Raw genomic sequence first — 56,000 nt, forward strand, 5'->3', positions numbered from 1 at the left:
TGAGTGGCCATCACAAAGCCCTGCACCTCAATCCTATAGAAAATGTTGTGGCGCAGAACTGAAAAAAGCGTGTGCGAGCAAGGAGGCCTACAAACCTGACTCAGATACCACCAGCTGGTGTCAGGAGCAAATGGGCCCAAAATTTCCCCAAAACTTATTGTGGGAAGCTTGGGCAAGCTTATCGCCAAAACATTGCACCCAAGTTAAACAATTTAAAGTGCAATGCTACCAAAATACTAATTGACAGTGTATGTAAACACTTCTGACCCACTGGAATGTTGATGAAAGAAATATAAAAGCTGCAAATAAACTAATTCTCGTCTACTGATTATTGCTGACACTTCACCATTCTTATAATAAAGTGGGATGCATCCTAACTGACCTAAACAGGGAAATTTTACTGGGATTTAATGTCAGGAATTGTGAAAAACTGAGTTTAAATGTAAATTTGGCTAAGTGTGTATGTAAACTTCGACTTCAACTCAGACGTTGATGACGGACGAGGGTGGTCTTCAGCGTCGTGGAGGTGACGTCTGAACCCCTGGTTGGCAGACCCCCAGATCCACAGGAACTGCAGAGAGGAGAGTGACTGGGAGTACAGCGCCATCACACAACACCACACACACCCACGGTGCGGACAGATCTGAGGCCTTTCAACCATGGCAAAAACTAGTTCTGCAATTACATTATGACTCTTACATGACGTCGCATGTCAGATGTATACTGTTGTTATAAACGTTTTGCTTAAGTCAAAAAATATGACTTGATCTGGTTGTGATTTTGGTCTCGTCTGAAAAGATGTCTTCACCAGGCTGGATTGAAAACGAATCTGGAACACATTCCCATGTTGTTTAGTCACACATTTGTGACAAGACACAAACACTAGGTATGATCCAAGGCTAGTTAGAAATACCCGGAGTGAATAAATATTAGCCTTAAAATGATAAACGGGAGTTGTGTGTTTACAAAATCTTTGACTCATCTTTGATCTCATCACCACTTTTATAATGTGAGATCTGAGGGTGTGTTCTCACCTGAAAGGCTGCAGTGACAAGCTTTATAATGTGAGATCTGAGGGTGTGTTCTCACCTGAAAGGCTGCAGTGCCAAGCTTTATAATGTGAGATCTGAGGGTGTGTTCTCACCTGAAAGGCTGCAGTGACAAGCTTTATAATGTGAGATCTGAGGCTGGTGTTCTCACCTGAAAGGCTGCAGTGACAAGCTTTATAATGTGAGATCTGAGGCTGTGTTCTCACCTGAAAGGCTGCAGTGCCAAGCTTTATAATGTGAGATCTGAGGCTGTGTTCTCACCTGAAAGGCTGCAGTGACAAGCTTTATAATGTGAGATCTGAGGCTGTGTTCTCACCTGAAAGGCTGCAGTGACAAGCTTTATAATGTGAGATCTGAGGGTGTGTTCTCACCTGAAAGGCTGCAGTGACAAGCTTTATAATGTGAGATCTGAGGCTGTGTTCTCACCTGAAAGGCTGCAGTGACAAACTTAAGCCTGGACACATAAGGGAGATGGGCAAAGGTTGAAAGCTATCACCAACCGCCATTCAAGATTCTAGATGACGTATTGGGATAGACCTCCGATCACAGCCGTGCCCAACAACAGTGCAGGACACATTGCTGGGACTCTGAGTGACAGTTGGTCACAGATTACTTTTGACCATCTCTCCTATGTGTTCATTAAATTCCAGAGACACAGAAACGACAGTCCCAACTCCGACACCTCTGAGTGTTTCCCCATATGGCCGACAGGATATTTATATCAATGTGATTGATGGTCAAACACGCCGCACGCAAATCTAAAAAGATAGCACGTCGGCGACAAGATTCTCCGCTCCAAACTCGACCTTCATGTTCCTTCAGGTGACCTACCTCACCCATGCATGCATGGAGCTCCAGCTAGGGGGGAAGAAGATGATATTCGACCCCTGGCTGACGGGTCCGGCCTTCGCCAGGGCTGGTGGTCTGCTCCACGAGCCCCCTGCTGACTCCATGGAGAGGCTGTGCATGGCCGACCTCATCTACATCAGCCACATGCACTCCGACCACCTCAGGTATGTAGAGATGTGCTGTATGGAGTATGTACCGGTATGTAGAGATGGTGCCTTTTTGAGTATGGTAGAGTATGTAGAGATGGTACCTGTACGTAGTATGGACAGGTATGTAGAGATGGTACCTGTATGGAGTATGGTACAGGTATGTAGAGATGGTGCCTGTATGGAGTATGGTACAGGTAAGTAGAGATGGTCCTGTATGGAGTATGGTACAGATATGTAGAGATGGTACCTGTACGGAGTATGGTACAGGTATGTAGAATGGTACCCGTATGGAGTATGGTATAGGTATGTAGAGATGGTGCCTGTATGGAGTATGTACAGGTATGTAGAGATGGTGCCTGTATGGAGTATGGTACAGGTATGTAGAGATGGTGCCTGTATGGAGTATGTACAGGTATGTAGAGATGGTACCGTATGGAGTATGGTATAGGTATGTAGAGATGGTGCCTGTATGGAGTATGGTACAGATATGTAGAGATGGTACCTGTACGGAGTATGGTACAGGTATGTAGAGATGGTACCTGTATGGAGTATGGTACAGGTATGTAGAGATGGTGCCTGTATGGAGTATGGTACAGGTATGTAGAGATGGTGCCTGTATGGAGTATGTACAGGTATGTAGAGATGGTACCTGTATGGAGTATGGTACAGGGTATGTAGAGATGGTACCTGTATGGAGTATGGTACAGGTATGTAGAGATGGTCCTGTATGGAGTATGGTACAGGTATGTAGAGATGGTGCCTGTACGGAGTATGGTACAGGTATGTAGAGATGGTACCTGTATGGAGTATGGTACAGGGATGTAGAGATGGTCCTGTATGGAGTATGGTACAGATATGTAGAGATGGTGCCTGTATGGAGTATGGTACAGGTATGTAGAGATGTACCTGTATGGAGTATGGTACAGGTATGTAGAGATGGTGCCTGTATGGAGTATTGTACAAGGTATGTAGAGATGGTGCCTGTATGGAGTATGGTACAGGTATGTAGAGATGGTACCTGTATGGAGTATGGTACAGGTATGTAGAGATGGTGCCTGTATGGAGTATGGTACAGGTATGTAGAGATGGTGCCTGTATGGAGTATGTAGAATGAAATGGATTGATATGGGAGGATGGGCTCAGTGAAACTGGAAGGGAATGGATTGATATGGGAGGATGGGCTCAGTGAAACTGGAAGGGAATGGATTGATATGGGAGGATGGGCTCAGTGAAACTGGAAAGGAATGGATTGATATGGGAGGATGGGCTCAGTGAAACTGGAAGGAATGGATTGAACGTATCAAACACATACTATTCCAACCATTACAATGAGCCCGTCCTCCGCAATCTCCACCCACCAGCCAGGACTGATTTCAATGTATTTATAATTTCGTTCCCACTTTAAACGAAGTGTAAAGGTGTTTTATAGCATGCATGAAGTTTCTGAAGCACTACACAAATGCTTCACAGATCATCTATAAGCGTGTGTCATATTCTATAAATGGTGTATAAAGGGTGGTGTATAAATGGTGTATAAACTATGTATGTTTATACACCATTTATAGAGTATGAGATAGGTTTATAGATGATATGTGAAGCATTTATCTAAGCTATATTGAGCCTTTATAAGTTGTACTTAGTTTAAATGGGACCCTAATTTCAATTATGGAAGTAAACATAAATGTTGATTCCAATTTTCCTTATGAGGATGAGCACACAGAAGGCAGGAAGTTTTTAGATAATTCCTGAAAAATGTATTTTCAGCTACCCAACCTTGAAATCCCTCTCTGCGACGAGACCCGATGTTCCTATTTATGTAGGCGACACATCAAGGCCAGTGTTCTGGTAAGGGTTCTCTACATACAGTTGAAGTCGGAAGTTTACATACACTTCGGGTGGAGTCATTAAAACTTGTTTTTCAACCACTCCACAAATATCTTGTTAACAAACTATAGTTTTTGCAAGTCGGTTAGGACATCTACTTTGTGCATGACACAAGTAATTTTTCCAACAATTGTTTACAACAGATTATTTCACTTTAAATCACTGTATCACAATTCCAGGGTCAGAAGTTTACATACACTAAGTGACTGTGCCTTTAAACAGCTTGGAAAATTCCAGAAAATGATGTCATGGCTTTAGAAGCTTCTGATAGGCTAATTGACATCATTTGAGTCAATTGGAGGTGTACCTGTGGATGTGTTTCAAGGCCTACCTTCAAACTCAGTGTATCTTTGCTTGACATCATGGGAAAATCTAAAGAAATCAGCCAAGACCTCAGAAAAATAATTGTAGATCTCAAGTCAGGTTCATCCTTGGGAGCAATTTCCAAACGCCTGAAGGTACCATGTTCATCTGTACAAACAATGGTACACAAGTATAAACACCATGGGACCACGCAGCCGTCATACCGCTCGGGAAGGAGAAGCGTTCTGTCTCAATCCCAGAACAACTTCAAAGGACCTTGTGAAGATGCTGGAGGAAACAGGTACAAAAGTATCTATATCCACAGTAAAACGAGTCCTATATCGACATAACCTGAAAGGCCGCTCAGCAAGGAAGAAGCCACTGCTCCAAAACCGCCATAAAAAAGCCAGACTACGGTTTCAACTGCGCATGGGACAAAGATCGTACTTTTTGTAGAAATGTCCTCTGATCTGATGGAACAAATATGAAACTGTTTGGCCATAATGACCATCGTTATTTTTGGAGGAAAAAGGGGGATGCTTGCAAGCCGAAGAACACCATCCCAACCGTGATGCATGGGGGTGGCAGCATCATGTTGTGGGGGGGTGGGGGTGCTCTGCTGCAGGAGGGACTGGTGCACTTTACAAAAATAGATGGCATCATGAGGAAGGGACATTATATTGAAGCAACATCTGAAGACATCAGTCAGGATGTTAAAGCTTGGTCGCAAATCGGTCTCCAAATGGACAATGACCCCAAGCATACTTCCAAAGTTGTGGCAAAATGGCTTAAGGACAACAAAGTCAAGTTATTGGAGTGGCCATCACAAAGCCCTAACCTCAATCCTATAGAAAATGTTGGGCAGAACTGAAAAAGTGTGTGCGAGCAAGGAGGCCTACAAACCTGACTCAGTTACACCAGCTGTGTCAGGAGAAATGGGCCAAAATTCACCCAACTTATTGTGGGAAGCTTGTGGAAGGCTACCCGAACTGTTTGACCCTGTCACACCCTGACCATAGAGAGCCTTCGGGGTTCTCTGTGGTGTAATAGGTCAGAGCGTGACTAGGTTTTTTTTCTAGTTATTATAGTTCTATGTTGGTGTGTGAGTATGGTTCCCAATTGGAGGCAGCTGAATATCGGTGCCTCTAATTGGGGATCATACTTAGTTTGTCCCTTTCCCACCTGCGTTGTGGATATTGTTTTGTTGTGTTTGAGTGCCATTGTGAGCTACACAATTCACATTCGTTATATCTTGTTGTTTTTTTTTGGAAGTTTCAACATTAAATCAAATGTGGAATTCTACTCACGCTGCGCCTTGGTCCACTTCTTTAGACAACGATCGTGACAGACCCAAGTTAAACAATTTGAAGGCAGTGCTACCAAATACTAATTGAGTGTATGTAAACATCTGACCCACTGGGAATGTGACGAAAGAAATAAAAGCTGAAATAAATCCTTCTCTCTACTATTATTCTGACATTTCACATTCTTAAAATAAAGTGGTGATCCTAACTGACCTAAGACAGGGAATTTTTACTGGCATTAAATGTCAGGAATTGTAAAAACTGAGTTTCAATGTATTTGGCTAAAGTGTATGTAAACTTCCGACTTCAACTGTATATGTCACACATTAACAAGGTTTTACAACCATAAAACAAATGAGGGTGTCACCTTAGTGGGTTTATGCTGTCCTCATTTGAATCATGTCACAGGATGCTGAGAAAAAGACAGGTGCCCTGACAAATATCAACGTAGTTCCCTTCGGCATTTGGCAAAACGTAAGCATTAACAGCTCACTTTGAATGAACAGTTTATACGATAAAGGAACCTCTGTCAAAAGGCTCTTCTTTAATGCCCTTCTCCTGTTTATCTCCGTCAGATTGATGAGCACCTCAGATTCATGATTCTGAAGGATGAAGTGCACCCCGAAATGGACACCTGTATCATTGTTGAATATAAAGGTAGTCATCATGTCCTTTGTAAGAGCACATGGTGCTAGCTTCACCAGAGTCCTGGGTTCAATTCCTGCAGTCACAGGAAGTCACTTTTCATAGAAGGTTTGCTAATGGTATATACACCGAGTGTACGAAACATTAGGAACACCTTGATAGTATTGAGTTGCACCCCCCTTTGCCATCAGAACAACCTCAATTGGACTCTATTGGCATGGACTCTACAAGGTATCGAAAGTGTTCCACAGGGATGCTGGCCCATGGTGACTCCAATGCTTCCCACAGTGTGTCAAGTTGGATGATATGGATTTCTTTTGGGTGAACCATTCTTGATACACACGGGAAACTGTTGAGCATGAAAAACTCAGCAGCGCTGCAGTTCATGACACACTCAAACCGGTGTGCCTGGTACCTACTACCATACCCCGTTCAAAGGCACTTAAATATTTTGTCTTGGCCATTCACCCTCTGAATGACACACATACACAATCCATGTCTCAAGGGTTAAAAATACTTCTTTAACCTGTCTCCTCCCCTTCATCTACACTGATTGGAGTGGATTTAACAAGTGACATCAATAAGTGATCATACCCTTCACCTGGATTCACCTGGTCAGTCTATTTCACGGAAAGAGCAMGTGTTCCTAATGTTTTGTACAGTCAGTGTACAAGCACAGGCAGGTCACACATTCTGACTTTCATCCCACTTTATCCACCTACAGATTATACATCCATATAAAGATGGGTTCCATCAGGATATTAAGCCTCATTATTTTATTGAACGTGCACATCCTGTCTGATTCAGGTCATTGTCAGTTCAGTATTAAAAGTATATGCCAGTGCCACCTGGTAGGCATACAATGCACCTCAAAGCCTTATCTCAACCTTATCTCATTTGACGGGTGCATCTGATCCTGGTTCTCCCACCCAGGTCATATGATCCTCAACACGGTGGACTGCACCAGGCCAAACTACGGCCGACTGCCCCACAATGTAGATCTGATGATGAGCGACTTTGCTGGGGGGGCGTCTGGCTTCCCCATGACCTTCAGTGGAGGAAAATACACAGGTGAGGTGGGCAGGTATACAGCGTCCAAGTGTACAGCCAGACAGCCACACAAATAACAGAGAAATGAATTGCTCCCTTGGGTTTTCCTTGCTARTGCCTGCACAWGGAGTGAATCTCAATTGTATTTCRMCTCTCCTTATCTCCTCCTCAAAGCACATGAGATTCAGTCATTGACTAGTGTCGGTTTCTCCCTGCAGAGAGCTGGAAAGCCYATTTCATCAAGAATGAAAGGAAGAAGCTCATGAACTACAAGGCCCAGCTGGTAAAGTCCTTGCAGCCRAAGATCTACTGCCCGTTTGCCGGTTACTTTGTGGAAGCACATCCCTCAGACAGGTATCACAAAACGTTTACTCTTTTGTGTACAAGTTCCGTTCTAGTTCAGGTTAGGTTTTGACTCCTCTTATTGCTTCAATTTCAGTCACTCAATATAAGTTGCATCCCAACTTGACATTGACAACTGACATAAGTTAACTGACAGGTACATTAAGGAAACTAACACGAAAAACAACGCGGATGAGCTCAATGCCCTGATCAAGAAGAGCGCTCCAGGCATAACAACATGGACACCAAAGCCAGGCGCTGTGCTCGATCTGGCCCTGGCTCTGATGAGCCCCAGCCGGTAGGATTGCTCATCAATCAGCAAATCGTGTGTGTGTCCATGTCTGTCATATCAGTCCATACTCCATAGAAATGCCAACAGTCATCAATAATCACAAATCACATTTTGGTGGTTGATGTTTCCCTCTGTTGTCAATACCATTATTACCTCACTTCCCTACATTGTTTACCATTATTACATCACTTCCCTACATTGTCTACCATTATTGCATCACTTCCTTACATTGTCTACCATTATTACCTCACTTCCCTACATTGTCTGCCATTATTACCTCACTTCCATACATTGTTTACCACTATTACATCACTTCCCTACATAGTCTGCCATTATTACCCCACTTCCCTACATTGTCTACCATTATGTTCTCTTTCTACATTCTGTTTTTTCCTACATTATTTCATTCATTTTTAATGTTGTAACCCAGGGAACATGCARTTTAAATCATGTATGACTTGACTATAACCACAGGAAAGCCATCACCGACCCTCCGTCCGGGACAAACATCTATAAGGACAGTTGGGACTTTGATTTGTACGTGGATGAACTGAACAGGGCCATCACCGCTGAGATATTTAAACATAAAAGCTGGATCCAATTTTATTACATCTGGGCAGGGTTTAAAAACTACAATCTAGTTGTCCGGGTAAATATTGTTGTCCATATAAAAGTCCTCACAGCTCTTAGTGCTCTACTGCACATCTACAAGCTGACTGCTGGGGTGGATTCATTAGTCGCTGACTGTTGCAAAACGTTTTTCAACAGAAATCGATTACCGTTTAGTCTTGGAACCAAACGGAAGCKTGAATTTGTCCAATAGAAACTTGTTTTCATTGCAAATTGTTTTCCGTTTGGACTAAACGGTTTAGACCAAACTTTTTGCAACAGTCTGCAATTTAGGAATACACTCCTGGCTACTCCTGACTCGCTTTCAGTAGGCAGTAAAACATACAAGGACATTTATAATTATTATTGGACAATCTATCAATCGACAATCTCCATTTTAAAACGTTTCTCGGTTTTGTACCGACTGAACGCGACCCCTTTCATTCACTTCCTCTCTCTTTGTAGATCTCTGGAATGTTTAAAACATGTACGGATGCTCTCACGGACACAGACTAAGCCTATTCCTGAATAAAAAATGGAGAATCTCTATCAAATTTTTTTGGGGGTCCAGGACTAGGCTTAATCTATGTCCAGGAAACTGCCCTTGGAGCAGCTGATTTTGGCTGCTTGGATTGCCAGATGGGAAGGGTTGACACTTTAGGGACTATGACCCTTGGTTCCATTGAGCCAGGCATGTTCAATCAATTTGAAAAATAAAAATACATTTTTAACCCAAATCTAGTGGGTTCGAGGGTTGAAATTAGAACAAATCTTTTCCAATTCTTCTCATTCTTATGCTACTTTCTTTTTAGATTCTGGTCATTCTTTAGATTCTGTTTATTGATTCTGGTTATTCTGGTTATTCATATTCTAGTTATATGGTATTTATCCTAACTGCAGGTTAAGTGAATAACACAAATTGTTTGAATTCCAACTAAACATAGCCTAACTGTTGTTTGTAATATGTATTTAAGGTCATTGAGACAGATGAGGACTTCATTCCGATAGACAATGGCTACAACTATCTGGTGGACTTCATGGATCTCTCCTTCCCTACTCAGAGGCCTTGCTAGAGAGCACCCTTATGAGGAGGTGAGCATGGCTACAACACCTGCTCACATGTATATTATTAAGTACACTGCACTCCACTTGAGAGGGATCAAAACAAACATTGTGGAGCAGGAACATAGCATGTTACAAATCTGTCATAAGGGTGGCAGGTAGCCTAACAGTTACGAGCACTGGGCCAGTTACCGACAGGTTGAGGTTGAATCCCTGAGCTTACTATGTGAAATCTTTTGATGTTTCTTGAGCAAGGCACTTACAGTGCATTCGGAAAGTATTCAGACCCCTGACTTTTTCCACATTTTGTTATGTTACAGCCTTATTCTAAAATGGATTAAATAAAATACATCCTCATCAGTCTACACAATACCCCATAATGACAAAGCGAAAATAGGTTTTTAGATTATTTTTGCAAATGTAAAGAAATGATAAAATACTTTTTTTACATAAGTATTCAGACCCTTTGCTATGAGACTCGAAATTGAGCTCAGGTGCATCCTGTTTCCATTGATCATCCTTGAGATGTTTCTACAACTTGACTGGAGTCCACCGGTTGTAAATTCAATTGATTGGACTGATTTGGAAAGGCACAGACCTGTCTATATAAGGGTCCACAGTTGACAGTGCATGTCAAACCAAAACCAAGCCATGAGGTCAAAGGAATTGTCCAAGAGCTCCGAGACAGGATTATGTTGAGGCACAGATCTGGAGAAGGGTACCAGAAATTATCTGCACCATTGTAGTCTTCCTAGAACACAGTGGCCTCCATCATTCTTAAATGGAAGACATTTGGAACCACCAAGACTCTTCCTAGAGCTGGCCGCCTGGCTAAACTGAGGATTCGGGGGAGAAGGGCCTTGGTCAGGGAGGTGACCAAGAACCCGAAAGTCACTCTGACAGAACTCCAGAGTTCCTCTGTGGAGATGGGAGAACCTTCCAGAAGGACAACGATCTCGGCAGCACTCCACCAATCAGGCCTTTATGGTAAGTGGCCAGACGGAAGCCACTCCTCAGTAAAACGCACATGTCAAAAGGCACCTAAAGGACTCTCAGACCATGACAAACAAGATTCTCCGGTCTGATGAAACCAACCAAGATTGAACTCTTCGGCCTGAATGCCAAGCGTCACGTCTGGAGGAAACCTGGCTTTGGGACAAGTCTCTGAATGTCCTTGAGAGGCCCAGCCAAAGCCCGGACTTGAACCCGATCGAACATCTCTGAAGAGACCTGAAAATAGCTGTGCAGCTACGATCCCCATCCAACCTGACAGAGCTTGAGAGGATCTGCAGAGAAGAATGGGAGAAACTCCCCAAATACAGGTGTGCCAAGCTTGTAGTATCATACCCAAGAAGACTCAGGGCTGTAATCGCTGCCAAAGGTGCTTCAATAAAGTAATGGGTCTGAATACTTATGTAAATGTGATATATATTTTTTAATGCAATACATTTACAAAAATTTCAAAAAGCTGTTTTTGCTTTGTCATTATGGGGTATTGTGTGTAGATGAGGTTTAAAAAAAAATCAATATTAGAATAAGGCTGTAACGTAACAAAATGTGGAAAAAGTCAAGCGGTCTGGATACTTTCCGAATGCACTGTAACCCTAATTGCTACTGTAAGTTGCTCTGGATAAGTGTCTGATGAGTGTCTGGTAAAATTGTAAATAAGAATAAACTTTTCCCTGGATTCATGTCATTCTCATGAGGTGAACGCTGTTCACAGACACAAAGATATGGCAATCTGCTATGCATGACTGTGTTGTTTTTGGCAGATTTCAGTTGAAGATAATTGTTGCTGGATTAGATGCAGTGCTTGATAAGTACAGTGCCTTCAGTATTGGTTTGGGGATGCTTTTCTGGCTCAGGACCTGGACGACTTGCCTTACAGAGCAGAATTCATGGTTCTTTCTATTATCAGAGAATTCTACAGTAGAATGTCAGTACATCCGCCGGTGAGCTGAAGCTGAAGCACAGCTCATGCAGCAAGACAATGATACAAAACACACAATCGAGTCTACATGAAAGTGGCTAAAAAGCAACACATTTGAAGTTTTTGAATGGCCTAGTCAAAGTCCAGACCTAATCCCAATTGAAATGTTGCGGCAGGACTTGAAACGAGCAGTTCATGCTTGAAAACCCATAAATGTTGCTGAGTTAAAGCAGTTCTGCATGCAAGAGTGGGCCAAAATTCCTCCACAGCAATGTGAGAGACTGATCAACAACTACAGGAAGCATTTGGTTGCGGTCATTGCAGCTAAAGGTGGCACAACCAGTTATTGAGTGTAAGGTACTTACTTTTTCACACAGGGGAATTAGGTGTTGAATAACTTTGTTATTTAAATAAATAAAATAAAAATATTTTTTTTGTTATTTCTAAACTTTAGGTTCCTTTTATCTAAAGTTTGGTTGAAGAACTGATAACATTCAGAATCAAAAATATGATCAGAATCAGAAAGGAGCAAATACTTCTTCACGGTACATGGGTACAGGCTGACTACACCGCTCGCGTCACGTGTGCGAGTGTTGCAAAATACATTTAGAAATCTATATTATTCAATTATTGCACCCACACTGCTCGCACGCGCCAACGAGCGTCTGCGTTGCCAAGGGCTAAAATAGAAGTCAGTTCTATTTCTGACGCAGATCGCGCTGCAAGTCCTGCCTCTCCCATCTCCTCATTGGTTTATAGAAGCAGGTACCCACGTGCCATCTCCTCATTGGTTATACCCACGTGGGTGACTGAAGACGAACGAGGTCAGTGGCGGTAATGCACCTAATTTATGAAAGTTGCCAATCGCAATATAAAGTCAAGAGGAGAAAAAGCCTGGAAGGATGAGAGATGACTAGAAACGATTCGGTTGACCGTTTATGTGTGGATTAATTGGTGGAGTAGAGGACCTTGAGCATTTCAGATAAAATAACATCTCAATGTTTATATCCCAGGACAAATTAGCTAGCAACAGCAAGCTAGCTAAATAGGACAAATTAGCTAGCAAGTGCAAGCTAGCTAAATTGCCATAAATGTTTAATGCTTTTTGACGTGTCCCCAAATTAATATAATTGGTTCAGAGTTTGTTTTGATATATTAACCTGCGTGTCGTGATCGCATTTGGTGTGGGGGGACAAAATACATGTATGCTCGATGGTGCACTTTGGCGCACGCGCGCAGCCGGTTTGGGTTTCGTGTTAGTCTCTGAGAGCTTTGCACAATATTTGCCCATTATTTTTTAATTCGTCAAGCTCTGTCAAATTGGWTGTTGATCATTGCTAGACAGCCATGCCATAGATTTTCAAGCTGATTTAAGTTTAAACTTTAACCAGGCCAATCAGGAACATTCAATGTCGTCTTGGTAAGCAACTCCAGTGTATATTTGGCATCTTGTTTTAGGTTGTCCTGCTGAAAGGAGAATTTGTCTCCCTGTGTCTGTTGGAAAGCAGACTGAACCAGGTTTTCTTCTAGGATTTAGCCAGTGCTTAGCTATATTCCATTTATTTTTATCCTCCCTAGTCCTTGACGAAGACAAGCATACCCATAACATGATGCAGCCACTACCATGCTTGAAAATATGAAGAGTGGTACTCAGTGATGTTGAGTTTTCTCCAAATATTACACTTTGCATTCAGGACAAAAAGTACATTTCTTTGACACATTTCTTGCAGTATTACTTTAGTACCTTGTTGAATTTTTTCTTCCTCTGTCATTTAATATGGAGTAACTACAATGTTGTTTATCCATCCTCAGTTTTCTCCCATAACAGTCATTCAACTTTTAAAATCACAATTAGCCTCATGGTGAAATCCCTGAGCGGTTTCCTTCCTCTCCAGCAACTGATTTAAGAAGGGCGCTTCTATCTTTGTAACGACTGTGTATTGATACAGCATCCAAAGTGTAATTAATAACTTCATTATGCTCAAAGAGATATTCAATGTCTACTTTTCCCCCCCATCTACCAATAGGTGCCAGTCCCCTGGTCTTTGTGGTTGACTGTGCTTGAAATTCACTGCTCGACTGAGGCAACTTACAGCTAATTATATGTGTGGGGTACAGAGACGGGGTCGTCATTTAAAATAATAATGTTAAATAATATTATTGCACACAGTGAGTCAATGCAACTTGTGACTTGTTAAGCACATTTTTACTCCTGAACTTATTTAGGCTTGCAATAACAAAGGGGTTGAATACGTATTGATTAATTATTTTTWATTAATTTGTAAACATTTCTAAAAACATAATTCCACTTTGACATTATGGGGTATTGTATGTAGATCAGTAACACAAAAACGAAATGTAATCAATTTGTAATTCAGGCTGTAACACAACAAAATGTGGAAAAAGTCAAGGGGTGTGAATACTTTCTGAAGGCACTGTACACTGCAATCCACTTATGAGAAGGATCAATACAAAATACAACTGTTTCTAGGGGTCAAACATTATGGGGCAGAAACATACCATGATCCAAATCTGCTATAAGAATAACATTTCCTGGACGCGTGTCATTCTCATAAGAGTGAACGCTGTCGAGGCACAGACACACCGAGATGGCAGGCTACTGCAGAACTTCAACACAATGTGTTGTGGTTGGCAGATGCAAATCTGATGCCAAGCTGTTTCAGTTGAAGATAATTGTTACTGGCTCAGCTCTCACTACGGCCTTAAGTGTAAGACCGGATTACTGAACGGGCACACAGGGCAAAAGTGTAGAATAGCATGAGATGAGCTATAAAACAGAAAATGTGTAGAATAGCAATAAATTCGATTTAACATGGCAAAATGTTCTGTCATATGTGAAAAATGTGTAGAATAGCATAAATTGAACTATAAAACAGCCCATTTTTCTCTCTGCCCCATGGCAAAATGTGTTAAATGCAAGAAGTTAGCTGTTTATCTGGTGGTAGGTGCCCCGGGCGGGCCCAAAATGCTGTAGTCCTGCCCTGCTTAAATGCCAACATGCTTTTATCTGCAAGTGGATCATTCGTTTGTTTTCCATTTCATGTAACTTGATTGGACTGAGAGATAGACGGTGTACTACTTTCTCTTCTGTAAAGATCAAGACCAGGATCGGAGTCATGAGGCACGTGGTGAAGAATGGCCTTCTTTGGGACGACCTGTATATCGGCTTCCAGAACCGTCTGAGCAGAGAGCCAGACGTCTACCACCACCGGTAAGTCCTCGTCTCCTCACCTTCCCTCCTTTGCTTCCTTCCTTCCTTATTAGACGTCTACCACCACCGGTAAGACCTCGTCTCCTCACCTTCCCTCCTTTCCTAACTTACCAGACCCAGGCGTCTACCACTACCAGTAAGCTCTCGTACCGTTATGAAGTCTATTGTATGCGTTGCTGTACATTAGAGCAACGATTCTCAACTGGTGGGTTGGGACCCTAAATATTTTACCTGTCTTGGTTATTTGTCCAGGTTCTGGAACCACTTCCAGACAGAGTTGCCAGTCGCTGGGCCAGACTGGGACTTGTTCCTGCAGCAGGTGTCATCATACCAGAGGTCTGCTGAACCCCAGGGAATCCAAACAGAAAGTGGCTCTGCTTCTACATTGTCTTAGAAAAAGCAGACTATACTGTCTCATGAGAACCAAGCTTTGTTCCTGTATATTAATGAATAGTAATGAATAAGAAGACCTGCTCTCCCTGTCACTGTAGGTACCACCAACCTCCCTGTGCTACTGAAACAGGGAAAAAGGGACATGGCTGACAATATTTAATTTCTGAATTGGTTTTTTTAAGGTTCATTTTCGAATTAGTTTTTTCATGTAATAGTGAAATCTATTAGCATAGCGTCTATTGTTGCTTGGCAGGTCTGTATGTTGGGGACAAGTACCAAAACGTAGGAAAATATATGCACTCACTACTATGCCGCTCTGGATAAGAGCGTCTGCTAAATGACTAACATGTAGAATATGAATAAACCTTGTATCATTGATTATCATGTGTATTATTGATTATATGATTTTGGACGTGTGCTGACAATGCATTTGCTATTTGTCCAACGCCTATTAATTGAACATAATTTAGTTTTTCTTTTTTCATAACAAAAATAAAAAGAGGTTTTGGTTAAGGGTGAAGTTAATGTTAGGGTTAGGTTAATGTTAGGGTTAAGGGTTTGGTTAACGTAAAGCCAGTTTTAGATTTTGGCTAGTAAGGCTGTGAATGGGATGCTGGTCAGAGAAGTCAGCTTAGTCATTTATGAATGTACTGTATTAAGCTGCTGTACACTGTGGCTCAACTAGAATTTGTCAACTTAAAATGTTATGAACTGTTGTGTGATTTCAATGTACCTGATGTTGTGTCTTTGGCATCATTAAAACTGAAGACTTATTTATCAAATAACTCTCTGTAATTATTATTACGCGAAATAAACTAATTAATCATGTAACTGTAATTAACTAGGAAGTCGGCGCACAAGGAAAATATTCAGATTAAAGTTATAATTTTCCTAATATAACTTTCAGATATTTAATATCTGTTCAATTAGTCTTCGAATTAATGAATTATTATTTACCTCACGTTAGTCTCATTCCAAATATCGTAAATTGTTGGTTATCTGCACGAACCAGTCTTCACTATGAGTCATCCATACATCAATTGTCTTAAAATCATTTATTTACTAACTAAGTAATTCACAGAAATGCATAACACAAACAAAATAGATATGTTTACAAAGAAATGATAGGGGGTTGTGCCCTAGTGGGCTAAACGTATGGCGGCTTGTTAGACAGAGTGGTAATTATAACAATTGAAATGCTAATCCTTTGCACATGAACGCCACTCATTCGGGAACAATTGCAATCAATATATATATTTACGCTCAGTGTGTCGTCGGGATCTCTGTTGAAAAGTTTGTTTCTGTTGGAGAGTCTGTCCGCCCTCTCTCTATCGTGGTTAGATGGATAGTTCAGAGTGACATTAATTCATGTCGTTATAGCATAGATGTTTCGGTGGTTGTCGTCTTCGCGTTCAATGATACCGAATTCCTAGCTGCAGACTAGTAATTAATATCAAAGATTTGTTCTTATTCAGTCGGTATCAATAGTCTAAGAGTTAACCACGTGGTATGGTTAAAAGATTCAGCCATCTACTCAAACCTTAGGTTTATGGTCTCTACTCAAACCTTGGCCCTCTCGTGGTAAGCTGGTCTGCAACCTTTAGCCATCTCGTAATTGAGTTAAGCTCGGTCTCCTCTTAAACCTTGCCCTCTCGTTATCGAGGTAAGCTGGTCTGGTGATAGAAACCCGGGTGGGGTTTTATTCGGAAGAGCAGAAAAGGGCCTGTCCCAGGACGCAAGACCATAACTGTGCTCATGGGCGGTCCTCTGTTTTGTTAAACTCCAAAGGGAGTTGGAGTTTCCTTCATTAAACAGTCCAAAATCACATTACACAATTTCACAAACAGTATCATCCTCACTCATTCATCTTATACAACAATTAGATGTAAGCCTCATATCTGAGGCTATTGTATAAACAGCTTATGGTAATGTGGCCGTATTGTCTCCCATGAGTTTCACAAAATTGTACCAAACGTACCAGTTCGTAGCTGGATTCTTCACCGATCTTTATACGTTCTCCAGAACATGAATTACTGTTCGGAACTCAAGTTCTGTGAGGTGGAAGAAATTCCTTTGTTCCTCTATGAAAACTCACTCTCTCTCTATACTGTGGCCATGAGGAGATCATCTCCTCCAGAATTTATGACCTGAGGTCGCAGCAGCCTGAGTGTAGGAGACAGAGAGGGGGGATGGTGCTCGCTGTACCCAAAGAGCGCAACGTCATGACACTGACAACCAATGAAGTTCCTCTGGGAGAAATCTAGTTATTCTAAGTTATGAGTAGAGGCCCGATACATGTAATATATAGCTTCTCAGAAGTAACTCAATCCTCCAGAAATTATTTAAAAAACAGAAATACTTTATCTGTTGCATTGATTGATAGACATGTAAGATACTGTGACAAAGCTACCCAGAGTTACTGTCTGCCTGAAGAGTGATGAGAAGTTAACAGAACTGACTCAATAGAAGTTCAGAAAACCACAGCCTTGCTGAAGTCACACACACATGTAACAGTTTAACTTTATGGCGTCCCCTCGCCCCGGGCGCGAACCAGGGACCCTCTGCACACATCAACAACTGACACCCACGAAGCATTGTTACCCATCGCTCCACAAAGGCCGCGGCCCTTGCAGAGCAAGGGGAACCACTACTTCAAGGTCTCAGAGCAAGTGACGTAACCGATTGAAAGGCTATTAGCGCGCACCACCGCTAACTAGCTAGCCATTTCACATCGGTTACATTCATCCCCCTTTCGACCTCCTCCTTTTCCACAGCAACCAGTGATCCGGGTCAACAGCATCAATGTAACAGTTTAACTTTACGTCCGCCCCTCGCCCCGCCCGGGCGCGAACCAGGGACCCTCTGCACACATCAACAACAGTCAACAACAACGAAGCATCGTTACCCATCGCTCCACAAAAGCCGCGGCCCTTGCAGAGCAAGGGGAACCACTACTTCAAGGTCTCAGAGCAAGTGACGTAACCGATTGAAAGGCTATTAGCGCGCACCACCGCACACTAGCTAGCCATTTCACATCCGTTACACACACACACACTCCAGTAGATTCAAACAGAACTGCTGAATTCTCTCGTTCTCACACATGAATAAAGGAAGTTAAGCTAAGCACAATACCACACTTTTCCCTAGCCTTACAGGATCCTAGAGAGACCGAAACGCTCTCTAGCTATCGCTCTAGATAAGTCTCTCCCTGTATCTTCCTCTCACTTTCAACAATGACATGAAATTACCCTAATCTCCTTTATGAGTTGGATGCCACCATCACCAAGGCTTTCACACTGGCCACAGACGTCAGTTCAACGTCTAGTTTTGATTTACATTTGTTTAAGTTGTCAACTGTCAATTCAACTCGAAATCAACAAATGTCACCATTCCAATGGATTTAGGTTCAAAGTTGGGTGAAAAAAAAGATGACGTGCGCTTATGTTGACTTTTTGCAAATCCTATCAGTTTTTCACGTTGATTCAACGACATCACATGGATTTTTTCCCCGGTTGAAATTGTTATGTTTGTTCCTTATATAATGACAAACCGGGGCATAGGTTTAACTACTTTTAATTAACATATACTTCAGCTAGAAAACTCCATGTTTAGCCATGCAAGGCATTCTTTAACCAGCTGCCTCCCGCATAGCCTGCTGGTTAACGTAGTCTAAATGTTATTAACACATAACAACACAGAAATGACGTGGAAACAACGTTTATTCAACTATTTTCTGCCCAGTAGTGTGGGGTTTTTATAAGGTTTTTTGACATGCTTAACTAACTATAAGCTAGTAGGGCTTCTTATGCATTAAAGTTTGAATTACTGACTCATGTGAACCTGCATTTTCCATTAGTCTCTACTCTTACCAGTGCTCTGTCTAACCATGAGGCCACAGCCTGAAATTGCAACAAATGTATCTGAGCATAAGATATGAACAAGCAGTGTGAAATGTGTGTGCGCTGTACTGCGTGACCGAGACTGTGCTAATCTTAGAGAGACACAGGAGGGGGGTGAATCAGGGGACTGCTGACTGTGGTGTACAATAGACATTAACAACAGATAAACTATACACACGAAGAACATCTGTGAGGTTCTGAGTTATGCACTATGAACCCAATACTGATAACAAAACGTAATTAGCAACTGTATTAAATGTGATTGGATATTGACAAACTGTTGGCCTGGGAGCCTGGGTGTCTGTGTGTGTGTGCTGGAAGTAACAGTTAGCCAGATAAGAGTGCTGGGAAGCTGTGGTTAGCCTTGAGCGAGAACAGTGGCCATTGTATACAGGTGCGAATAGCTCAGACAATATTACAGAGCTGTCTGACCTCAGTCTTTGGGTGAAGGAGCGTAATCTACACAGCAACAGCGTCGGGACATCACATGCGTTAAGGGCCAGGACTGGTTTAAGGCGCCAACATCAACGATAGGCTGGGTAAGTTAACCACGCCAGTCTCTACTCTGACAGGCGGCTCGGAAGTGGGAACTATCTCTGTCAATGAGTATTTATTATAATGTCTTTGTCAGTAACAAGTGTCTTCTCTGTTTTCATCCTGCGTGATGTACAGTGAACCCGTATATACGGAAGTTGCATTTCCCATTTATTACTTAGTTAATAAAAAGTACATAGCATACAATTAGTGACTCATTGTCATACTTGTCCTTATACCAGATTGAATTGACGCAACCCTAACAGTAGGTTACCCATCTTTTGCCAGTTTATTACACTACTAACGTTACATGGTACAGACTCACTAGTACACGCATTTCACACCGACTTCCTTCCTCCTCGCCATCCAGCAGTAAAATATGCAGACGTCTCAGTCCTGTGTGAAACAACCTGCTACTAAGAAAGGAGATGTGATGTGAGACGTTTGTGTCCTGGTTCAATCGTCTGTACCTGAAGCATGGGGCAGCTACTGCTGCAGGGATTGCAGTGGGTTGTGATTTTCCTGGGCTCATCTGTCCTAATATCGAGTCCTCAGAGTACAACCCATTTCCTGGCATCACGACAAGAAGTTCATCGACGACTGTGTGAGGATACACACGACAACCGATCCTCTGTGATCCACCAGCCAGAAATATGCTCTACAATGGTAAGCAGTGAGGCAATGAGAGCATGGATTCTCAAGTCAAAACTCAGAAATACCCATAATATAGCTAAACTGGTTCCATGAAATAATTCTGAATTTGATTGTTTTTGCAGTTGGAAAAGTGACAATTACGAATATTCAATACGTGAATAGTGCTTAACGCTTCCTAAAGCAACAACAATGCATATAAACATTGCCTTGTGAGTAGGCTATAGTTGAATAAGACAGGGCTCTACACTGTCCTTTTTTACAAGAACCACGTGTGCGCCTAAGTTGAAAAATGTAGGTGCACACAAAGAAATGTAGGTGCACAATGAAACATTTGAGGTAAGGTAATAAAGCTAGAATCCTACATTTTTCGAGGCTCACTGGTGCTCCTAAATAGAAATTCCAGGTCGCAGACAAAATATGTAGTCGCTTGCAAGTAAAATGGTCGCACTGTAGAGCCCTGTAAAACAATGTTAGAATGAAAGGAGGACAGGCCACTCAGATCCATAGAGGCGTGTAATCAGTTTCACATCACAGATACTGTCAATTTTTTAGACACCACTAATTTGGTTGTATTTTCTTTCTCGAGACGTGGGATGAGGGCTTGGCCATCACTGCAAGGGCCTGGGCAAGACACTGTGATTTCCAGCACAACATCTACCTGAAAGAGGTCAGACGGGTCCACCCTGTTTCTCCTCCGTGGGAGAGAACATCTGGGCAGGATACCCGCCCTCCACGTTCTCTGTCATGGGCGCCATGGATTTATGGGTCAAAGAAGTGAGCGATTACTCATACCAAAGCAATGCGTGTAGACCAGGAAAAATGTGTGGCCACTACACACAGGTACGTGTCCTCTACTGTATATTACAGCATCACTGCTAAAAACCATCACAAACGACACAATGCAGGTTTAGCGTTGGGCCAGTAACCAAAAGGTTGCTAGTTCAAATCCCAGAGCCAACTAGGTGAAAATCTATTGATCTGTCCTTGAGCACAGCACTTAACCCTAATTGCACCAGGGTGCCATCAATAGCTTAGTGGTTAGAGCGTTGGACTAGTAACCGAAAGGTTGCAAGATTGAATCCCGAGCTGACAAGGTAAAAATATGTTGTTCTGCCCTGAACAAGGCAGTTAACCCACTGTTCCTAGGCCGTCATTGAAAATAAGATTTTGTTCTTAACTGACTTGCCTAGTTAAATAAAGGTAAAATTTAAAAAAATAACAGCTGATCCCTGGCCTTGACCGCACTCTCTGAAGCTGTCTCAGGGACTGTGGGATATGCAAAAAGAACTTATTTCACTGCACACTTGTACATGTGTGAAACAGAACAAATATAAGCCCCACTATTGACCTATTATAAAAAACATTGGTATAAGGGAAACTCAATATTTCATCATCTTTGCCAACTGCATGCTTGCTTGCATTCCCAGGTTGTATGGGCGACGAGCTACAAGGTTGGTTGCGCCGTCCAATATGCCCAAATGGTGTCGACAGGACTTCGTTTTCTGATAAAGAGGGAGCCGTATTTGTTTGTAACTATGCGAAGCGTAAGTCAGACTGAATACACATATTACATTTACAAAGCATAAGGCAGACTGAATACACAGATATACCAAATTAAATCAAATTGTATTGGTCACATACACATATTTTAACAGATGTTATTGCAGGTGTAGCGAAATGCTTGTGTTCCTCGCTCCAACAGTGCAGTAATATCTAACAATTAATGTACACTTAAAGGAAAATTCCACCCCAAACTATTTTGGTATTTGTTTCATTAGTCCATTGTATATATATATAGTCCCAAAAAGTGTCAGCAATTTCAAGATATATAACTTCAAATACAGAAATACAGCCGGTATGATGCGTTGTGCATCATATGATGCAAAATGAATAATTTCTGGAACAGCAGGGATTTTGAAAGGTTATTGGAATTATGCAACCTTGCACTTCCCTTCAAAAAAAAAAAGTCTAAGATGCTCTGATTATAGAAATATGGAAACATTTTGGATAAATTAATAGGATGTGCATTGCTTTCTCCAGGGGAAACGTGGTTGAGATGTTACCATACCAGAAAGGTTGGAAGAATGCAGCTCTTGTGAGGGTGCAAACAATCAATGCCAGGCCAAGCTCTGCCGTGAGTCTGTCAGTTACCATTTCCACACCCAATAAAATAAGATGAAGGACAACCCTGTGATGGCTGAATGTTCAACATATTCCTTCAAAACAACACCAATTGTACATGATACATGTCAACAACACCAATACTCTTTCCCTGTACATGATACATGTTCAACAACACCAATACTCTTCCCTTGTACATGATACATGTTCAACAACATCAATACTACTTTCCCTTGTACATGATACATGTTCAACAACACCAATACTCTTTCCCTTGTGCATGATACATGTTCAACACCAATACTATTTTCCATTGTGACATAACAAAGCTGCCATATCGTCTTCTCTCTTTGCAGACAATCCAAAACGAGACGAACAGAAAAAGTATGTTTTGACACCCTTCATTTAAATGACCTTCCTAAGCCACAATGGCAGCATGTGTTCTTTGTGACCGACGGGACCTTTCTTTTCTCACCTGTGTACAGGTTACAGATGGACCCCCGACTGGGACCCAGCCTTGGCCACCTGCGGCCCCTGCTGCATGGCCTATTGGCCATCCGACCCCTGGCCCTTCTCCTCACCTTTGTCGCGCCCATTTGGAGTACACAGATTGTACCCAAGCATATTTTTTACGAATAGCTGAGATGTTTAGATTGATTGACCTGCGCTGACGTTCTCATTGTTGTGATACCTTTCTCAATGTGGTCCTGTCTTTTTAAAATTGCCGCCGAGCCTCAAACCAAATTCCCATTGTGTACAATAAAGTGTACTACAAAAACGTATATACAGCTTTGCTGCTTCCATTAATGTGTTAAAGGGAAAGTCTACCCCAAAATTAACCAATCTTTATTTACTGCTCAAGGAATTATGCAGTAGTCTTTAATACAAACTCTACAGAAAGCCCTCTAAAGTAAACAATGCATAAAAGAGTAGGAAAAATAGGTCTTAAATAGATCACACTTCAATTTATGACAATCTGTGTTTCAGTTAAGTTAAATATTTGAAAATAACTGTTTTCCCCCAAAAAAATCATGTTGGCAAAAGCACAAACAAGTCTGTGACCAGGCTCACCAACCACTGACAGCAGAACTCATAACAAGAGCTTATGAAGGTTGAAGAGCAGTGTCTAAATCCATCTCATTTAGCCTAACAGCAAAATCTATTCTACAAATACAGAATGAGAGATTATCATATACTTGTTTTATTGAGTTTTTAGAAGTAGCAACACCAAATGATAGAACACAGCCCAACACACAGTTCTCCTAAACATCACAATGCTATTTCACTGTTCAGCAGTCCTCTAGTCCCATTTCTGCTACACTTGACGCCTGTAGCGGCACACAACCATGTTCATTTAATCATGAACTAAAACTTTCAATGYCTAAACACAATGCCTTTTCTCAAAGCCTGCAGGTATATAGCTTTATACCTTGTTAATCATTTATAATAAGGACTATAAAAAAAGCTTTTAATAGTATGCATGTTCTTTTTTATAAGTATACATTGACTTAAGTCAGCATCATTATGAAACATTACTAGTCTTCCAATGCATTAACTGCATCATAAGTCATTATACTTGCAGGCTTCATAATATTTACAGTAAACACTACTTTAACATTGACAGGTGTTGGTTGAAAGCAGTACAAGTTGTTCTAAGGATTAGGACAAGAGGAGGAATCTGTGGCGTCGGGATAAACCAGGTGAACCACATTCTGTGCACGTCTTACAAACAGCTGGTAAACAATATTGAAGAATGGGCCTCGGTCACAGGAAAACTAGGTAACACTCAGAGGCATTGGGTGTCACATATAGGGGGACACCTTTACTGTATACTGTCTCCTCTACTGAGGACAGAGGCATTTCATATTCATTTCATCAAAACCATGAGGAAGATTCATCTCTGTGGAATTGGGGATATTCTATTAATATCCCAAATACATCTAGACAAACCCATGTTCTGACAAACCTGACGTCCTTCACGCCAGTGATCTGCATACCTCGTTTCAAYGCTGCAATAGTGAATATTGTCCATTGTCCAAGCTTTTCCAAGGTTAGCCCTTGTTCTTTTTCTTCTTGTCATAGGCAGGTGTGGTCTGCGGGGCAGGGTTAACAGAGGGGGCTCCTAGCTTCTTGGTCTTGGCTTTCCTTACCTTAGCCTTGAGGGCCTCAATGTTGATTTTGGCATCTGAGGGAGCTAGGAAAAAAACATGGTAAAAGAAAAATAACATATTAAACAGCTAGGTGTGGCTGTATGTGTTCAGGCAATGCTTCATTTAACCAGGTTAATCAGTTAATGATTTTTTTATTTAACCAGGTAGGCTAGTTGAGAACAAGTTCTCATTTGCAAMGGCGACCTGGCCAAGATAAAGCATAGCAATTCGACAATTTACATTTGTAAAGTGCTTTTCATTATAGAAGAATAATTTCAAAGTGCATAAAATCATTTTATTATAAATGAGAATAGAATGTTTCTGAACACCTCTACATTCATATGGAGTATAATATTCGTGTGCCTAACTTTCTCACTCATTATTATTCACGATTCATTCAGGATTATCCATAATCACAGTAGCATCCACATTATCCATATCATGAAAGCAACAACCAAAGTGTAGGAAAGGGAGGCCAGCTGATAAAGATGAGTCTTATTAAGCCTGCTTTAAAAAGCCCCAAGACTGTCAGGAAGAGTTTCAAAAGATGTGTGAGCGAGGAGGAAGGCCTGTTGCCTGACTGGTGCAGGGCCTGAAGCAGTCTGGCTTGAAGGAAGTGGGTGGAAAGGTTAAGTGGAGAGAAGGTAGTTAACAACATAATTATTCAAATGATTCACTGTACCTTTGTTAGTCTTCTTCATAACAGGTTTCTCCTTAGGAGGAATAAAGGCTCTGTTTCGCTCCTCTTGCCTCTTAGTCAACGCCTCGGCTTGTTTCACTTGGAAACAGACACAAGCAGACATAGGTCAAATGGATTTGGCACAGTAAATCCTGTTACGTGTATTTTGAAGGTCATTCGTTTCTCATGCAATGCTATACAAATAGTAACTGGTGCATAGCTATCAAGTCAAGTTACACCCCAGGGTGAAGCGGTGTCAAGTGATATCCATGGTTACCAACCCCAGGGTGAAGCGGTGTCAAGTGATATCCATGGTTACCACACCCAGGGTGAAGCGGTGTCAAGTGATATCCATGGTTACCACACCCCAGGTGAAGCGGTGTCAAGTGATATCCATGGTTACCACACCCCAGGTGAAGCGGTGTCAAGTGATATCCATGGTACCACACCCCAGGGTGAAGCGGTGTCAAGTGATATCCATGGTTCCACACCCAGGGTGAAGCGGTGTGAAGTGATATCCATGGTTACCACACCCCAGGGTGAAGCGGTGTGAAGTGATATCCATGGTCATACCCGGTACGGTGAAGTGATATCCTGGTTACCTTTATCTCTTCCATCTTCTTCCTCTTCTTAACCGCTCTCTCGAAGGAAGAACTCTCCCGTTGCAAGTTCCTTGTCAATCTAGACAACCAGGAAACACAACAAAACAGTGAATCCAGGAACACGGGTGTGAACAAGTCTAGTGATAGGTTTAGTGATGGATGGGTTATATCAAGTAGTTATAGACCAAGTCATCTGTTGATGTTAGGCTCTATGGCTGTTGTATGTTATAGTACAAGGATGAGTAAAAGAGAAGATTGGGAAATTATAAGCAATTTGCGGGCCGGAAAAAGGCAGTTATAAAATATATTCATAAGATGTTCTCTTGACTTTATATATAATATATATACCAGTGTGGAGACAAGTAATTGATACACTGCCGATTTAGCCGATTTCCTACTTACAAGCAGTAGAGGTCTGTAATTTTTATCATAGGTACACTTCAACTGTGAGAGACGGAATCTAAAACAAAAATCCCGAAAATCACATTGTATGATTTTTAAGTAATTAATTCGCATTTTATTGCATGACATAAGTATTTGATACATCAGAAAAGCAGAAACTAATATTTTGTACAGAATCCTTTGTTTGCAATTACAGAGATCATACGTTTCCTGTAGTCTTGACCAGGTTGCACACATGCAGCAGGATTTTTGGCCCACTCCTCCATACAGACCTTCTCCAGATCCTTCAGGTTTCGGGGCTGTCGCTGGCAATACGGACTTTCAGCTCCCTCCAAAGATTTTCTATTGGGTTCAGGTCTGGAGACTGGCTAGGCCACTCCAGGACCTTGAGAATACTTCTTACGGAGCCACTCCTTAGTTGCCCTGGCTGGTGTGTTTCGGGTCGTTGTCATGCGGAAGACCCAGCCACGACCCATCATTAATGCTCTTACTGAGGGAAGAGGTTGTTGGCTAAGATCTCGCAATACATGGCCCCACCACCCTCCCCTCAATACGGTGCAGTCGTCCTTGTCCCCTTTGCAGAAAAGCATCCCCAAAGAATGATGTTTCCACCTCCATGCTTCACGGTTGGGATGGTGTTCTTGGGTTGTACTCATCCTTCTTCTCCTCCAAAACAAGGCGAGAGGAGTTTAGACCAAAAAAGCTCTATTTTGATCATCAGACCATGACCTTCTCCATTTCTCCTCTGTCATCCAGATGGTCATTGGCAAACTTCAGACGGGCCTGGACATTGCGCCTGCTTGAGCAGGGACCTTGTGTGCACTGCAGTTTAATCCATGACGCGTAGTGTGTTACTAATGGTTTTCTTTGAGACTGTGGTCCAGCTCTCTTCAGGTCATTGACCAGTCCTGCCGTGTATCTGGGCTGATCCCTCACCTTCCTCATGATCATTGATGCCCCACGAGGTGAGATCTTGCATGGAGCCCCAGACCGAGGGTGATTGACCATATCTTGAACTTCTTCTATTTTCTAATATTGCGCCAACAGTTGTTTGCCTTCTCACCAAGCTCTTGCCTATTGTCCTGTTAGCCCATCCCAGCCTTGTGCAGGTCTTAAATTTTATTCCCTGAGTCCTTACACAGCTCTCTGGTCTTGGCCATGTGGAGAGGTGAGAGTCTGTTTGATTGAGTGTGTGGACAGGTGTCTTTTATACAGGTAACGAGTTCAAACAGGTGCAGTTATACAGGTAATGAGTGGAGAACAGGAGGCTTCTTAAGAAAAACTAACAGGTCTGTGAGAGCCGGAATTCTTACTGGTTGGTAGGTGTCAAATACTTATTCATGCCATAAAAATGCAAATGAATTACTTAAAAATCATACAATGTGATTTTTCTGGATTTTTGTTTTAGATTCCTGTCCTCACAGTTGAAGTTGTACCTATGATAAAAAATTACAAACCTCTACATGCTTGTAAGTAGGAAAAAACCTGCAAAATCGGCAGTGTATCAAATTACTTGTTCTCCCCACTGTATATATATATTTTTTATAAGTGCCTTTTCCCAGCCACGCTTTTGACTTAAAATCTGTTGAAAAGAATCTAATCCCAATGTGGCCTGGGCCAAGTTAATTACACAACCCCTGTATACAGTAGTGGAGAGAGACTTGTCAATGTCCTGTGTGTTATCTTGAAACTGAACTTATAAAAATATATACATTTTTATTGTACTGTGCTTGCACCTTGCATGCTACGTTTGATGTGCCATCTACGTAGATTTGTATGCTGGGCTAGCATTTGTATAACACAGGAACCCGATACAAATAACACCTCATCATGGCTAAATGTGGTGTTCTGACCCACTAACCTGGCTTCTCAGGCTGCTGCGGGGAGACGGTTCTGACCCACTTAACCTGGCCTCAGGTGCTGCGGGGGGACACGTCTGACCCACTAACATGGCTCTCAGGCTGCTGCGGGAGGCGGTCTGACCCACTAACCTGGCGTCTCAGGCTACTGCGGAGGGCAGGCGGTTCTGACCCACTAACTGCTCTCAGGCTTGCGAGGGAGGCGGTTTGACCCTAACCTGCTCTCAGCTGCTGCGGGGGAGGGTTCTGCACCCACTAACCTGGCTCTCAGGCTGCTGCGGGGGGAGCGGTTCTGACCCACTAACTGGCTCTCAGGCTGCTGCGGGGAGCAGCAGTCTGACCCAACTAACCTGGCTCTCAGGCTGCTGCGATGTCAGGCAGTTTTGACCCACTAACCTGGCTCTCAGGCTGCTGCGTGTCAGGCAGTTCTGACCCACTAACCTGGCTGTCAGGCTGCTGCGGGGAGAAGGCGGTTCTGACCCACTAACCTGGCTCTCAGGCTTGCTGCGGTTGTCAGCAGTCTGACCCACTAAACCTGGCTTCAGGCTGCTGCAGTGTCAGGCAGTTCTGACCCACTAACCTGGCTCTCAGGCTGCTGCGGTGTCAGACAGTTCTGACCCACTAACCTGGTTCTCAGGCTGCTGCGGGGGGAGGCGGTTCTGACCCACTAACCTGGCTCTCAGGCTGCTGCGGGGGGAAAGGTGTGTACTCCTTCTTTGTCGTCTTTTTCTTAGGCTCCTTGCGCTTGGTCAGGTTCTTGTGTCGGAAATTGGGCAGGAATCGCTCCCAGCTCTGCAGCCGCAGCTCGGGGTCCTTGGACAGCTCGCGCTTGATCATGAGCGTCTGCGGTCAACCCCAATTGAACGGTCGCCAGAGTAAAAAGGGAGAAACGTGTTGGAAGAGTTAACTTGTATTATTGAAACTGAGGGTGGTTGAAGTCAGACTACATACTGGTAACTACATGGCAAAGCTCCAGAAAGGATGCAGTAGTTCAAGCCAGTTGCTTCATTAGAAGGGGCAATCTGCAATTGCTACATCCCTTTTTGTGTGTATATATACACACACACATTGATTCCTTTATTCCTTTATCGGAATAAAGGAATTTGTAAACACAACTGGCCAAACACGATAAAAAACTTGAAAATAAAGTTATGACGGATAGAATAAGTTGGTCTGGAGCATGTTGTTCTCAGCTGTCAAGGATCTTCTAACTTCCCCTTTTGGGATCATGGTAAGTTCAAGTCATCTATTCTAAAGGACTCCAGTTCCTTTTGGTGACTTCCTCTGTGGCGTCAACAAAAACCCCACATCCTCTTACATAGAACAGTGTCGGTTACTTTAAGTTTACCACGAACCATGACAAAGTACCACGTAGACCACCTTTCTCCTCCTCATTGGATGTGGAGAAGGTATCAATTACCTTGATGTTGTAGATGGGGTGGATGTTCTTCATGGTATCCAACACCACTTTCCGTACCTACATATGGGAAAAATTGTTTTAGCAGATAATAATAATTGAGTCACTCAGAGAGAGAGAGAACAAAAAAAAATACAATTGTTGCTCACTCCAGGGAAGTTTAATGTACTTTCCCCCCCCTTTCTCCCCAATTTCGTGATATCCAATTGGTAGTTAGTCTTGTCCCATCGCTGCAACTCCCCTATGGACTCGGGAGAGGCGAAGGTCGAGAGCCATGCATTCTCCGAAACACGACCCTGCCAAGCCGCACTGCTTCTTGACACATTGCTCGCTTAAATCGCGGAAGCCAGCCGCACCAATGTGTCAGAAGAAACACCGTACAGCTGGCGACCGAAGTCCACAAGGAGTTGCTAGAGCGCGATGGGAAAAGAAAATCCCGGCCGTCCAAACCCTCCCCTAACCCGTACGACGCTGGGCCAATTGAGCGCTGCCCGGTCACGGCCGGCTGTGACACAGCCTGGGATCGAACCCAGGTCTGTAGACCGCTGTGCCACTCGGGAGGCCCTACTCCAAGTAAGTTGACTCAGAACACAATCTCATTTACAGCAACAACCAGCGGAATAGTAACAGGGGAGAGAAATGAGTCAATTGGAGGCTGGGGATGATTAGGTGGCCATGATGGTATGAGGGGCAGATTGGGAATTTAGTCAGGACACCAGGGTTCACCCTTACTCTTACAATAACTGCCATAGGATCTTTGGTGACCACAGAGTCAGGACACCTGTTTTATGTCCCAATCCGAAAGACAGCACCGTACACAGGGCAATGTCCCCTATCACTGCCCTGGGGCATTGGGAAAAAATGTAAGCCAGAGAAAAGAGTGCCACCTACTGGCCTTCCAACACCACTTCCAGCAGAATCTGGTCTCCCATCCAGGGACCGACCAAGACCAACCCTGCTTAGCTTCCGAGGCAATAGTGATAGTATGCATCTGAAAGGGATTTATTACCATCAATTGCAAAATGTGTACGGCCTAATCTCCCTAATGGAGAGGTGGGCCTAAGTCAATTCAATAAATTATTTGTTCTATTGCAGAAAGGGCACCTGATGAATTCAACAGGCTTATTTCAGCGGTCCAGGTGTGGGTTAAGGGAGAGAGCAGGGTAGTGTTCAGTAAGGAGAAAGCATTTAGAAACGGAATGAAAATGCATTTTTTTGCCTTACAAAATGTTTTGCTATGGTGTACCCTACTGAACATGGCCCTTATTGAGGAAATCAGCGCTCACCTCTTTGAGGCCGTTGAAGGGTCCCAGGGCTGACACAGTGTTCCCCTGCACCATGACGTAGCAATTAGTGAGCAGCTCCAACGCCTGAGGGGGAAACAGGTTAGATAAATCCTGTAAGAGGGGAGGTTGAATGTGTTCCATGGAGAGCAATCTCCATCCACTCACACTCCATGACTGCCGCTAATGCCACCAGTCTACTACTGCTGCTGCTGACAGTACTACTGCGACTGCTGGCAGTACTCAGACTGACTGCTGAATACTGCTACTACTACGACTGCTGACAGTACTGCTACTGCTGCTGACAGTACTACTGCTGCTGACAGTACTGCTACTGACTACAATAGCTGACAGTACTACTGCTACTTGCTGACAGTACTGCTACTGCTGCTGACAGTACTACTGCTGACAGTCTACTGCTGCTACTACGACTGCTGACAGTACTACTGCTACGACTGCTGACAGTACTGCTACAACTGCTGACACTACTGCTACGACTGCTGACAGTACTACTGCTACGACTGCTACAGTACTACTCTGCTAGCGACTGCTGACAGTACTACTGCTGCTTGCTGACAGTACTACTGCTGCTGCTGACAGTACTACTGCGCTGCGAAAGTACTACTGCCAGTATACTGCTGCTGCTGACAGTACTACTGCTGCTGCTGACAGTACTGCTGCTGCTGCTGACAGTACTAGCTGCTGCTGACAGTACTGCTACGACTACAATAGCTGACAGTCTACTGCTACTGCTGACAGTACTACTGCTGACAGTACTACTGCTGCTACTACGACTGCTGACAGTACTACTGCTACGACTGCTGACAGTACTGCTGACAGTACTGCTACGACTGCTGACAGTACTACTGCTAACAGTACTACTGCTACGACTGCTGACAGTACTACTGCTGCCTGCTGCAGTACTACGCTGCTGACAGTACTGCTACTGCTGCTGACAGTACTACTGCTGCTGACAGTACTGCTACGACTACAATGCTGACAGTATACTGCTACTGCTGACAGTACTGCTACTGCTGCTGACAGTACTACTGCTGACAGTACTACTGCTGCTACTACGACTGCTGACAGTACTACTGCTACGACTGCTGACAGTACTGCTGACAGTACTACTGCTACGACTGCTGCAAGTACTATGCTACGACTGCTAGACAGTACTACTGCTACGACTGCTGACAGTACTACTGCTACGACTGCTGACAGTACTACTGCTACGACTGCTGACAGTACTACTGCTACGGACTGCTGACAGTACTACTGCTACGACTGCTGACAGTACTACTGCTGCTGCTGACAGTACTGCTGCTGCTGCTGACAGTACTGCTGCTGCTGACAGTACTACTGCTGCTACTACGACTGCTGACAGTACTGCACGACTGCTGACAGTACTACTGCTGCTGCTGACAGTACTGCTGCTGACAGTTACTACTGCTGCCTGCTGACAGTACTTGCTTGACAGTACTACTGCTGCTACTACGACTGCTGACAGTACTGCTACTGCTGCTGACAGTACTACTGCTGCTACTACGCTGCTGACAGTACTGCTACTACGACTGCTGACAGTACTGCTGCGACCGCTGACAGTACTGCTACGACCGCTGACAGTACTGCTACGACCGCTGACAGTACTGCTACGACCGCTGCGTAAAATGTTTATTCTATTCTACTGAGCCATTTACATTATGTTTGTATTCTGATCTTTATTATTGTTGTTGTTGCACTATCGTGAAGGAACCTGCAAGTAAGCATTTCATTGGACGCGTATACCACGTGTATCCTGTGCTGTATACACGTGTATCCTGTGCTGTATACCACGAGTATCCTGTCTGTATACCACGAGTATCCGTGTGCTGTATACCACGAGTATCCTGTGCTGTATACCACGAGTATCCTGTGCTGTATACCACGAGTATCCTGTGCTGTATACCACGAGTATCCTGTGCTGTATACCACGAGTATCCTGTGCTGTATACCACGTGTATCCTGTGCTGTATACCACGTGTATCCTGTGCTGTATACCACGAGTATCCTGTGCTGTATACCACGTGTATCCTGTGCTGTATACCACGAGTATCCTGTGCTGTATACCACGAGTATCCTGTGCTGTATACCACGAGTATCCTGTGCTGTATACCACGAGTATCCTGTGCTGTATACCACGAGTATCCTGTGCTGTATACCACGTGTATCCTGTGCTGTATACCACGTGTATCCTGTGCTGTATACCACGTGTATCCCTGTGCTGTATACCACGTATCGTTATCCGTGTCTGTGTGTATACCACGTGTTATCCTGTGCTGTATACCACGTGTATCCTGTGCTGTATACCACGTGTATCCTGTGCTGTATACCACATGTATCCTGTGCTGTATACCACATGTATCCTGTGCTGTATACCATGTGTATCCTGTGCTGTATACCATGTGTATCCTGTGCTGTATACCACGTGTATCCTGTGCTGTAATACCATGTGTATCCTGTGCTGTATACCACATGTATCCTGTGCTGTATACCACGTGTATCCTGTGCTGTATACCATGTGTATCCTGTGTGATACCATGTGTATCCTGTGCTGTATACCATGTGTATCCTGTACAGAAGACTAACAAACTTTAAACTTCTTACTGCACAATGCAAAATCATGTCATACTCTCCATATCCTCGTACAAGAGTAAATATACTTACTTTGAAAAAGTGCTTTTACTTTTAGAATTCTTTTGCAAATTTTCTCCAGCTATATACTGTCGTCATTTTTTCTTCTACTTATTTTAATTCAATATTTTTTGTTGTTGTAGCACTGTTGAGAGAGAGCTTGCAAGTAAATGTATACCCCCTGTGCATCCTGTGCATCCTGTGCATATGACAAATAAACTGTGATTTGATTAGCTGACTGATTCTGACAGGTTGGGAGGTGTTAATAACACTATGCTGCCACCTAGTGATGCTAACATCTAAACACAACACTACAACACAAATGTGTCCATTTGAACACTCTCCCTGGCTGCACGGTTGAACAAGACCCACCTTGAGTGTAGATCCTTTAGGTCCGATGAGTCTCTGCCTCCTCTTCACAAACCGTTCTCTGGTTCTGACCAGCGAGCCAATTTTGATGATGTCACACGCCATGTCATCCTCCAAAATACGCACGGCCTAAAGGTGGAAGACAGAAGAAAACATCGACCAAATGAAGATACTTGTAGTGGTTTCTTTCTTGGGGGTAAGTATAGAGTTTAGACTATTCTTCCACACTATCAGGATCATTGTTGGAAGTTCAACTATGAATTGATGAACAAGAGAGCATGCCTACCTGCTCAAATGGCACACTTCTGGCCAACAGCTTGATGAGGTCCCGTGCCCTTACAACGGCATATGGGTCAAAGGTCTTTTTGGTGGTGCAAACCGTGATGCTGCCCTCGATCAAATCCAGGGTGGCCTTGATGTGCTGTTGATGAGAAAGAAAAGCAGTACATCAATGTTTTGGACAATTTAAAGGCTGTGTGCCTAAATCTAGGAGGATCATTCATCCTCACATGGCTACATATTTGCATGTTCACAAACACCTATACATGGGCTGATAAGAATGGACCAACTCTTGTCAACACGCAACATTATTCTTAAAGCTGGAACTCGTAATGGTGAAACTACCTCGTCACTTTGTGATCTTACAACAAAGAAGTTACTGCAAACAACAAAAATGTCCCCCTGAGACATCATTGCACAGTCCAGTGGAGGCTGCTGATGGGAGGACAGCTCATAATGGCTGGAACAGAGTGAATGGAATGGCATCAAACACATGGTTTCCATGTGTTTGATACTAATCCAATCCAGCCATTACCACAAGATCATTCTCCCCAATTAAGGTGCCACCAACCTCCTGTGGTGCACACGCTATAGAACAGCAGAATACGTACTGCAATTGTTTTATTTTACCACCGCTCGACACACCTCTCCTCTGTTTCATCCTCAAAACAAAAACARGAAGATAGGTGCTGGTCCAGACAGTGGRACCACAGWCAGAATAATGAGCCAGATATTTCACCAGATGTATAAATGTGAAGCATCCGGTCTAGGGCGGGCYGGATACCATATTTCATGATATACCGGTATTGATGCAGGGACTGGTTTGGGTTTTTACTTTTACCTTATATACCGAATGTTTGGTTTGTTAAATGTGATACGCCATGTGTAATGTCAATTTTTATAATTTACTTCGCTACTTGAGTCATCTCTCTCCACTTTCTCTCCGTGCCACTTTCCACACAGACCTAGCCACGCCCCCTGTCACTCAAGGAGCGCATTTGATGTTGCCTCAACCACGAGATCACTTCGTTCAGTCTGCATGGTCAATGCAGCACATGCAACAATGTTGATGACAACAATGCTGTTTTCACTTTGCTTCTTAATAATAATCCACTAGCGTTCTATAATGACACTATTAGTTTGTGTTTCTTACATCCGCAAACAGCTAGTTTGTCTTTTCTTAGCAAGTTGCCCTAAATCTTGTGAGACAGTAAATGTTAGCCACTAATGAATTAAAGGTACTGAGTATTTTATTTGACCAGGTAAATTGACTGAGAAACACGTTCTCATTTACAGCAACGACCTGGGGAATAGTTACAGGGGAGAGAGGGATGAATGAGCCAATTGTAAGCTGGGGATGATTAGGTGACCGTGATGGTATGAGGGACAGCTTAGGAATTTAGCCAGGACACCGGGGTTAACACCCTACTCTTACGATAAGTGCCATGGGATCTTTAATGACCTCAGAGAGTCAGTACACCCGTTTTATACATCCCATCCGAAAGACGGCACCCTACACATCGGGATATTTTTTTTAGACCAGAGGAAGAGTGCCTCTTACTGGCCCTCCAACACCACTTCCAGCAGCATGTGGTCTCCCATCCAGGGACTGACAGGACCAACCCTGCTTAGCTTCAGCAACAAGCCTGCAGTGGATGCAGGGTGGTATGCTGCTGGCATGAGCAAAAGTAGCTAGCTAATACAGCCTGATAACACCAGTGATGGTGTAGACCTAAAGCATGTTGTTTGTGCAACAGTATCTTCTTTTTATATTTTTTATTTTACCGTTATTTTACCAGGTAAGTTGACTGAGAACACGTTCTCATGTGCAGCAACACCTGGGGAATAGTTACAGGGAAGGAGGGGGATGAATGAGCCAATTATAAACTGGGGATTATTAGGTGACCAAGATGGTTTGAGGCCAGATTGGGAATTTAGCCAGGACACCGGGGTTAACACCCCTACTCTTACGATAAGTGCCATGGATCTTTAATGACCTCAGAGAGTCAGACACCCGTTTAACGTCCCATCCGAAAGACGGCACCCTACATGGGCAGTGTCCCCAATCACTCCCTGGGCAATTGGATATTTTTTAGACCAGAGGAAAGAGTGCCTCCTACTGGCCCTCCAACACCACTTCAGCAGCATCTGGTTCTCCATCCAGGGACTGACCAGGACTGACCCTGCTTAGCTTCAGAAGCAAGCCAACAGTTGTATGCAGGTGGTATGCTGCTGGCATTCTAAATCAAAGAGAATATACAAAGTCAAGAATATGTTAGCTACATCAAGTAGCTAAGAGAAAACATGCAATGTAGCCAAAGCTTATAGGGTCCCCTAGGAAACACTTAACAATTTAGTTCCTACCCTGTCACAATAACTCCTCCCTGGCATTTTCATTTGTTGTCATCTCAAAAAACACTGTATTCAAAGTGCCCACTATTATATTCTAACTATAGAATTAGAATAGMCATTKTATTTCCATGATTCCAACAGTTTTGCTCTAATTCGCAAGTCACATCGCAAKTGAAACATTTGGTTAAAAATACATCCTAGATTATTTGCCCATATCGTGCAGCCCTATGTGGCAGTGTGGAAATTCTCTCAATTGAGCAGTGGTGTAAAGTACTTAAGTAAAAATACTTTCAAGTACTACTTAAGTTGTTTTTTTGGTATCTGTACTTTACTGTTTTTATTTTTGACACCTTACTTTACATTCCTAAACAAAATACTGTACTTTTTACTCCATACATTTTCTCTGCCACCTAAAAGTACTCGTTACATTTTGAATGCTTAGCAGGACAYGAAAATGGTCCAATTCACGCACTTGTCAAGAGAACATCCCTGGTCATCTACTGCCTCTGATCTGGAGGTCTCACTAAACACAAATGCTTTGTAAATTATGTCTGAGTGTTGGAGTGTGCCCCTGGCTATCCATAAATAATAATAATAAAAATAAAAAAAAATGGTGCCACCGGGTTTGCTTAATATAAGGAATTTGAAACTATTTATACTTTTACTTTTGATACATAAGTACATTTGATCAATTACATTTCCTTTTGATACGTATATTTAAAACCAAATCCTTTTAGACTTTTACTCAAGTAGTATTTTACTGGGTGACTCATTTTCTATTAACGTATCTTTACTTTTACTCAAGTATGACAATTGGGTCGTTTTTCCACCACTGCAATTGAGTGCAGGAAATGCAGAAATGATAAAAGTGCTGAAACTTGTTTTGGTTGAAGTTGAATTGAACAGTATAAATCGATCAGAATGGAGAAAGACTCATTGAAATCACTTATAATGTATGCGTTGCCACCATAGGATCACTTACTACTCAAAACAAATGTAGAACTTTTATTAGGCAAAAACTAAAAACACAGTCACATACTGTCACACCGTCCATTTTTAAAAAAATACCGTGATATAATATTTTGGCCATATTGCCCAGCCCTAGTTGCTACTCACTACCAAATATGGTGATGAGAGGAAGCCCACTGCCTGGCAGTGGGAGACAATGGAGCGAGATGGATTTTGGCCGACATTCTGCWAATTTTCTACTATTCCTACATAATTTTAAAAACTTAATTATATTTGTAAGTCGGCCAAACCCAATTTGTAAGTCGCTCTGGATAAGAGCGTCTGCTAAATGACTTAATAGCCATTGACTCTGGAATAGACATATAACTGCTCATGGGCTTAGTTCAACTGCTCATCAGAGCCCAAAATACATGTTTATACTCCAATAAAAATGGAGACACTATAAGCCTCGAGACACTGTTAAAGCTCTAACTTTATCTCATGGATGGTTAAGTCTTTGCATCATAGCTCTGTCTATGAATTTGAATGGCTACATTTCTAGCAACGTCCTCATGTTTAACCAATCCCATATCAGGTGGCGCTTTGTTATTATTCAACTGCATATTTCCCCTTTAATTGGCTCAACTTACTGAATCGCCTAATGCTTTTTGCACCAGTGGCCAGATTCTTTCAGGTATGCCTCTCTGTAACTTGGGAAAGAGAGTGGCGAAACTGCTCTCCTCCAGTAGACCTTTGGGGTTGTCATCTTTTGTGAATGCTGGCTCCTTCCATCCATCGGGAACAGTGAAGAGTTGAGATTCATCCACTGAAAATACAACAAYATTAGAAYCTAGGATATAACACACCTAACGTTATAACTAGCTACCTAACTAGGTAGGTAAATTAGCCACATTGCATGCACGTTTTCKKATACAAGTTCTTTCACTGAGAACAAATTGGTAGCAGTCTTCAAGCAGTGCTCATACTAGCACCATAAATAAGCATGAGGCCGGGCGCGAGCTACACAAATCAAGGGYTATCAGGCTTCTGRTCAGATACATGTATCCAGAAACGTGGACTATTATTAAGAAAGAATGACATGTGTTTCWGATACTAGACAATATCGTTGTAATACCTTGGTTTGTATTCTTTTTCYACTTCTTCCCCGACTGCGTTTCACTCACGCTTCCTTCTTTAMTGGAGGACGCCATTTTTGTTGTGCCGGAAATACAGACCGGAWRTGCGTAGTTTGGAACTAAAATGAGGGTTGCATTCAAAATTGCAGCGTTGCATTACGTGCTAAGAGCGTTCTTGAAACGATATTCCAATGTGAAAGAGTCTTTGCAACATTGTGCCACAACAACCTTTTCGATCCRTACAATATTTGCTATTATTTATCTATCCTTCATATTGATTTGACGTACCTATCACTACATTATTGGAGCGGCAGGTAGCCTAGAGCGTTGGGCCAGTAACCGAAAGMTTGCTAGATCGAATCCCCGAGCTGACAAGGTAAACATCAGTCGTTCTGCCCCTGAACAAYGCAGTAACCCACTGTTCATAGGCCGTCGTTGTAAATAATAACTTGTTCTTAGCTGACTTGCCTAGTTAAATTACAACAATTTATAATTACATTATATAAATAACAATTTATGACAGTGTATTTCATGTTCAGGTGGTTTGGTAACTTCGCTTCGTTGGCTAATTAGCAGCTGTTTAGCCATAATCAGTAGATTTTTGACCAACCTGGCGATACCTTCTTCGTTCTCATTTCGTAAGTCACTGGTGTCTACAGAACTCKTATAGCTAGTTGCATTGAAATAGCTATAGAAAATGCTCCATTATTAAATACAGTTTTGCTACATGAAGTGATAAAACTATTTATACGCCGCCATCTTAAGTGTCTTTGTGCAAGATTTTGGCTATTAAAAGGTAGTTTCGCGAACCATTGCTAACTAGCGTTAGCACATTGCCTGGAAGTGTATGGGAATAGCTAGCATGTTAGCTGCTCCCATAGATGTCAATGCATTGTGCTTATGCCTAGAAGTATATGGGAATAGCTAGAATGCTAGCTTCCCCCATAGACGTCAAATCATTGTGCTAATGCTAGTTAGCAACTTCCTTCAAACTGCATATTTATTGGAGTTGCGGCCAGTGCCTCTGCTAAACGAATATAGGGGAAACACTTCGGTATAATTAATTAAATTGGCTTGAACAACAATATAAATGCAACAATTTCAAAGATTTTACTGAGTTAGTTCATTTAAGGAAATCAGTCAATTGAAATAAATAAATTAGGCCCCTCATCTATGGATTTCACATGACTGGGTAGGGATGCAGTCATGGGCCTTGGAGGGCATAGGCCCACCCACTGGGGAGTCAGGCCCAGCCAATCATTCGTTTTTCCCTTACACAGGCCTTATTACAGACAGAAATACTTCCCAGCCCGGTAAGGTCTACACTTGTATTCGGCACATGTGACAAATACAGTTTGATTTGATGTCTGAGTGTTGCAGTAGCTACCCGTATTTTTTTTTGGTTGCCATTTGGTTAATATAAGGAATTTGAATTATTTACACTTGTACATTTTTGCAATTACATCTACTTTTGATACTTAAGTATATTTAAAAGCAAATACTTTTACTCGAGTAGTATGTCACTGGGTGACTTTCACTTCAGTCATTTTCTATAAAAGGTATATGTACTTATGCAAGTATGATAAGTACTTTTCCCACCACGGCACACCATTCAGGTGGATGTATTATCTTGGCAATGGAGAAATGCTCACTAACAGGGACATGTACACAGCATTTGAGAGAAATAAGCTTTTTGTGTGTATGGACAATGTGATTTTCTTTTATTTCACCTCATGAAACATGAGACCAACACTATACATGTTGCATTTATATTTTGGTTTAGTGTAGTTAGTCATTTGATATATTGGCAAGTGGTTTGGGTGTGCCCGTCACAATTTGTCYACTGAGGTTGCCTACCACCAATAGCATTAGTAGCCACCGTATACACCTACTGGTGGCATTTAATGTTAATCGCTCATTTTGGCAATATTTACTTAGTGAAGACATCTGTACAAAATATATTGAATGAAACCCTGATAATACTCAGGAACAGAGGAAAACGAGATGTGGTTCCATGTGTTTATTGAGGCCTTGCTCTCTCATAATAATTCATTATAGCCTTTTATGCGCTCACACCAAGCAGTGTCAACATCAAGACGCCCATGGTTCCTCCAACGACGTAGATCATTGTCAAAGCCTCATCCCTGCAAGGAAACAGACACATACTGAATTATAGCTACACTTTAAGGGTGATGTGTATGCTTCCATACAGCCGTCACGCGTAAAGCAGAGGCAGCAATTTTTGTAATAACCTTTAAAATGTTGATACATCCTTACATTTTCAACTTGGAACTTGCCGGGTCTTCTCAACTCCCATCTCTAGTTGCAGGTGAAACGTTGGAATTTAGAAAATGCTCTGTTATCAAATTACATTTTTGCCTCATGAAGTAATAGAACAGGAAACCTTTTGCATCTCTTTGATATTTTAAGTAGAAATTGTGCACCAATATTTAATTTTAAAAGACGAAGTCCCATTAATATGACCACATGTAAAATGTAATTAAATCTGATTAAAAAAATAAAGACTACCCAACTTAGGACCAACAAGTTTTCACCATCATAGTTATTTTTGCTGCTTTGACAAAGCATTTCTGAAGAGTTATTTATTTCATGTGATTAGTGATGCATTAAGAAAAAAAAACTTGTCCCTCATTTTAAGGTCTCAACCTGTTACGTGAACTGAACTCACGTTTTAATATCATGAAATTTTCATTTTTTAATTATTTTTTTCCAAAATACATCTTATTCAAATCATAATGTAAAAGCTGGTTCTACTCTTCTTGGCCATTTTATGGTTTTTGTGGTGGAAAACTGAGCGGGTTGAGCATAACATGTTAATAACCCTGTTAGCCATATACAGGCTAGACATTTTTTAACGGTTACATTTTTTTGTTGTAAAGCTTGCATTCAATTGTCCCTCCCTGTTGCATACAACAAACTTCCATCCCTTAGAATACGTGGACAACTACAAATACCTGGGTGTCTGGTTAGACTGTAAACTCTCCTTCCAGACTCACATTAAGCATCTCCAATCCAAAATTAAATTAGAATCGGCTTCCTATATCACAACAAGCATCCTTCACTCATGCTGCCAAACATACCCTCGTAAAACTGACCATCCTTCCGATCCTCGACTTCGGTGATGTCATCTATAAAATAGCCTCCAACACTCTACTTAACAAACTGGATGCAGTCTATCACAGTGCCATCCGTTTTGTCACCAAAGCCCCATACACTACCCACCATTGCGACCTGTACGCTCTCGTTGGTTGGCCCCCGCTTCATACTCGTCGCCAAACCCACATGTCATCTACAAGTCTCTGCTAGGTAAAGCCCCACCTTATCTCAGCTCACTGGTCACCATAGCAGCACCCACTCGTAGCACGCGCTCCAGCAGGTATATCTCACTGGTCACCCCCAAAGCCAATTTCTCATTTGGTCGTCTTCCTTCCAGTTCTCTGCTGCCAATGACTGGAACGAACTGCAAAAATCTCTGAAGCTGGAGACTCATATCTCCCTCACTAGCTTTAAGCACCAGCTGTCAGAGCAGCTCACAGATCACTGCACCTGTACATAGCCCATCTGAAACAGCCCATCTTTCTACCTACCTCATCCCCATACTGTATTTATTTATTTATCTTGCTCCTTTGCGCCCCAGTATCTCTACTTGCACATTCATCTTCTGCACATCTACCATTCCAGTGTTTTAATTGCTATATTGTAATTACTTCGCCACCATGGCCTATTTATTTCCTTAACTCCCTTATCTTACCTCATTTGCACTCACTGTATATAGACTTTTTGTTTTCTTCTCCTGTATTATTGACTATGTTTTGTTTATTCCATGTGTTAACTCTGTTGTATTGTGTCGAATTGCTATGCTTTATCTTGGCCAGGTCGCAGTTGCAAATGAGAACTTGCTCTCAACTAGCCTACCTGGTTAAATAAAGGTGAAATAAAATAAAATAAATAAAAATCCCCAGTCACAAGAGGATTTAGGGCTGATTTAAATGAAATCGTCAACCCTGTTAGTCAACCCTGTTACTTTAATTTTGCACTTAAAATTACTATAGTCAGTGCCTATTATTTAACCTTGATGGGGAAAAAAATAAGTATTATGTAACATGTGTTCGTTATGACAATGTTAAAATCAAATGAAATAAAAAAAAGTTACAACACCCAAAAGGGACAAATTTCCTGGAACGACCCAACAATTACACACCACCTTAGTCATCTCTCATTGATTGGGACAGGCGGGTGTCAGTCAAAGCGATGCCGATGTCATTTACAAAATAGCCTCCAACACTCTACTTAAACTGGATGCAGTCTATCACAGTGCCATCCGTTTCATCAAAGCCCCATATACCACCAACCACTGGCCCTCGCTACATATTCGTCACCCACTGGCTCCAGGTCATCTAAAAGTCTTTGCTAGGTAAAGCTCCACCTTCTCAGCGCACTGGTCACCATAACACCCACCCGTAACACGCGCTCCAGCAGGTATATCTCACTGGTCATCCCCAAAGCCAACACCTCTTTTGCCCACCTTTCCTTCCAGTTCTCTGCTGCCAATGACTGGAACGAACTGCAAAAATCGCTGAAGTTGGAGACTTATAGCTCCCTCACTAACTTTAAGCATCAGCTATCTGAGCAGCTTACCGACCGCTGCAGCTGTACAACAGACCATCTGAAAATAGCCCATCCAACTACCTACCTTATCCCCATATTGTTTTTATTTACTTTTTTTTGTCTCACCAGTATTTGTACTTGCACATCATCATCTGCACATCTATCAAACCAGTGTTAATTTGCTAAATTGTAATTACTTCGCTACTATGGCCTATTTATTGCCTTACCTCCTTACGCCATTTGCACACGCCATTTGCGTTATTGACTGTACGTTTTACACATGGTATAAACACTCTGTTGTTGTTGTTTGTGTCGCACTGCTTTGCTTTATCTTGGCCAGGTCGCAGTTGTAAATGAAACTTGTTCTCAACGGCCTACCTGGTTAAATAAATGTTAAATAAAAAAATAGAACGCAACGCTTGATTTCTGAGTTGCGGTCCTGACATAAAACACTTCGGCGTGGACACCCAAGTGTCTCGATCGATCTGGAAGATCAGAAACAGACAATATGGCAGCGTACACATTGTTAGATCACCTCATTGAGCAAAAATGTATTTCATTTRATAAACGGAGCATTTTCTAAGTTCCAACGCTCCACGACYGCAGTTGAGAAGACACCGGTAAGTTCCAATTARGGAAGTATTGCCATGTAACAGTTTGTTGAAAAATTGTTGCTGGTGCTTTACATGAGTTAAGGTGTACCGGCTGCATGGAAGCATTCATATATCACTGTTACAAACTGAATTAGTATCCAAGACATCATTTGGAGCATCCCCAGATGCCACAGGCCTGTTCAAGAATGTTACAGAAGTTTCAGAAATAAATGTATAGATTAAAACGATATCGGCAACGCTCAAAACGTTTCACATCACACCAACTCACAGTTGGAGAGTTTGGTCCCTGGTGCCGCCTCGGSGGTGACCATCAGTGGTCCTGCTGACACGACCACAGCTACTTTGATGTATGGATCCCATCTAGCTGTTGATCTCTTAGAAAGTCTCTGGGTGGTACAGTTCTACAGAGAARCATAGGAAAATATGTTTAAAAAAAATAATGACCAAGTTACTAATAAATGTGCATAACTGTTTGTTCATAGGAAAATATGTTTAAAAAAAATAATGACCAAGTTACTAATAAATGTGCATAACTGTTTGTTCAATCAATACAAATGTGTTTGTTGAGCAAAGCTGAATATCAGCTTTAAAAAGATGCACTATGCAGAAATCTCCGCCATTTCCTGGTTCCTAAAAGTTTGCCTAATTTCAGGTTATGTGACTAAACAAGTAAGTATAGTGTAATAATCATTATACCATCTAAACCGCTGTGAAATARATTTTCCACAACCAAAAATATTGTATTTTCAGCCGTTGGAAGCTGGTGTACAAAAACTAAAGATAGACGCAAAAACGAAACTTATGAATGGAAAGCATAGAATTAGCTCATATAGACAGATCTACCGCTTCTTAGACTTACTTTCAATTAAAATGACTGCTCTATAACACATTTCTATGTGTATTTGTAAGGTCTAATACATATGTCCTAATCATTCTTACCATTTTTAAATTGAAACAACTTTACTAAGACTTCCAATATATTTATAATGGCAAATAGACTTAAACTTGTTAGAAATTTACCGTAGTACAGTCCTCATCGTGACTGCATATCCGGGCCAGGCAGTGCATGTAAATGGGTAACTCCTTGGGCATAGTGAACATGTGAATGGAGAATCTGCTCCTCTGTGACACACCGTTCACAGAGAGCCAATGAAAGGTGCTGTCAACAGGGCAGCTGAGGACGAGAGAATAGGGCATGATCCTAAACTGCTTTTTTTAAGTCTTGAAAATCCAGGGTCATGCCCAGTAGGTTTGAAACAGAAGATAATGTTTGAAAACCTGGAGGTACCATCTTGTCCAAAAACAATATTTTATACCTCAACAAAATAACCCTATACTCTAAACCTATCCCCCCATCACATAATGCCTCTACATGACATTTTATATTGCTCAATTGAACACAGCCCAGAGTTTAGAATACCATATTTCACACCAGGGTCATATTCACTAGAAATCAAACAGAAGAAAATTGACTAAAACAGGAGAGGCTACCTGAACTTCTCCAATAACAAACTCTTGTTTTTTGTGTGCACAAATGAATATGACCCAGGACAGTAACCCACCCATCTAGGAGAAAGAAGCCCTTGGTTTCGTCCTGTGGATCCGGGCTCTCTGTGGCCCAGCAGGAAACCACTTCTAGCAGGACCTCCGAGGCGAACGTGTTGTTTGTCAGYAGGGCCACCTCGAAGAAGAGTACATCGCTTAGGTGGAGGGCGATGGAGTCTCTGTAGCRGTAGGAGAAGGAGTCYTCGCTGTACATGGTCATGGCCAGCCCRAGCTCATGMGAGGAGTTGTACTCCACCACAGAGTGGGAGGTGATCCTGGAGGTGTAGAGAGGGGATTGGTCAAAACACAGTTTTATGATTCTGATCCATTGTATGAATCAAAAGTCCAGTAGATTACTTGTACATTTCAAAAAAGGGCTACCAGTAATATTCCCTCCCTTTGCAACCCTTGCCAGGCTACAGGACCAGTTTTTCCTTGTAGGTCACAATCAGGAACATCTCCTGGCCCCAGAATTACTCCGATCTGTCTTTTCTTACCACTCCAGATCTACTTTATCTGGGTGTTGCGGACATAGTTCCGGGGGTAGATGCACTTCAGATAAACCTTGAGATCTCTTCGTGTGATGGTCCTCTCGCTGCTCAAGGTCACTGTCAGAGTGTTCCGGAACTCGATGTGTGTTCTGTTCACCTGGACACACACAGAAAATCCTATTCATCACAGAGTGCTGTGCACAATGGCATAATCACATTACACTAGTGCTTGGCAGGTATCCAGTGTGACCTGTTGTTTAGATTCCATTATAACCCCTTTGCACGACTGAATGCACGGTCACTCACCAGCCGTCTCGTTCCACACCGCGAGGGTTTGCGCAACACGCGGAAGTGGTAAAGCTCTCGCTCTCCTCCATGGTGCAACGGCCTTCATTCAAGACAACCGTTACGTCGCCACCGAAGTAGCCAATCAGGAAGGCTTTGGCGATACCTCCGGCCATCGATCTATTCAGGCACTGGGTGAACATACCCTTTTCTGTTGGAATTAATTAACTTTCTTTACCCCCAAAAAGGAATCAGCGTCGTATCATTAGGCACAGAACGGAAGAAACCAGACAAACAGGGAGGGACTGCCTGACTTCTCCAATAGAAATGCTTGTTTTCCATTGCAACACATTTAAAACATAAAACATTTCCCATTGTGTGCCCTATTGAACATGACCCATCAGTAAACAGGAGTGGTGTAGTAGAGAATACAAAAAAAGGTACACCAACAGACAAATTAAATTGCACAATAACAAGAAGCTAACTGACCATAACAGACAGGATGTGAGGCAGGAGGGGGAACGAAGGCAGGCCGACGTCATAGAAGCCATGTTGACACACACAGGTGTAGGAGTTCAGAGTGTTGACGCACAAAGAGTTGGCGTCACACCTTTCAGGTCAGGGGTCGCACACTCATCTGGGTCTGTACAAAAGGGAGGGTAAAGTTACCCCTAGGCGCTGCTCTTGGGTCAGTTTCGCATTCCCCCCCACTAATGGTTAAGGTTAGAATCGGGAGAGGGGAAGCTGACTTTACCCTGGAGGGTAAAAAAACAGCAGCAACATTCTGTGTAATGCACAGAGGTTCCACTATTTCAGTGATAGTGTGCCAAGCAATGTACAAACCCCACATTTGGGACAGGTAACRGCCTAGGTAAGCAAGATTTATAGTTTGAACGCATCACACAAGTTTAAAAAACATGAAATGTTGATAGAAATCTGACAATACTCCATGTGATGCTGTTGTTGGTGGTTCTCTTACCATCCCAGTAGATGATCCCATCCTTGACTGTGATATTGGGTGGCTGGAGGGACTGGATATGGTGCAGCTGCTCGCCAGGTGGTAGCGGTAAGTCTGCATCGGTTATGGAAGCGTCAAAGCCTTGAAAGGTAATCTTAGTTTTGGATTCGCCTTCCAGCTCCTTGAATGCAACCAACTCCACCCTGGTCTTAATCGGGTACTCTTTCAAAAGCTCCTCCAGCTACGGACATGAAGAAATGTCAGTGAGAGGGAGGCCAGAGTTGTGATCATAAGGCCACACGACAGAAAACTTGATTAAACATATCACAAAAAAAATGTATTAACGTTTGTCAAGTCCAAGTAGTCCCTCTCGGTTTCAGTCAGTTTTATTCCATTTGGTGCTCAAAGACACTCACTAGTTTTTCGTAGATGCGCTTCAGCTCAGCCCAGGGCTCAGTCTTTGGGTCCAACACCATTAACCAAGGCACAACGAAGGCTAGAAGTGAGAAAACAAAATGTCACTTTATTTCATAATAGCATAATGCACAAGACAATTAACAAAGCACTCGTTTCAAGTAAACTCTTTACCTGATCATATCAAGTGCATGTAGAATAGCAAATGTGTTCCTGCAACAACATCCATTTCTACCTCCTAAACATACCCAACACTATAAACAACATCTGGCGTACGTTCAGTAGGCAAACGTTGTGGAACACGGGATGGAAATGTCCTGAATAGAGATTACATGCTTCCTTACGCTACGCATCAGAGGCACGTTTGATGCATGCATAAACACTAGTCAAAGGTTTAGACACAMCTACTCATTAAAGGGTTTTTATTTTTACTATTTCCAACATTTTAGAATAATAGTGGAGACATCAAAACTATGAAATAACAAATATGGAATCATAAGAAATGCGTTTGAGCCAATCAGTTGTGTTGTGACAATGTAGGGTTGTTGGTAAATAGACAGCCCTATTGGTAAAAGACCAAGTCCATATTATGGCAAGAACAGCTCAAATAAGCAGAGAAATGACAGTACATCATTACTTTAAGACATGAAGGTCAATCAATACAGAAAAGTCAAGAACTTTGAAAGTTTCTTCAGGTGCAGTCGCAAAACAATCAAGTGCTATGATGAAACTGGCTCTCATGAGGACCACCAGAGGAAAGGAAGACAGAGTTACCTCTGCTGCAGAGGATAAGTTCATTAGAGTTACCAGCCTCAGAAATTGCATCCCAAATAAATGCTTAAGAGTTCAAGATAACAGACATCTCAACATCAACTGTTCAGAGGAGACTTGTGGAATCAGGCCTTCATGGTCGAATTGCTGCAAAGAAACCACTACTAAAGGACACAATAAGAAGAAGAGACTTGCTTGGGCCAAGAAACGAGCAATGGACATTAAACTGGTGGAATCTGTCCTTGGGTCTGATGAGTCCAAATTCAAGATTTTTGGTTCCAACCGCCGTGTCTTTGTGAGACGCAGAGTAGGTGAACGGATTATCTCCACATGTGTGGTTACCAACTTGGAGCATGTAGGTGGTGTGATGGTGCTTTGCTGCAGACACTGTCAGTGATTTATTTAGAATTCAAGGCACACTTAACCAGCATTGCTACCTAGCATTCTGCAGCAATACACCATCCCATCTGGTTTTCGCTTAATGGGACTATCATTTGTTTTCAACAGGGCAATGACCCAAAACACCTCCAGGATGTATAAAGGGCTATTTGACCAAGGACCGTGATGAGTGCTGCATCAGATGACCTGGCCTCCACAATCACCCGACCTCAACCCAATCAAGATGGTTTGGGATGAGTTGGACCGCAGAGTGAAGGAAAAGCAGCCAACAAGTGCTCACCAATGTCGGAAGACTGTTGGAAAAGCATTCCAGGTGACTACCTCATGAAGTTGGTTGAGAGAATGCGAAGAGTGTGCAAAGCTGTCATCAAGGCAAAGGGTGGTTACTTTGAAGAATTTCAAATATAAAATATTTTGTTTAACACTTTTTGGTTACTACATGATTCCATGTGTGTTATTTCATAGTTTTGATGTCTTTGCTATTATTCTACAACGTAGAAAATAGTAAAAATAAAGAAAAACCCTTGAATGAGTAGGTGTGTCCAAACCTTTGACTGGTACTGTATATATGACGATTCCACAACGTTGTGCCCTACTGAACACGGCCCAGATGACACCAACCTAGGTCTTCATTCGCCTCAGGGTGGACGCCACCGGCAGCACGAGGGCATTGACGGAAACGTTGACTCCATCGAAACACACCAGGGCCGTGTCGGCGCTCCACTCGCCATCACACTCTTCCCACACGTCCAGGGCATAGTGCGCTCCCTCAATGAGCCCCGGGAGGCGGAGCAAAGGATCCATCAGCCGGCTTGCTGGATGGTCGAGCCGTTGTCATAAGACAGCTGGTACTGAAAGGCCACGCCCTGTCCGGTCCCACCAATCACAGCGCGCGTAGAGTCCTCAGGACGGTAGCGCAGTTCTGATACACCTCTGGGTCCTATGAGAGAGATGACGTAGGGTGAAGTTGACCCTAGACGCTGATCTTGAGTCAGTTTAGCATTTCCCCTCTGATGGTTAAAGTTATGATTGGGGAAGGGAACTGATCCTAGATCTGTACCTAGGGGAAACTTCACCCCTGAGCAGAGAGGAGAAGCAAAGACCCACCCCAACATGGCAGATACAGGCTGTTATAGTGGTCTTCAATACTGGTCCTATAGACTCTACAAGGGTGGGCAGGTTTTTGTTCCAGCCCAGTACTGCTGCACATACATACTGTCTACTAAACTAATCATCAATTCACTTGAATAGTTGAACAGGTGTTGGATTAGAACAAAAGCATGTACATAAAAGCATGTGACCGCACTTTCTTTAATCACAATCAAGCTGATTAAATTATTAGGTTACCGTTTAATACATTTCTCCATTCAATCCCCCACTAAATGCATCTCCAACCTAGTAAAAAAATAAACATGAGAGCTGCCCAACATCGATCACGCAACATGAGCCTTGAGGCTTGGCTCTGTAGTTTACCTGTGCGAGCGCGTACGGTCTTGGAGCTCATGACCAGCTGTCTCCGCACAGCGCTCTACTCTAGCCGAGTACTGGCGGCAGGGCAGCAGGCTGGCCACCGTGTGGCTGGTGAGCAGGTGGTGTAGTGGAGCGCCCCTGGTGGTAGATCCTGAACATGGAGATAGAAGAAGTTTTCCTCACCACCCAGCTCAGGGTGTAGTTGTCCGGCCCGAGGAGGTCTGCCACAGGTTCTCAATTTCTGAGTGGACTAAAGAGAGGGCTGATAGTCATTTCCAGAAGTGTTCACCGTAAGCAAGTAGGAGAAAGGCAATTGAAGAGTGGTTGAAAACAGTGCCATAGATGAACGGATGTTATGGGTTTACTTTGGCTGCATATCAATAGAAGGGACTTCCTCGTCTCCTTCCCCTCATGTGCAATGATCAGAAACTCTGTTAGAATAGATGAAAGTACCTGTCTGACATTTCCTCAGAACACCGGCCCTACTCCTCAGAACACCGGCCCTACCTCCTCAGAACACGGCCCTACCTCTCAGAACACCGGCCTACCTCCTCAGAACCGCCACCTCCTCAGAACACCGGCCCTACCTCCTCAGAACACCGGCCCTACCTCCTCAGAACACCGCCCTACCTCTCAGAAACCGGCCTACCCCTCGAACACCGGCCCTACCCCCTCAGAAACACCGGCCCTACCCCTCAGAAACACCGGCCCTACCCCCTCAGAACACCGGCCCTACCCCTCAGAACACGGCCCTACCCCTCAGAACCGGCCTACCCCTCAGAACACCGGCCCTACCCCCTCCAGACACCCGGCCCTACCCCCAGAACACCGGCCCTACCCCCTCAGAACACGGCCCTACCCCTCAGAACACCGGCCCTACCCCCTCAGAACACCGGCCCTACCCCTCAGAACACCGGCCCACCCCTCAGAAACCGCCCTACCCCTCAGAAACCGGCCCTACCCCCTCAGAAACACCGGCCCTACCCCCTCAGAACACGGCCCTACCCCTCAGAACACCGCCCTACCCTCAGAACACCGGACCCTCCCTCAGACACCGGCCCTACCCCCTCAGAACACCGGCCTCCCCTCAGTCAAAACACCGGCCCTACCTCCTCAGAACACCGGCCCTACCTCCTCAGAAACACCGGCCCTACCTCCTCCAGAACACCGGCCCTACCTCCTCAGAACACCGGCCCTACCTCCTCAGAACACCGGCCCTACCTCCTCAGAACACCGGCCCTACCTCCTCAGAACACCGGCCCTACCTCCTCAGAACCACCGGCCCTACCTCCTCAGAAACACCGGCCCCTACCTCCTCAGACACCGGCCCTACCTCCTCAGAAACACGTACGGCCCTACCTCCTCAGAACACCGGCCCTACCTCCTCAGAACACCGGCCCTACCTCCTCAGAACACCGGCCCTACCTCCTCAGAACACCGGCCCTACCTCAGATTTACGCATATAAAGGGAAGGAGACAAGGAGGGGAAGAAACTTAAGACTATTGACACTCAGCCTAGCAAAGCATCAACTAGGTGGATCTTACCAGTATTCCCGTTGATTAAGACCATTCTGCTGTGGCGAGCCTCCGTGCCCGCCTGGCACACCGTCTGCAGGCCAAACTTCACCCTGCTACAGGGCGGCAGGTCAGACTGAGAGAACACAAAGGTGTCCAGTGTGTGCCTGAAGGACCTCTCCTCCAGGACATGGTTGGTGCCATTGAGGTAGAGGACCGTGACAAGGAAGAAGGAGAACTTGCGGTTGTCGGGACAGTCCCAGGACACCGTGACACTGCTGCTGTTCCACAACGTCACCTGGAAATGTCTGGGGACTTCTGGGTCTGGATATGAATAGAAATTATACAGCAAAATGTAACAAAGTAATTACTTCATAAATATCAATACAACACAGTGCTGCTCATATCAGTACCGAGCTCATGGGACGAGACATAAGGTATAGTCCTCAAATCTATACTTTATGCTTTTATATCATCAAAAAGGCCTGTAAATAACAGTTTGAACCTTAAGATTGGTGTGATTACACAGGGTGACAACGACTAGAGCTACCAAGGGTGTATTCACTAGGAACCAGCATATTAGTGTTGCTACAGTGTGCACTAATGAACACACCCCAACTGTACCTGTGATAGTGGAGAGACAGGTAAGCGAGTGGCTGCCTGCCATCTCCACACAGGCAGCATAAGAACTGCAGGACTCCAGGGCTGTGAAGCGGTAGTGGTTGGAATGGGTACTGTCCACACTAAGGGCAGCGTAGGCCTTCATCTCAGAGTGGTATAGGGACACAGAGTGGATGGGGACAGGGGCAGCCAGGGGCTGCATCTTCTCTTTCCAGGACACCAGTAACATGGAGGTACTCCTGGACTCCAGCGTCAAGGGATAGCGCATGGTGTGACCTAGGAGATGGGAGTCATGACTACATTTATGACCTGCACATCTGGGTATATGCCCACTACACCACTGATCGTCACCTGAATTCTGTCTCCATCTTGATTTCATTTTTGCGTCTCTCTCTCTCGTCTGTATTCCTTTCTGACGATTAATCTGTGTCTGTCTACCTACCTTCATCTCTCTCCTTCCATCTCCCTCCCTTTATCTCTCTCTCTCTCTCTCTCTCTCTCTCCCCATTTATTTGTCTCTTTCCCTTCGTGGCTCTCTGTCCCCCTCTCTCTCACTCTCGAATGAAGACAAAGACGTAACAACGTTACCGAGCATGAGGATGAAGTCTGGGTCCTGATAAAGGTACAGAGCGCTGTTTTCACACGCAAACACCTCATTGGTGGAGAACAACTCCAGGGCTTCCTAAGAGCGATAACATGAGAATGGACAAACATTAATCTTTMATTCAAAAGGGACATTATGGTGACACCAGAAAAGAAGAGGAGAATGTGATCACTTATATTACAGGTCTACCCACCAGAGTGCTATTGATGGGCTGTTGGTCAGGTTTATGTATACTTCTGAACTCAATGGAATGTGAACCTTCAAGTGAATAAAAACATAATAATTATACTGTAGCATGATCTAATGAACACCAATGGTAATCTCAGAATCCCAGAACTAAAATATTGCGTAATTTGTTTAGATGAATGGATACAGGACAGTGTTTGTACTTAGATACAGTCTTAACAATGAGTGGAAGGGTGGAAGACCTATACTTACCTGGGAAGATGGAGAATATCCACTTCCGAACCATGACACCATATTGAAGTGTCAATTTGTGTTCCACAGTAGTGGCAACTGTCAAAGATGAAAATGTGTCCTCTCTCCAAATGGATTTCAATTTGGTGTTGTTCAACAATAAATGTCCTTCTGGCCAACTGTAGAGAATCAAAGTGAACAAGACACATAGGTGTAAGTTAGTGCAAAGTGCATGGTTCAGAAGTTTGGCGTGATTATGTGTTTATTTAATACTGGACTTATTTACCTGCCAAACAAGGAATTGTTGCTTATCTTCCAACATATGGAGAACGTAAAACTACTGCAGCTTCCTGCAGATTGTARGAAGCTAACGTTACATGTCACAATTAACTCATGAAAATCAACCAAACCCTGCGTCCCGGGAGGAAAATAAGCTAAATACATGTTTGTGTGTAACTCATAATTGATGTGGAAACAGCATAGCCACTCAGTATCAATTACAGACACAACAATAACGCACTTAGCACGCACAGGCTACTTACCGAGAGATATCGTGTGAGGTACAAGAATGAACAATATAAATGGAAACGCGAAACAGGTCCTGCAAAAGCAAAGTCGGTGTTCTTTATCAATAATCATGGCCACCTTAATTCACCATTCGATTAATAATACAAGAACGAAATTAAGTATTTGTTTAGCCTACATGTTTCTTGCGACTGTTAATTTGCACTCAGGTATTGGTAAGCGTGATTGAGTTGACGAAAACAAACGACTGACCTGACGTCATCGATTTATAATGATTGACAGGTGCAGGTCAATCTGATAGGACCCACTGTCTTGGTGCAGGTTTGATCACAAATTATTTGCACAATATCATATATTATGATGATTAAGAAAGGAGAAAATAGAGAGAGCTGGTAGTGTCAATGATCAGATAAATTGTGATGAACTTTCATATATTTTGTGGAACATTAATTTTGAGCAACATGGTAGACTCATGCCAATTTTGTTCCAAATAATTAGGTTTACTATTTGGAGGGAGGCTATGAATCAAATCAAATCAAATGTTGTTAGTCACGTGCCGAATACAACAGCTGTAGACCTTACAGTGAAATGCTTACTTACAAGCCCCCAACCAACAATGCAGTTTAAAAAATATGAATAAGAATAAGAAATAAAAGGAACAAGTAATTAAAGAGCAGCAGTAAAATAACAATAGCGAGACTATATACAGGGGGTACCGCTACATAGTCAATGTGCGGGGGCACCGGTTAGTCAAGGTAATTTAGGTAATATGTACATGTAGGTAGAGTTATTAAAGTGACTATGCATAGATGATAACAGAGAGTAACAGCGGCGTCAAAGGGGGGGGAGGCTGGGGGAGGGAAATGCAAATAGTCTGGTTAGCCATTTGATTATATGTTCAGGAGTCTTATGGATTGGGGGTAGAAGCTGTTTAGAAGCCTCTTGGACCTCTGACTCCGCCTGGTATAGAGGTCCTGGATGGCAGGAAGTTTGGTCCCAGTGATGTACTGGGCCGTACGCACTACCCTCTGTAGTGCCTTGCAGTCGGAGGTCGAGCAGTTGCCATACCAGGCAGTGATGKAACCAGTCAGGATGCTCTCGATGGTGCAGCTGTAGAACCTTTTGAGGATCTGAGGACCCATGCCAAATCTTTTCAGTCCCCTGAGGGGGAATAGGTTTTTTCCTGCCCTCTTCACGACTGTCTTGGTGTGCTTGGACCATGTTAGTTTGTTGGTGATTTCAATCTGCTCCACTACAGCCAAGTCGATGAGAATATCAATGTGCAAAGGGCAAGAATGTTAGCCTTCCGAAGTCTGTATGTCATTTCAATTTTATTTATGACTAACCACATGTACAAAGACAAATGATGCATTCATAACCAGTTGGAAACTCTGAACATAAAATTAACGTAAATAATTTGCATAATGCTTCTTGTTGGTTAATTCTGATACTCGGGTATCATCTTTCTACAAGATTCCAAGTCTGAAATGTCTGAGTTTTCTAGTTCCGACATGACTGTAGCACTAGTCGAGGTTCTCTACATGAACAAGGGTATGTGGACACATGCTCATTGGACATCTCATTCCAAAATCACGGACATTAATATGGAGTTGGTCCCCATTTGCTGCTATAACAGCCTCCACTCTTCTGGGAAGGCTTTCCACTAGATGTTGGAACATTCAACCTCAAGAGGTCGGGCACTGATTTTGGACGATTAGGCCTGGCTCGCAGTCGATGTTCCAATTTATCCCAAAGGGGTTCGATGGGTTTGAGGTCAGGGCTCTGTGCAGGCCCGTCAAGTTCTTCCACACTGATCTGGACAAACCATTTCTGGACCACAATGCATTCGGGTAGGTAGCGTTCTCATGGCATCCGCCAAACCCAGATTCGTCTGTCGGACTGCCAGATGACTGCCAGATTCATCACTCCAGAGAACACATTTCCACTGCTCCAGAGTCCAATGGTGGCGAACTTTACACAATTCCAGCTGACGCTTGAATTTGCACCTGGTGATCTTGGGCTTGTGTACTCAGCCATGGAAACCCATTTCATGAAGCTCCCGACGAACTGTTATTGTGCTGAAGTTGCTTCCTGAGGCAGTTTGYAACTCGGTAGTGAGTGTTGCAACTGAGGACAGACGATTTTTACTTACTACAGCACTTGGCAGTACATTTCTGTGAGCTTGTGTGGCCTACTACTTTGAGACTCCAGCTACAGAGGAACTGAGGACAGACGATTTTTACTTACTACAGCACTTGGCAGTACATTTCTGTGAGCTTGTGTGGCCTACTACTT

At 43.1% G+C, this 56,000-nt stretch overlaps 3 protein-coding genes across 5 annotated transcripts; 1 reads left to right on the top strand and 2 right to left on the bottom strand.

Annotated features, from left to right (window-relative positions):
* Positions 1 to 19,849: 19,849 nt before the first annotated feature.
* Positions 19,850 to 23,083, top strand: glipr1a (GLI pathogenesis-related 1a). The gene is given in 15 exon segments (XM_070441538.1): positions 19,850 to 20,058; positions 20,061 to 20,102; positions 20,105 to 20,140; positions 20,143 to 20,160; positions 20,163 to 20,189; positions 20,765 to 20,863; positions 20,866 to 21,020; positions 21,608 to 21,647; positions 21,650 to 21,728; positions 22,221 to 22,255; positions 22,258 to 22,314; positions 22,658 to 22,684; positions 22,787 to 22,846; positions 22,849 to 22,892; positions 22,894 to 23,083. Coding segments are annotated over 15 exon segments (825 nt in total). The 5' UTR covers positions 19,850 to 20,003; the 3' UTR covers positions 22,945 to 23,083.
* A 403-nt stretch (positions 23,084 to 23,486) lies between these two features.
* Positions 23,487 to 38,555, bottom strand: krr1 (KRR1 small subunit processome component homolog). The gene is given in 10 exon segments (XM_024143634.2): positions 23,487 to 24,495; positions 25,134 to 25,229; positions 25,733 to 25,811; positions 28,666 to 28,836; positions 29,414 to 29,470; positions 30,697 to 30,780; positions 33,736 to 33,861; positions 34,019 to 34,153; positions 37,962 to 38,137; positions 38,447 to 38,555. Coding segments are annotated over 10 exon segments (1,143 nt in total). The 5' UTR covers positions 38,523 to 38,555; the 3' UTR covers positions 23,487 to 24,352.
* Positions 38,556 to 40,452: 1,897 nt separating this feature from the next.
* LOC112077028 (pancreatic secretory granule membrane major glycoprotein GP2-like) lies at positions 40,453 to 53,973 on the bottom strand. Of its 3 annotated transcripts, XM_024143636.2 has the most exons (14): positions 53,884 to 53,973; positions 53,723 to 53,781; positions 53,467 to 53,530; positions 53,202 to 53,359; positions 52,957 to 53,021; positions 52,748 to 52,841; positions 52,163 to 52,435; positions 51,569 to 51,862; positions 50,027 to 50,273; positions 49,175 to 49,493; positions 47,386 to 47,465; positions 46,991 to 47,210; positions 46,501 to 46,654; positions 46,117 to 46,222 (listed from the first exon to the last, which is right to left on the bottom strand). In XM_024143636.2, coding segments are annotated over exons 1-9 (1,068 nt in total). In that variant the 5' UTR covers positions 53,886 to 53,973; the 3' UTR covers positions 46,117 to 46,222; positions 46,501 to 46,654; positions 46,991 to 47,210; positions 47,386 to 47,465; positions 49,175 to 49,493; positions 50,027 to 50,214. The 3 variants fall into 3 exon arrangements, with proteins under 3 accessions (XP_070297638.1, XP_023999404.1, XP_023999403.1); XM_024143635.2 differs by having other exon boundaries at positions 53,723 to 53,953; XM_070441537.1 differs by lacking the exons at positions 51,569 to 51,862; positions 52,163 to 52,435; positions 52,748 to 52,841; ... (3 more) ...; positions 53,723 to 53,781; positions 53,884 to 53,973 and adding exons at positions 40,453 to 40,584; positions 43,951 to 44,091; positions 44,711 to 44,864; positions 45,253 to 45,510; positions 45,733 to 45,883 and having other exon boundaries at positions 46,033 to 46,222; positions 50,027 to 50,219.
* Positions 53,974 to 56,000: the final 2,027 nt, after the last annotated feature.

The sequence above is a fragment of the Salvelinus sp. IW2-2015 genome, unplaced genomic scaffold (genome assembly GCF_002910315.2).
Source record: "Salvelinus sp. IW2-2015 unplaced genomic scaffold, ASM291031v2 Un_scaffold4208, whole genome shotgun sequence".
NCBI lineage: Eukaryota > Metazoa > Chordata > Actinopteri > Salmoniformes > Salmonidae > Salvelinus > Salvelinus sp. IW2-2015.

What these genes read in the sequence shown, in the direction of transcription:
- LOC112077028 (XM_024143635.2), bottom strand. Translation starts at nt 53,819, where the DNA reads ATGATTATTGATAAAGAACACCGACTTTGCTTTTGCAGGACCTGTTTC. An exon ending in AACAATTCCTTGTTTGGCAG is followed by an intron (nt 53,360 to 53,466) that starts GTAAATAAGTCC and finishes GATTCTCTACAG; the next exon opens with TTGGCCAGAAGGACATTTAT. An exon ending in GATATTCTCCATCTTCCCAG is followed by an intron (nt 53,022 to 53,201) that starts GTAAGTATAGGT and finishes ATTCACTTGAAG; the next exon opens with GTTCACATTCCATTGAGTTC.